At 41.8% G+C, this 63,859-nt stretch overlaps 1 protein-coding gene and 1 long non-coding RNA gene across 6 annotated transcripts; one reads left to right on the top strand and one right to left on the bottom strand.

Moving 5' to 3' along the window:
* Positions 1-8,917: 8,917 nt before the first annotated feature.
* On the bottom strand, positions 8,918-46,583 carry sh3bp2 (SH3-domain binding protein 2). 5 transcript variants are annotated; one of them, XM_080862466.1, is made up of 14 exons: positions 46,516-46,583; positions 46,278-46,399; positions 13,813-13,952; positions 13,597-13,699; positions 12,605-12,722; positions 12,329-12,396; positions 11,798-11,883; positions 11,625-11,702; positions 10,848-11,520; positions 10,553-10,661; positions 9,925-9,980; positions 9,574-9,649; positions 9,161-9,220; positions 8,918-9,052 (listed from the first exon to the last, which is right to left on the bottom strand). In XM_080862466.1, exons 3-14 carry the CDS (start codon positions 13,946-13,948, stop codon positions 8,924-8,926), a joined length of 1,692 nt encoding a protein of 563 aa, XP_080718592.1. In that variant the 5' UTR covers positions 13,949-13,952; positions 46,278-46,399; positions 46,516-46,583; the 3' UTR covers positions 8,918-8,923. The 5 variants fall into 5 exon arrangements, with proteins under 5 accessions (XP_080718592.1, XP_080718588.1, XP_080718590.1 ...); XM_080862462.1 differs by lacking the exons at positions 46,278-46,399; positions 46,516-46,583 and adding an exon at positions 27,078-27,442; XM_080862464.1 differs by lacking the exons at positions 46,278-46,399; positions 46,516-46,583 and adding an exon at positions 27,078-27,442 and having other exon boundaries at positions 10,553-10,658.
* LOC308392329 lies at positions 30,611-33,622 on the top strand. The gene is made up of 3 exons (XR_013970795.1): positions 30,611-30,772; positions 30,870-31,054; positions 31,135-33,622. It is a non-coding gene; the product is annotated as an uncharacterized lncRNA (long non-coding RNA).
* Positions 46,584-63,859: the final 17,276 nt, after the last annotated feature.

Raw genomic sequence — 63,859 nt, 5'->3', positions numbered from 1 at the left:
AATGGCCTCCTCAGTCACCATATTTCAATCCAATAGCGCACTTTTGGGATGTGGCAGAACCAGAGATCCACATCATGAATGTGACAAATCTGCAGTAACTGCGTGATGCTGTCATATCGAAATAAACCAAAATATCTGAGGAATGCTTCTAGCATCTTGTTGAATCTATGCCATGAATAATTAAGGGAGTCCTGAAAGCAAAATGAGGTCCAAATCAAATCCATGATGAGGATATGTCTGTGTCAAGCATCAGATAGCTTAGTAAGCTAAAATCACTTCCTGGTGGCCAAAAGAAATCAGTACACTCCAGCCATTTATCCTGTGTAAAAAAACCCGCAGGTGAAAAAAATATGTCAGCATCAGTAAGATAACAAATGCTTTCTTTAGCCCATATTTATAGGATATAATCAGTAGTGTCAGATGGAAAGATTGGCTGCATATTCTGAAATAAAACTGAGTTGTACTATGTACTATATTTTTTTTAAAAAAATGTGTTATCCTAAGAATCCCATTTCACAAGAAAGTCTGGCCCAACTAACTAAACAATCTTCTAAATATCTCTAACCATGCATATAAACCAGTGTACATGGACAGATGCACAAGGAACTGTTAGACATTAACCATAGACGTATTTATTTTATTCTAATAGTGACTGTAATCATAACTGCCTGAAAGTGAACAGATAACTTACTGATGTCGTCGTGATTTTGGCATTAGTCACACTTTCATGTTGAAAATGAGCCATGCAGTGAACAAAGTACACACACAAGCAACAGGATGTGACCTCATCTCCATGTTTGAAGAATCCAAACATGTAAGATGGGTAATATTTACACTTGTGTACATATATAGAAGTGCGTACCGATTTCATATCTGACATGTTATTGTTGGTTTTCACATTTTTATCCTTTTTTTTCACAGAAAGGTTTGAGATTAATAGGTTAGTACGATAATTTGAGTTTAAAATAAAAGTCTCAGTGCTAAAGTCTAAAGTATATTTGACATTTGATATTTAAAGATAGATTTGGACTTTATTAACTTACTAAAAGATCAATTTTCTAGGGCAAAAATGTTAAAGGAGTTTTCTTAACTCTTCTGAAACAGGAATATATTAGCACTCAAAACATGCAGTAACATGAACATGTAACTTTCATTTTACTGCATGTTTGGACATAAAATCTTTTCATGGCAGGAAAAAAGGGGGATGTTCATCTGACAATGAGGATGTGAACTTGGTGAGAGCGAGAGTGAGGAGGAGTGGATCTCAAAATGATGTTTGAGGAGCACTTACAGTAGGAGGTCAGGAGTCAATTAAGGGTCACTGTTGTGTGCCTGAATGTCTCACTGGATGATTATGACTGACTAGAAGACCCCAAACTCTGTTTCACATTCATCAGCATCTGTTCCCCACAGAACAGTTATCAAACACACAAAAACATATCCAATCAATTACACAAGCAGACTAGCTCATGCATACATGCATACCCTTGGAATTTGATGATGTAAATATTAAAAGGCACTTCTAGGCTCCCTAAAAGTAGGATGAATTATTTTTTTCTTCAAAAAAATGAAAGTCATGCCGTAGAGAGTTGGATGACTCTTTTTATTTTCAGTGTGCTGTAAGTGTGATACAGATTCTCTACCGGAGAAATATGTTTTATACATGTAACCTGCTGACAACAACATCTGAGGTGTCTGCAGGAACATGGAAGGCCCCAGTCCACGAAATCTTTAACGCACACCTCCAAAACCCAAATCCAAAAACTCAAGCTTCAGTTGAAAAAATACATTTACCCAGTGAAATAATGCAGCCTGTCATGGTCCCTGTGCCCTGCTGGTCAATCCTCTATTGGGCAATATGTTTGTGGTTTGTTTGCTCTCTCTCTCTCTCTCTCTCTCTCGCCACGGCGATGCTCACTGCGGGCTCCCGCTGCTGGCCCACACACCTGCTCATCACCACACCGGCCGCTGATCCCAGCTGATTACTGCACTACTTAGATGGCGAGTCTGCACTAGTCTTCGCTGGATCGTTGAACTATCAGCGTCAGTCAAACTTGTGTATCTGCCAACCTGTATCTTGAAAGCCCTTTGTTATTATCCCGCTAACCCGACCTTTTGTGTTTAGATCGTTTTTGGAACCGGATTCTGAGAGGAGTGACTGAGGAGGAGCTTTTGTACAGAAAGTGTGGAGCACCTTTTCCCCTAACCCTGTTTCCCACGGACCCTGGCGACCCGGACCCATTTCCCCTGCACATTGTACATAGCCACTTGGTGATTGTGTTCACTGTGAATAAACGCACTGTTCTTCGCTTAAAGGGAAACCCTGGCCTGCGCCTGAGTCTCTTTCGGAACCCCTAACACAGCCTGCATTAAACATAGGTAAGTCCTAAAAATATTTTTAATGCACAAAATATTAGCAGGTAACGAGCTGACATTAGGAGCCTTTTAAACTCATTAACTGTAAGCCAGAAATCTGATCGATAGGTGATCAAATACTTATTACCTTCATGAAAATGCAAATTCATATATAAGTTTTTTGAAATGCTTTTTTGGGGACTTTTTTGTTATTGTTCTGCCTCTCACTGTTCAAATAAACCTACCACTGAAATTATAGACTGATCATTTCCTTGTTAGTGGGCAAAATTACAAAGTCTGCAGGGGTTCAAATCATTTTTCCATGACTGTTTCTGGTGTGTTAGCAGGGTAGTGATGAAGGCTGTCAAATTTGATCATAAGACAAATTATGGCTAAACTGCTCACATGTGGGGCATCAGTCCCTGTTACTTAGTTTGTCATTTATTTTATTTGAGCATTAAAAAGCAGGAAAGAAATTAGGAATTTTATATAGACTCCTTGAGCAACATGGCAGCTACAAAGAGATATCTGACTTCAACTCATATCCTTTCAGAGCCTGGTTCTGCTAGAGGTTTCTTCCTGTTTAAATTGTGTTTTTCCTTCCCACTGTCACCAAGTGCTTACGCAAAATTTTCCCTCTTTTGTTTTAGGGTTTTTGCCCTACAATATAAAGGGGCAACTGTTTTTGTGATTTAATACAATATACTCATGTTTTCCCACGGCAAAATTAACTGCCAAACCTGAATCTATACAGTAAATGACTGGATTTTTTCATTTAAGTCATTTTATTGATAAACATCTAAAAACGTTAGTACATCAGTTTCAGTCTTAGAATTTTTCTGGATTATGTCGCTTTTTTGCCTTTTTTGGATATGTCTGCTTTCCTGGAGTGCGAGTTAAAGCAGGAGCACAAAGAGAAATGTGAAGTGACAGAACAGCTTTGGTTACACAGAAGAAATTTAAAAAAAAAAGTTAGGCAGCTTCACACACTTTTTCAAACCCGAGCCCAGGAGGCTTTTATTTTTTACATTTTAATCTCATCATGTAAAAAAATATGACCCTGTTCTGTTTGTTCAAATCCAGCAGAGAAATTGCATTTCTTAACCAGAGCGATACACACAGCCTACAGATATCAGTGCTTCCTCAGACCAAATAGCTTTATCCTCATCTCCCCAGGAAGCTGTGAGAGCTCACCACTGGCTGAAAGCAGATATTTAATCATGGTCAGATCTGGGCCAGGTTTCTGAAGATGTTTGTTACCAAAGGGGGAACGTCTTTATCTCTGTGAGAAAGCAAAAAGCTGCAGACTCTCTTTAGGATTTAGATTTTCTCTACCAAGCCTTCCGAGAAAGAGGTAGAGAAGAGAAAGGGAGTTTGTGCTGTGATCTAATGGCACACCGTAATGACTGATCTCATCACTATAAGCTAAATATATAAACCAAAGATCTGGAAACTGAAAATCTCGACAAAGGATAGGAAATCAGAGGGGTGTGCAGGCTCAGAAAGTGAATACAAGCCTCAGATTAACACAATATAACTGGTTAATGTGTATCGTGTAACATTTGTAACTCGTGCCATATAATAAAAATATACCAAACGTATGAGCTTAACGCAAAGAAGCCAAAGGAACGCTGTGTCACTGTGTTTGGCAGTGTACACAGCGCTGCATGGAAGAATGTCAAAAGAAGATCTTCTCTACCTGGGTTGTATCCAGAAGTCATTTAAATAAAAGGAATAAACATTATCTATCTTATCAACTCGTTTAGTGTTGATGTTTGCCTTTTGGGTTTTTTGTTGCTGTTGTTGAAAGATTACTTTTTTCATGTGCCTGAATTTGGTTTTACTTTGAGATTTTGTTTCCGTCCTCTGTGATTATCTAGCCTGCCCTCATCACCTGTGAGCTAAATTGCTCTGATTTTTCTTTAATCTTTAATGAAGTGCTCTTTTATTGTTCTGAGAATTTATGTGAATTTGTGTATTCACTTTTCTTTGCTTGTAGCATTTGCTGAATGGCTGTAAAGAAAGGCTGTCATCGTGGGTCACCTGCAGATTAATATGTCAGGGTTTTTTTTTGTTGTTGCCTGTGCTAAACCCAAGGTGGAAATCTGCAAGTCATCATATAGTCACAAGCTGCACAAGGTTTTGTGGTATACGATGAAAAGTACCTCACATAAAGGGAAATGCAGCTACACTGAAGATGACAAACTTGTGATAGGTGTGTGAAGAGACAGAAGGTGATTCTCTAAGGAGAGTTTTTCCAGTGTTTTTGTCAGTTAATTGGGGATCTCACAAGAAATTTGTAATTAAAAAAGAGATGTACCAGCTGATAGATGCTTCCCCACTAAACCCAAATGATTACCACATGTAACGGAAACAGAAAAAACAGTTTGTTAACAGTTTATAAAGGTTATCGTGATTAATAAAATGAGAATATATGAGAAAAAAGAGACTGCATTCAAATAAAATCTGAATGCATATTCATATATGTATATACAGTATGTAAAGACTGATTCACATCTCAGGAAAACAAACCAAAGCACACAGCCAGGACAAGTCACTCCTTGCCCTTGAAAAATCCAGCGAAAGCCCAGCCTTACACCTCATTTTATATCTGTGGTGAGGCCTGAAGACAGCAGTTCAAAGAGGCTTCCCATTCAATCTAATAGAGCTTGAAAGGATCTGTGAAAAGGGATGAAAAAAACTGCCTGAATCCACATGTGTGAGACCTTCACGTGGTCAGGATGACCAAAAGCTATATGTGCTGCCCAAAGAATGTGCGTACTTTTGTGAATGAGAGATCTAAGTTTTGGCTTTTTATTAAACTTTCAAACAGTTCTGTTTGAAAGTTTAGTATTTTTTATCTACAGTGTAGATAAGAAATACTTGTTTTATCCATGTAAGGCAGGGGTGTCAAACATAAGGCCTGGATGCAGGAACCATGGCTCAATCCACCCTGTCTGATTGCTTTGGAGAATGTAAAAACTGTCCAGAAAAACTATTTATTTATTTATTTTGGTCAATTTTACAATATTGTCAAATGTAAGCCCAAATAGCTGTGCTGGCAGGTTTCTTTAGATCCTTTCCCAAAGTCAAGAGTGCTTGAAAACTTTATTTAAAAGCCATAAAAATCACAGTTTGTTGGTTATCCAGTTGCTACCCAGTCATATGCAAAGTGTTAAGGCCAATGTGTGACCCACCTGTCACTGAGACAAAAACCTCAATACAGAGCAGTAAATTTAGGCCAGACAAATGACAAATATCAAAAACTAACCAACCCCAGTTACCATTTTAATTCACTTTTTTCTCTATATATAAATAAATGAATTGCTGTTATTATTGAGGCCCACCTGCAGTACTTTTGTAGTCCACTAGGGGCCCCCAGGCCACACTTTGGGAACCACTGCTTTAGATTAACGAAACATTTCAGTATAACATAGAGACATGAGACATATTGTCGAAACTGCACTTCACTTTCTTAAGACATCTCAGGGATTTGTATGTAGTTAAACATCTTTACAGTGAAACAAACGGGGACGATTTGGCAGTATCTTTTTAAAGGTTATTAGGCAACGGTTCATACTGACTAACAATCAAATTGGGCTGTACCTAGTGACTTTCACACCGTTGATATAAAGTCTTAACAAAGGGGTCTGAATGCTTCCTGAAGCAACTATATGATCTAAACAGATAAATTCAAGCCAATTACATGGCAACAAGCCAATGGAAGACAACCTGCTGAAGTTCACACCGAGCATCAGGATGGGGAAGAGAGGAGATTTAAGTCACTTTAAATGTGACATGGCTGAGTGGTTTGAGAAAATGAGAAACTGCTGATGTACTGGGAGTGTTCCAGTATATAAGGTTGACCTCCCCAGTCACCAGATCTCAGATCAGTAGAGCACCTTTGGCATGTGATAGAATGGGAGAATCAGACAGTTCAGTTAATAAAGCAAGTGAGTGTATTTGAGAACAGCTGGATAAACTACTAGTGATGTATTCAGGATCTCACCACTGTTGCTGTGTGTTATGAACGAGACACTCCAAGTTTTCTTTTATAATAATCTCTAATAATATATTTAAGTAAAAAAACAGAATATTTACAGTTTAGATACACTTTTTTTTTTACAAATTATAATAACATTTACATATAAATATAAAGGAACATTTTATAGTGCTGTACAAACAGAACACACAAATACACAAAAAAGTCAATTACATCAGTTTGTTTTTGTAAATAAATGAGTTTTTTTTTATCGACAGTGTCGTATGTCGTTTTTCATTTCTGAAAGAAGAAACAAGAAAACATTTCTACTTTTTCTAATGTTAATTCAGTTCTCACGGATAAGCATACATCGCAGCCACTAGTTTTGGACGTTGCACCCAGAGGAAAAAGTTTGCCTGCAAATGGCACAAAGATGAAGCTGATAGTTTGCTATGATCATCAGCACCGGCTCCCCTCAGGGCTGTGTTCTTTCTCCTCTGCTCTTCTCCCTGTACACCAACTGCTGCACCTCCACCCACCAGTCTGTCAAGCTAATCAAGTTTGCAGATGACACCACCGTTATTGGGCTCATCTCGGACGGGGATGAGTCTGCCTACAGGAGGGAGGTTGAACGTCTGGTGTCCTGGTGCAGCCACAACAACCTGGTGCTGAATGCCCAGAAGACAGTGGAGATTATTGTGGACTTCAGGAAGCACACAGCCCCACTCCCCCCCATCATCCTGACTGACACCCCCATCACCTCTGTGGACTCATTCCGCTTCCTGGGTACCACCATCACCCAGGACCTGAAGTGGGAGCCCACCATCACCTCCGTCATTAAGAAAGCCCAGCAGAGGATGTACTTCCTGAGGCAGCTGAAGAAATTCAACCTGCCAACACGGACGATGATGCAGTTCTACACTGCAATCATCGAGTCCATCCTCGCCTCCTCCATCACCGTGTGGTACGCTGGAGCCACTATCAGGGACAAACAGAGACTGCAGCGTGTTGTGCGCTCTGCTGAGAAGGTGATTGGCTGCAGACTCCCATCTCTGCAGGACCTGTACACCTCCAGGACATTGCGGCGTGCAGCTCGGATCTCAGCTGACCCTTCTCACCCTGGACACAGTCTGTTTGACCTGCTCCCCTCAGGCAGGAGGCTCCGGTCCATTCGCACCAGAACCTCTCGCCATAAGAACAGTTTCTTCCCCTCTGCTGTTGGACACATGAACAATAACCATATGACTGTCCCCGCCACTAACACATGACCCTACGCTGTGTTCACTGCATCATTCCATGTTTGGCACTGATCACCACCTGCACTCATGTATATATCTTTCCACGTAGCACTCTATTCTTATTCTCATGTATATATCTCATGTATATCTCATGCACATATCTTTCTATGTAGCACTTTTAATTCTTATTCCTACTTTTATTTTTTCATGTCTATTTAAGTGCTATTTATGACACTATGTTTGCACTCAAGCACCGCAGCAATTTCCTAATGTTGTAAACCTGCTCAACATTTGGCAATAAACCCCATTCTGATTCTGATTCTGATTCTGATGATTTTGACATTTGAGCATCAGTTAGCTGCATCTGGTTGGGACGACACATTTGGGACAAAGTGGACAGATGGGAGTCTTTTTGAAGATAAAGGACAGCAAGCCTGTCCCAGTATCCACGTTTACACCTCAGTACCTCCAGGTAGTCAGAAATCTATTCAAACCAATCAAGTTATCAGCATTAAAGGAACTGAATGTTTACTTTTGGACCAACTTTAAGAACGACTGAATATCATTTAAATCTGAAGAATTGTTTCCATCATCATCGTTTTTAGTCTCACAAATTAAATTATGTTAATCCTTATGAGATCGATACTAATATGTATATCTGATGATGTGTTCTGGTTGGTATGAGGAGCACAGATGGTCACTGAGAATCATAAGAATGTATTTGTAAAATTAAACTTAATTAATTATATGTAATAATTATCTGAATTACTTTTTTAATACTATTCAACTTCTGTGCTGGCATCATTAAAGTTCTTCTTGCTCTCATCCATTTAAGCTCAATATTAAAGCTATACTTTATATCATTTTCAAAACTTGTAAACCATCCATCCATTTCCCTTTATCTATGCGCTGGAGTGCTGGAGCCTATCCCAGCTGTCACAGGGCATGAGGGAGAGGACAATCTAGGCAGTTTGTTAGACCATTGCTAGGCCAACGCAGAAACATCAATGTTTTTTAATGCTAGCATTTGGTGTCACAGCGCCCCTTTGTGGCCAAAACACATCACAACCATTGCTCACTTTACATGAAACATCAGGAATTTGCAGCAGATTTCTGATTTCCTTTTACAGATGCTTGATCCCTTAGAGAGTTTGGTAGATTTTTTTTTAGAAAGTTTTCCATGATGGAAATATCTCACTGAGTGTAGATTTGTCAAGGTGAGAGTCTAGTTTGTATAGTTTTCTCCATGTTTAAGGTGCAGTCCAGTGCACAGTCTTCTGCACTGATTTCAGCTGCTTTGGTGTCCTCTGGTTTCAGTTACAGTTCAGTAAGCCGCCTGTGAAAGTGCTCACGTCTTTGTGTAGGGCTTCTGGAGACACAGTGAGCCGTGGTGAGGAAGAGGTCGGTAGTGGTAGTGTTCGATCAGTGTAGACAGATTGGGGAAGGTCAAATCAGCTTCCAGAAATATACAGTCACCCTGCCAAAACACCCAACAGGAAGCTTTATTAGTCTGACCTGTAACTTACTTACAAAACATAATAGGCACTTATACCATACAGCTAAAATACAACAGCAGGTTTCTTACCTCTTCAAACAGTCTGTAGTTTCTGGCTTTGCCTATACTGATGTCCCACACCACCAGCACCTGGATAACACACCAAAAATGATTTTATTTAGGCCTAAATATCAGAAGCTCTTCTATTATTATTAAAATAATACTGTCTACCCACAAACTGTAAAAAATAAAAATGTAGTATTCAGAAAATGGACACATTTATTGATTAGATCATATTGACTGTTACTGTTTACAATTATTATTAAACCTTTTACAGCAGCGAGATAGATTTTTCAGCCCAGAATGACAAAAGATATTTCATATATGGCAATCATAATCATTAGCTTTCAGAGCTTCAGAGTTACTTAATGTTAAGTATCTATCAGTAACACAAATTTCCATTATGCTGTACTGGAAACTATTTTTTTAAAATTTATTTTTACCTTTGTTGTTTTGGTTCCTGATTTTCTGATGGCGTACAGTCCATCTTGTGGAGGAGTTGGACTCTCTTTGAATAACCTACAAACAGAAAAATGATCACCGGTTATGAGTTATCAGAGGAAAACATAAAGCAACTGCCCCATGTTAAAAGTCACTTTAAATTTAGCACTTAAATAAGTAGTAGTAGTTCAGTTAAAACTGAAGTGAGGCTCATAGAAAGAAAAACACACGCAGAAAGAAATGCACTGTTTTGCCACTACAGGGCAGAAAAAACAAAAAGCAGCACTGCTTAGTTTACTGAAGAACCGTTTCAGCTTCCAGCTAAATGTAAAAACTAAAGGTGAGATACGTACTTTTCTACGAAGCTGGTTTCATTCGAATCAATGAACACAGAGTCTGGCAGCTGGACCTGCAGATACAGAAACAACTGATTAAACTCAATTCATTACTGATACTAGGCTCTCACGAGGCTGAGATCTCTGCTCAGATATACAGCAGTGAAACATAAAGAACAAAATTGTGTGTTATAATAACTACACAGGTCACATAAAGATACTACAATTTAGATCATAAGCATGTCGGCCTGGCACTGCCTGTAACAAAGCATGGCTCAAATTTCAATATCTTGTTTCAGTGTTTAATAAAAATTGAATTGCTTCAACTTCATGATTTGAAAAATTGGCATAAAATAGTGTTGTTTTAGCAGAAAATGAGATTATTATGATTGGATTATGACTTCCTCCCACCTGAGCACCTCAGAATCAGCTGATGCTGTGATTTTTGTTTCTTTTTCGTTTGCTTTAGTGAATTTTGAAGGCAGTTCATAAAGACTAATATGCAGCCCAGATAAAATGACTTTTAAAACAAAAGGGATTTCCCTGGGCTCAGTCATGATGATACAAGCGGTTATCTAAAGCAGCATGTATTTCCACAGTAATTTAGCATTTTTATCAGCTGACACATCATTTCAGTCTCTCTTACATTCTCATAGTCTTCGTCAGAGTCGTACGCGGTCGAGTCTCGTTTCCTCCTGAAATCTGCAGTTTCGTCGTTGATGGAACGGAAGCTCTGGCCCTCTGGAGATGTTCTTCTGGTGAAAAAACATGCCTTAGTGATGCAGGGAAACTTTTATGTTGTCTTTACATACCTATTTTATACAGGAACCAACAAAACAGTGTCAGTAAGACAGCTTTAGAATGATTGTGGATGTTTTCCTTTCAATTAATTTTTTGATCATAAAAATCAACCTGAATTTCACTGTTTAAGTCAGACTTACTGAAACGGTGTTCCTGGCGACTTGGGCCTGGGTGGAGCCGTTGATGGCTTGACTCCTACTAAAGGTAAAGGAGGTTTGGGTATAGATGGCTTATTGAGTAGTCCAGGTTTAGGTAGCGGGGAGTGTGAAGGGTGACTGGAGGACATTAGATTGAGAGATACATTTGTGTTTGGGCATGGTGGAACCGGCATGTTCGGCTTATTACGGCGGTAGCTGTTTTCTAGTGACTGGCTCCCGCCAGAGTGAGGGGGACAGGGGCCATTTAGGATTAGCCTGTCTAGTTTTTCACAGATGGGCAAAGTAGCTGGTGACTGGACTGAAACAGACGGCGTAGGCCTCCAGTCTCTTTTGTCATTTGCTGTTACACCCACGGAGGTTGACCTGCCTGGTTTCTTTGCATTGGGAGGAATAGGTGGAGGTGTGGAAGGAAAAGGATTCTGTAAGTGAGGGGCAAAAGGTAAAGGTGGGGGTGGGCCTTTGGTAGACTCCTTCTTTATGCACGGAGAGGGTGGACAAGGTGAAGGTTTCCTGTGGAGCGGAGAGGTAGGGGCTTTCAGTTGTAATGGGATGGGAGGGTGGAGGCTTTTTTGGCCTGGACTGGAGTCTTGATGGTGGGGGAATGTCACTGGCACAGGTGGAGGAGGGTAAGAGGGCGGTGGACCTGTGGGTCGACCTGACGAGGTAATGAATAGAGAGAGTCAGTATTGCTTCCTGTTTCAGGTAAAGATCTTTGTGTTAAGGAGCCATAAGTACAGGGAAAGAATATGAGGTGGTCACCTGAAGATGTTGGCGAACATTCACTGTCTGGCTTCAGATAGTCCTCCTCATCGTCATCATCATCGTCATCACTGTAATCTTCACATAGAAAGAAGAGGTGCAACAATTTATTAATGCACAAATGCCATATAAGCTTTTATCTTATCCATGGATATTCATTATTGCTGTCTTACTAATTTCGGTGGTATCAACAAGATGTTTCACATCCATCGGCCTCTCGATTGTGCCATAGAAACTGTCTGCATCTGAATCTGAGTCACTGTCACAAACAAAGATGGAGACATAATTAACAAATAATATGCCAAAAAATGGATTTTATTGACTGCAGGCTCACTGAGATTTCAATGAAAGTACGCGAGCAAGAAAAATCTAAATTAGGTAGAAAAGGTCCCACTGAAAAACGTAGATGACTAATGAAGCATAAATGGTATAAAATTATTTTTAGACACGTTTTTCCATTATTTTTTTTCTTTCAGCTTTTATAGAGGTGGTCACACTTGCTGATGATTGGCTAACTGTGCATTTAATTGACCACACCTGGCTGCTATTACCTCTTAATTCCTATGGAAGCAGTAAGGCTGTACTTGGGTTTTCACAGCACTAAGTACTTTATTTGTCCCATGTCTGTAGTTTTCTTACAACAATGCATGTATAATCTATATTTTTATAGAGTGGTGAAATATGACCGAGTTCGCTGAGGTTACCTTGGTAGGTGGGACTCTTTCCTGTCGTTATAGTGGTCTATTTCTTTCCGAAGGTATCGCATCCATTTCTGTAAGACATCAAGCAAAATACAACACGTGACAATGTGAAACTGCAGCATTTAAATTAAAACAAACCCCAAACAATTTTAGCATAAAGACTGAAATAATACCATAGTTGAGACAAAGGCAAAGACTAAAAATTCTTCTCAGGCTCTAAAGTTATGCTAAGTTCTCAATAAATCGCTTGGCAGGGAGGTCAAATTTTTGTACTCTTACCCTCCTCTCATCCTCACTGGCTGCTGAGAAGAACCACGTCCTGTGTTTCTTACTGAAGTGGACGATCTTGAAAGGAAAAACATTGCTCGATGTTGTCTCCTCTGCTGCTCTCATCACTCTGAAGAAGAGGACAAATGTAAGATATATTAGTGCTCCACATTATTTGATGTCATGGGAAATGTGCAATAACAGCAACAAAGAACACCTGGGTGCTGCTAATGAGCCCCCTGTAATTGATATAATACAACCTTATTTGGATGTAATATACATAAGTATGAAAGAGATCAAGGAGTTTGTTGTAAATAATTTTAGTCCGAATTATTGCTGAATCACTGGCATTGATTGAGGCTGGGATCAGACAACCTTCTTCCCTCCTTAAAGCCCCATTCACACATACTGTATAGACTAGGAAATGCAACATGATGGCAATCACTCTCTGTGGGGAAGCCCTGAAGAAACATCCTGAGCTTCTTCACCATCCCTTCATCAATCAAATGTCACAAAGCAGCAAACATGAGGGAATCTAAATACGGCGATGTTTTGATGGGGATGTTTGCCACACTTTTTGTGAGGCAGCTGTTATCTGCTAAGTGTTGCTTCCTGGGGACTTTTTCAGGTGCCCTGACAGCTGCCTACTGTAAACACTCCCTCCCTCTCCCTCTCTCTTGATGGCAGCCTGGCCAGCTATCTACATATATTTGTTCTTTTCAGTTTTAAGAACACTCCTTTATATACCCTTGAGCTCAGGTCTAACATTCCTGGAGCTTCAGGTGTACTCGGTACTGAAGGCCCATTTTTAAAGCAAGTACTTAACCTTTTCCTGCATTAAACCTTATTATCTACAATTACCATTTACATAGATGTCATGCTGTAATAAAGCTTAAATTAAACCGGTGGGATGTGAGCGTCGCTGGAGCTGAGACCCAGAATAATAAAGCCCCGAATAAGCACACAAGTATGTTTATTTATGTAGGAAAATGTCTTCTACTGACCTGTTGTAGCCATTGAGAGAAAACGCCCCCTGTGGTGCAGCAGAGGTACTGCTCTTAAAGTAGTACACGCAGCCCTTGTGGATGATGATGTACCTCAGTGGCCCTGTAAGGCAAGCAATATGTATTAAGAATGTTTTCATGGTGGTGTAAAAGGTGCTGTATCAGTGATGAGAATGTAAGTGGATATTGCTCTTTCATGTCTGCCTTTCAACTCACATTTCATTAGGCTGAATTGGCTGCCTCCCTTCTTGTGGAGGTATCCTGCAGTGGCTACCCCTCCTGGCATGGTGAGGAGGTTCTGAGCCCCAATGGCTCGCATTGGCACCGGCCAGCACATCTCTGGAGATGACATGGTTCTACGGCAGAGCAAAGGACAGAATATTTTTCTGTCAGTCAGGTGAAACTGTAATCTCTCTAGTCGCACAAGATCGCAGAAATGAATAAGGAAATGAACGCCAGCATAAATAAGCTAACAAACAAAAACCAAGTAGCTTCAAGGAGGCAGCACAGAGGCAGGACCACATCCTCTCTGCTAGCAAACCTGCTTCCTATCCCCTTTAGCTTGAGGACGTTCTGAGCTACATCAGCTCTCACACAGAAAACTAGAAGGGACTCAGCAGTTCGTAACAAAACAAAAACATGACTTATTTGTTCTCCCATATACCCTGAAACATATTTGGAGCAGAGATGGCGATAAGACCACCTCAGACTTAAGACCGGCCACTCAAAACATCCAACGGCGAAGCCTGTTTTTGGGCTGTGAACGCTCATAGAAGTGGAATTATAAAGTGATGAACAGATTAGTACTCATAAAACACCTCTCTACTCAGCTGTGCACTCAAAGCAGCTTCTACTACAAGTCTCATTCACACAGTCACACATTCATACTGAGCTTTTATCCAAGCCTAAGTGCTTTCCAACATTTATGCAGGCAGCAGGGGAAACTCGGGGTTCAGTATCTTGCCCAAAGATTAGCCGTCCTGGAAACACCTAAACCAAATAACTAGTCCTGAGCAGAACCATTTCTCAACAGCTATTAAATATTAATTATTTCATGATTTATATCATCAATAAAAAAAACAGCATTTATTTTGTAGAATTAAAAATCGGTTAGTTAATGACTGCCCGATAAGCAGTCATGACAGGGAGTGAGTAAAACAAAATGACTATTTCACTCCATTTCTGTTAATCTAAAATAAATTACATTTATTACTCAGTCAAATTCCATAGTAACATGAGTAATGCTCGGCTACTAGTCTGGTGTGAATAGGAATCTCTAATCATTAGTTGTGAATCAAAAGTCACAAACTAAAGACAAACAAATTGTGACACTGTCAGAAATGAAGGATTAACTAAGATAACATATCATGTGCTATGAAACTCTATACTGCTAATGGGACACATGCCAGTGGACTAGCAGATGGAGAGTTATAGCCATGCTGTGTCCACTGTGCTGCTCAGGAAATGCTGCCTGGCTTGGGTAGCTCACCACAGCTGGACAAAGATCACTAAAAGAATGAAACATCTTTTCGTCAATTTCAAAAACTTTTCTTCTGCAAATTCCTGCTCTTACACCTGATGCAGGTGTTGCCTACCTCCTGTTGAGCTTCTTGGTGAAGATCTGAATGGCAGCGTTCTTCCTCAGTATGCTGACTGTGGAGGCTAACATAGTAGAAGCTAAAGCTGGCAGGATATCCATAATAGAATCAAGAAACCTTTTGTTTCTTTCCTCTGTGGCATTTACTGTCCCATCAAATCCAAACTGAGGGCGATTTAGCCATCCAATTTTTAAGTCTGTCTTATTTTCTGCTTTTTGCTGCAGCTCTCTCTGACGGCCTCTGCTGATATCTATCTGTCTCACTCATAAAGACACTCAGACTAAGGTGGTGGACCTACGTAACAGGAACCTTGAATTTTTGCATGGGCAAAGGCACATATTTAGTTCACACAGGAAATGCATAACATCCTGTGTCCTTTTTTGAGTCTTCAAGGTGTAATGTGAAAAAAAAATAAAAATGTGGGTGTGATAGAAAGAGACAGGGGGGTGGGGGTAGTGAAAATAAACATTACTTCATGATCTAAAGTGTTTATGTATAACTTGCAGTTTATCACCAGCATCTGCTAGCCTGAGTTGGAAAGAAGTCAAGGAATGAAGTATAGGAGGATTTAGTTGGTGCCAAAATCCACCCCCTTTCCCTGAGATAAAAAGACCTTGAGAATTAAATGGGCATGCATTCATTTACTGATGTTGAAGCGCAGATCCTGGCAGGGCTGCTTTAAAAAAACAAGACACCTTGAAAATGACTCATGCCAAAGTCAGTTTTTGTGTTATGCTTTAGACTTCAGAGTATTTCAAATAAACTAGGTGAGGCGATGATGAATGAATGAGGATAAACACCCCACACTTTAGAGTAAAATTTAATTACATGCAGGAGATAAAAAAAAAAAAAGAGCGACTTAAAGCTCTGCTTATTTCTGAAGGTCTGTTTTTAGAAAAAAATAAACTGTTGCAGGAACGTGGGCTAACTGGGATATCTTTGAACATCAGGACTTGGAAATGTTCACAGACGGTGTCCTCTGCTATATAAAACACTGCATAGACACTGTTACAGCAGTCAAACGGATCCGGGCTTATCCCAACCAAAAGCCCTGGATGACCCGGGAGGTCAGGCAGCTGCTGAAGGAGAGGAACATTGCGTTCAGGTCTGGCAACAGGGATTACTACACCACAGCCCGATCCAACCTGAAGAGAGGCATCAGAGAGGCAAAGGGGGACTATAGGAGGAGGATCGAGGACCATTTGAAGAGTAATACCAGCCGGCAGGTGTGGCAAGGCATCCAGCACCTAACCAACTATAAGATCAATCTCGGAGCTGCGGATGGTGACCTGGAGCTGGCAGAGGAGCTGAATATCTTCTTTGCCCGCTTTGAGACCAGGGTACCGGAGGTATTGGAGCCACAGCAGCAACACGCCACCCATAGCAGCACCACCCTCACCCTGGAAGAGCACGAGGTGAGGCGCATGCTGCAGGCTGTTAACCCGAGGAAGGCGGCGGGTCCTGATGGTGTGCCAGGTCGAATATTGAGGGATTGTGCAGGACAGCTGGCTGGGATCTTCACCAGGATTTTCAACAAATCCCTCGCACAGGCGACTGTCCCACTCTGCCTGAAGTCCTCCACCATAGTCCCCTTGCCTAAGAAGCCCCACATCACCGGCCTGAATGACTACAGACCGGTGGCACTCACCCCAGTGGTAATGAAATGCTTTGAGAAGCTGGTCCGCAGACACATCACAGCAGCCCTGCCCCGCAGCCTGGATCCACACCAGTTTGCCTACAGAGCAAACCGATCCACGGAAGACGCTGTAGCCACAGCACTCCATGCTGCATTAACTCCCCTGGAAGAGCATGGTAGCTATGTGCGGATGCTCTTCGTGGATTACTGCTCAGCTTTTAACACCATCCTTCCACACAAACTGGTGGCCAAGCTACAAGACCTGGGGCTTCCATACAGCACCTGCATGTGGATCAATAGCTTCCTCTCGGGCCGTAGACAGAGAGTCAGAGTTGGCCATCACACATCCTCAGCCCTGAGCCTCAGCACTGGCTCACCCCAGGGCTGTGTGCTCAGTCCACTGCTCTACTCTCTCTACACACACGACTGCACTCCTCGCCACCACAGCAACATCTTTGTGAAATTTGCAGATGACACCACAGTGGTGGGGCTCATTTCCAAGGGAGACGAGTCTACGTACAGAGACGAGGTGGAGCAGCTGACGTCATGGTGTAAGGCCAATAACCTCCTCCTCAACACTTCAAAAACCAAAGAACTCATAATAGACTTCAGAAGGAAAAAGGCAGAGATCCAACCACTATTCATAAATGGGGACTGTGTAGAAAGGGTGGCAAGCTTCCGCTTCCTGGGAGTCAATATAGAGGAGAACCTTTCCTGGAGTGTGAACACCTCCGAGCTGCTGAAAAAGGCCCAACAGAGACTGTACTTCCTGAGAATTCTCAGGAGGAATAACATCACACAGAAACTGCTGGTGTCCTTCTACAGAGCCACCATTGAGAGTGTTCTAACTTACTGCATATGCATCTGGTACACTAGCTGCACAGGGGCTCAGAGGAAAGCACTCCAAGGGATCATTAACACCGCCCAAAAGATCACTGGCTGCCCTCTCCCCACACTGGAAGTTCTACACAACGCCCACTGTTTTAAAAAGGCCCAAAACATCATAAAAGACACCTCACATCCTGGCTACTCCCTGTTCGAACTGTTGCCCTCAGGCAGACGGTACAGGGCAATCAGAGCAAGGACTAATAGACTCAAACACAGCTGTTATCCAACTGCAATAACACATCTGAATACTACAAAAAAATGTCCATCACGCCACTCTTGTGTTAATCTATGCACGGTCTGAAGCATGTGTGTGGGAATGTATGTGAATGTTTTACTGTTATATCTTATTAGTATTTTAAGTATTCTATCTATTTTATTTATTGAATTTTATTGTTTTATTTATATTTTGATATTGCTAGGGATGATGCAATGATCGGGGACCATTCTTAATTTCGTTGTTCTCATGACAATGACAATAAAGTTTCTGATTCTGATTCTGGGCCCCTTTGACTCAACCAATGACAATGTGGTTTCCAAGACATTGTTTGAAGCATACTGTTGATTCAAGCATACTGTTTGATAGTTGGCTAACCTGCTGTTAGCCAACTAGCAAGTGTTGGGTAACACTAACACAACAGCATGGTTTATCATAGGATATTGTATGCACTTACACTTGTTAGTTTGACTGCACTCAAAATAGCGAGCACAAAAACAGAAGTAGGTCGTGTCAGAATCAACTAACCACAGCTAGCATGTTTACATATGTCACACATGCTAGCGATTAGCATGCCAGCTCATGTAGTGAACTATTTGCTCTAATCTGTAGCACCATTTAGGGTGTGCATAAGAGCTCCTCCTCTGTTAGATGTTTTAGTGACCAGGTAACTGAATCATTTAAAATCAGCCTCAGTCTCTTATATACCAAAGAGATTTAGAGGAAATGTATTTATTCTGCTCTGAATATTCTGAATGGTGAGAATATGATCGAACATAATTAAACAATATTGCTTGATAATGAAGATGAGGAATAGAAATATTGCAACAGTTTAGACTGAAGAAGCTGTGGTTAGGGCAAAGTCTGCCAGGACTTGCAGCAGCTCCCCCGCTCTGGCAGATCCGCTCCACATCACCACACCCTGGTCATAATTCAACCAAAGTAGCCTACTTTGAGAACTAGAACAAAATGTATTTGCACGGACAGATGGAAGGAGTTAAACCTGTTAGCTGATAACACATGCAGGCCTCAAACACATCACAGGGTGAAACTTCAGCCTGTTTATGACCTCAGTCTGCCCTCCTTCATATCTGTGTGTGTGTGGGGGACTTCAAAAGGACATACCAAAGCTATCTCGTGGTTCGTTTTTCGCCTGGGCCCATGTCATGTTTACTGATAACTATCTGATACAGACCTCAGCACAGACACAAACGAACAGGCACGCCAGACATTCTGCACTTCATCTCATCTCAGCCCGAGTGAGGTCAGCTGCCGCTTATCATCCGATACGGATTTCATGAAGTCCTCATCTTCACGACAGAAACAGCACGATGGCAATGTGACTGCGTACTCAACACCTTTATGTTTTCTGGGAAATGTGTTAATTCTTTTTCCACTGGAGAAAGATCAGAGTCAAAAGTAGTAGTGGGAATTTGTGGGAATTAGCGAACCCTCCAAACCCCCACTGGTTTCTTCTGCAGTTCTCTCCTTGAACTCATGTTTTGTTGTGTCTTTTGTTCAACTCTCATAATCTGCATGGCCGTCAAACTGTATTTAAAAAAGAAACCAAAACATACATGCATCCAAACATCCATAAGCCTCGTATGATACCTAAACTTAAGTTACCTAAGTTATTCAATCATCACTGTAGCATAGTTTGCACACAGTTAGCCAAACAATCCCACAGGTAGCACTGAATATTTGGCCCAAATGTGGCCCACATCAGCACATCTTGACTTGGTTGCTTCAACTTAGCCTAATAATTCAACTTTGCTCTCAAAAATCATATTTAATATCATCCAAATGAAGACATTCTTTAAATATAGCAGAGCAGAGACGGCATGGAAAGGAAATCCTGTCCAAATAAATAAAAAAGAATTTCCCCTAGTAGTGTCGCATTAGATCACTTCCTAACAAGTAAAACAATGAAACACAAAGTTTCCCCATCAGCACGCTGACAGGCTTTCTGGATGCTGATATCACATTTGCTTCTCCCATCATGTGGTTCTTGCATGACTTATTTAATGACCAAAATTCGGTGACCAGAAAAAACCCCATAAAAAAAAACAAAACTTCTGCCAAATACAATCGGGCTTGCCGTGGGTTCATCCTGAAAGAACAAAAAAAAGGCAGTGTGATTTAGCTTCAAACCCGCTCACCTCAGCTACTGCTTTTTTAAAGTTCCTGAAGAGATGCTAATCAGAGAACTGCTGTTTCTCAGGAAGAGACTCACAGCCCACATACCAGACACATTCAAACACATTTCCTCTCTGGACACAAACACAATGTCTGCCCCGAGCGGTAGTTTAAAATTATCTTCCACATTTAAACTGTGTGCCAGTGCCTATTTGCTCTTCACCTGAGATGGAAGTTAAAGTTTAGTTCAATGCCTGCAAATTAATCAAGAGTAGAAATCAGCAGACATCGTGACAAAAGTAAATAGAATCCAGCTATCATTCACGTAGCATCTAAATTTGTCTTCCCGAGAAGATGACTGTGAAAAAACTACTGCAGGAAAAAGACAAAGACAACGAAATGCCGGGCCAACGATTCAAGTCGTACACAACGTGTCCTCATCTCAGATACGCTCTCCAGCAAGCTGAAGAAACTCAGAAGAGGGCATGAAGACACTATAGGCTGCATGGTGTAATGTGTGGACTCATGTTAGCAGGCTGACTGTTCATTTTCAAATTGAAATTGAAACTAGTTCAGTTTTCGAATGGAAATCCCCCGATGATTCAAGTCCTAGGAACTGTTTGTGTGAGCTCATAGAACAGTGCTGTTGCAAAGGAATACAAGCAAACTCTTTCTAATTAACAGAATACAGCACAGTATGTTCCACTGGATGACATTAGATTTCAAATTAAATGGGTTAAAGTTGTAACTTATAGTGATACAATATAAATTAAAACAAATGCAGAGACTTTAACATGATCTTTTTATTGAAGAAGCTTTCTGTGCTCAACCTAACTTATCCTCATATTATGGGACCTTTAAGGCACAGCTCAGGGGAAGAAAACCTTTACTGCCAAAAGTACTCCATGATTGAAAAGCCTCGTTCATCCACCAGCATGGATGTGAAAAGCCTTAAATTAAACCTGAGAAGGAATACTTCCCCTCTCTAATGTTTTCATTGGGTTTCTGTATGTTTTTGTACACCGGACCCTAGCCATTACAGAAACACCTCTAAGTTCCACGAATGTAATGCGCAATGTTAATCTTGTGGGACTTTAATCAGTAGTTTAACTTGATTGAAAATCATAATCACATTTCTGATGTGTTGCAAGGCTTGTTATATAAAGATATCGAAAAAAGCCATTCCTAGATACACTGCACATGCAGATAGTAGCAACATATCAGTATCATATGAGTAATTATATCCTGTTTATTATCTGTTTGACTGTAATGGTGACCATATTTCAAAATGCCGCATGATATAGTAATACATTAGAAATTTAATTCTCTACAGAAGCCGTAAACCTATCAGGAGTTGACAGTCATAGATCAGATGAGAAAAATTGTCGTTCTCTCATAGACTTCTATACAACCACAATTGTTTACACAACCAGAGGAGTCACCCCCTGCTGGTCTTTGGAAAGAATGCAGCTAAATCCCCCGATTTATAGCAATATAGGAGTTGGATTTGTGAGCTGCACACACAACTGCTATAAAAACCAAAAATCAACTAGAGGAGAGGCTTGTGTGGTTTTTCCTGTTGCGTTCTTTTGTTGTGAGCTATCATTTTATTCACAGACCACAGATCAAACTAAGATGTGCACAGACGCATACACAAGTCCATCACTGTCTACGTGTCACAGATCTCGGCAGCTGTCAGGTGTCTACAACAAAAAAAGCACGCCGCTAACCAATGTCCACGCAAAGTGCGTGCTTCGTGCTTAGACCAGATAACGAAGACCCTCACTGCTCACAACCTCAGGCTGACTCAAAGGTCACAGGTAACCGCTGACACAGCTGCAGCCAATGCAGATTGTCCCATCCAGGAAACGGTGTCATTGTGCTGTGTTTGATGTCTGCAGTGAATTGCACCTCCCCTATGACCGACCACAATGGTTCCTCCATTAGTTCAGCTTCACTTTTTGCAGGTGTGAACACATGAATAGAAACTTTGGGTTTACCTCAAGTCATCAGTGTTCTTTTACTCACTTCTGTGAAGCTGTCCAGGTGATAATGATTAACACAGCTAAAGTGTTAACGGCACAGATCTTATAAATTTGCTTGCTGCTTTTTCCCACGGATACCTTCTTAGAGTTGAGAATACTTTTTATAAACACCATCATGTGTTACTTCCAGGAAATAGCCCTAACCAGCCTTAATCTGGATATATCTGTAACTTCAATAAAAGATGGGTTTCTTCTTTTTGACATGTGTGATCTTTCATCAGGTTTATGGCCCAGATGCTGAGCAACCACCGATTCTAGGTGCCTTTTTCTTTTTTCTTTTTTTTTTAAAGCTTTTATTTTAAGAAAAAAACTACAATCATTAAGTTAGCCAATGTATGTACAGTTGAAAGAAGTTAAAAATGGATTAAAGAACCAGTCATTAAGATCTTTAGCTGTTCAGCTGATATGTCTACTAGTGTTAACAGGGGAAAGAGCTGCTGTAGATTGGGTACAGTCAAAATTATTGCAAAAGTGTGCAATGATATTTTGAAATGGTTGATTTAAAGAGATGGGCTGGGTCTTCAACCAGCCCCACACAAAGTGACTTTGTTGTCTCAACATGGTAATAAAACAGCAATAAGACTGAGTCAGCTATCAGTTTAGAAGTGAATGGGGTCAAGTTAGCAACTACATACAGTCTGCTTGTGACAACATAACAATTAATACTCATGAATTGGAGAAAAGCGCATATTTGTTGCATATCTCCATACACAGAAATTCAAATTAACTAACTACATTCAGAGTCCAGGATTTTAAACAGATATTCAGAAATTCCTCCAAAAATAGTGACCTTGTTGCTGCAGAATGGCAATTTAACTGCAAGACCAGAACCAGAATACAACCAGCTGGCAGCCAATAGAGTCTAGTCCTACTCTACTGCAAAGAGACGCTTGGCAGATGAGTGTTTTCAGTGCAGTCAGTGAAAAAACGATCATTTGGAGACAGGTTGCCGGTTGATGATCTGTGCAATCACCTTGTGATCAAAAGTGGTTGGCACAACTGCTTTCAATCGAACACCAACAGCAAGAGCATTCGATGGAGTTGCTGCACAACCACTGTCAAGAAGTTGCTAAAAAAAAAACTCTACAGTGCTCTATAGTGTGAGACCTGTACCTGCAGGTTAAACATTAAAACTAGTTGGATTTATATGTTTGAGAATTAGAACAGCTTTAGCTTTCAAAAAGCAATACTTTGTGTATAATTTTGGCACTGTAGCTTGTGGAAATGTCTGGCCTTTCCAGTATCATCTCCTCGGTTTTTAATGTAAAATGAATTCAGAGAACAAGTGACCACCGGTGTGTAGGACTGTTTGGTTTTTTATTAACACGGAAAATTGGAAAAGCAGAAGAGAAACAGAAACAAGTCTTTTGCTCTCCACACACACACCTGCAGCGATGGGCTCATAGAAAGCTGAAATAGTAAAAAGCAGGTCCTCTTTCTCTACCTGCATCACTCCTTCCTGTGTCCAAATATGGCAGTGCCACTCAACAGGAACTACACCATCGTCACACTTCTGTAACGGCTGCAGGAAGGATTCCTCTCTGACTGATGCACACAAACACACAGTCTAAGTCTTCAGTTGGAAAGATTCAAAGTGTAAAAATCCTACAGTAGCCGTTTGTAACAAATTACAAACTGTAATTTAGCAAGAAAGAGAAAAAGCGGTGAAGAGAAAGGTACACCGGATGAAAGGAAGGAAGAGAGATAGGATTGAGATTCTGCCGTCTGACTGCATGCCCACCCTCCCCCCACAACGCAGGGGTCGAAAAATGAGAACTCATTTCCCGTAAATGTCTCCTCGTTCTCTCTCTTTCTAACGCAAACCTTGCTGAGGAAATACCGAGGTCGCAGCTGATGACCGTCATGGAAGCTTATCTCCACTGACAAATAAAGTGGATTTTTCTCTGAGGAATCAAATCACCAAAGCTAACAGACTTGGTTTAATTTACCGTATAAAATTCTTTTTTAAAAGCAAACATGGGCCATTGGCAAAGTATCGATCGCCTGTTTTTAGAGGTGAAAGCAATAGATTACAGCTAGCCCAGTTTTTGTAACGAATTCAGGCTATTTTTTGGATGCAAATACTCAGGAAATACAAGTACTTACATTACACTTTGCATGCTTCGTTCTTCCTCTGTCCCCTCAGTGTGCAACAACAACATTCCTGCTTTGACTTTGGTTTTTGAAGAAAGTTGGCATGAAAGTTTCATTTTAAAGCCTCACACCTACGTGCTTTCAGCCTCACCTCTGTGTGTCTGCACCCTCCTGTTTCTCTTCATCTCTTATGCATTCTCTTACAGTTTACAGTCTCACAAACACACTAGGTGTGATTTATAACTGATGACTTGTGTTTGTTATGACTGAGAACTTTTACAGTAGCTCAGCCCTGTTACTGGTTGCTCCTGCATAATGTTATGTAAATCAGTCCTCTCTCGACAAAGTATTCCCAACTGTCTATGTTGTATTTTTGTTATATACTAAATTTTATGATAACGATACCACCATTTCTAGCTCTGTTTTCATACTCTTGGACTCTATTAAAGTAGCTTTGATTCACAGTTCATAATAATTCTTAATCATCTTATACTGGAATTTTGGTGAAGTTTTAACCTTTGCGAACAAAAGGTTTAATATCGATCTCTCCTTTTGAATGAGTGCCTCTCATACATGCAATAATCCTTTCTGTCATCGTTGTATTTTTACTCAGTTGTATATAGTATTTGTATTTGTATTCTATTTTTATCTTATTGTATATTTATTTTATTTTATTCTACTGTATATAGTATTTTATTTTATTCTATTCTGTACAGTTGTGTACTGTATTTATTCTTATTGTATTCTAATTTTTGCCTCATAACTTTTGCACTGTCCACTTCCTGCTGTGACAAAACAAATTTCCCACGTGTGGGACTAATAAAGGTTATCTTATCTTATCTTATCTTAATACATTAATAATATATATTGCATCTTGGATTTCTAATTATGTTAGGATATTTATTGGTTATTTAAGTTAAGTTATTTAAGAGGAAGTTTTGTCTTAATGTCATTATGCTTGCATAATGTCGACAAAGAGTCGCAAATCTTGAATTCCTAATCCCGATAGAGCACTGAAGCAAGTTATACTTATTATAGCACAGATTATTTTTTTGTTTTTTTGCACCACCACCTGTGTTTGGAAACCAAATCAAGCTCTGCTGGTAACTTTAAATTAAAACACGTTCCCTTCAAAATCATTTCTGTTGGTCTCACAGATGCTTTCTGTCTGTCCTGAATGAGAACAGGTGTTTTGGAAACGTTGTGTACTTGTGTACATTGTAGTTAACTTCAGCTGTGGGGTACTGAACTGCTTTTTGTTTCTTATAGTTTTACGATAATGTTGGTTTGTCAAATGTTCCTATGTCCCCCGTTACGAATAAAGTTTCCTTTGGCATTGGAGCCACAGCTATGGCGGCCGCAGAGCGAGAACAGTTTCATTTCCTGCGAAGCTCGTGTTAGAAGGCTGGAGATATGGTGGGCGCAGATGTCCGTGTCCTGAGGTTGTAGTTTTAGTCAGGATGGTTACTTTCACAAAAAAAACTACTCAGCTAGCCTCAGGAGAAACCTCCCTTTTGAGAAAAATGCACCCAGGTTGCATGTTAAAAATGCTAAGTTGAGAGTGACACACCTGTCTCACTATTGCCATTACCAGGTGCATCAAAAAACATGTGTTTTTGAGGTTTTGTGAATTTTAAAACACCAAAAACAGATGACTGCATTTTTTGCTTGTTTTGCAATGTTCAACCTCTAGACATCTCAGATGCAAAAATAACTGCTCAGGTCTCCAAGAAGTGAAATTATGAAAATGAAGAACTTGCTCTCCCCAATCTCCTTACAAAACTTACTAACAGAGAAGCAGGTAAAATGCTTTCATACATTAATATATCACTCTTCAAATAATGCCACTCACTGTGGACCTTTCATCTTGAATTAGCATCTATCTGTCAAAAATGTGACTCAGTTTTTTGGAACTTGGAAGTGTTTTTTTTTTCTTGCTGTTTACATCCTGGACACGTATCCACAGCTTCAGTGGGTAAAGTCTGTCATTCACCTTGTGAAATATACCTACTAAAGCTCAGCGCGTTCTAAAATAAGACATGACCTAATGTGCCGTGTACTGTCATGGTATTTTGTAACTTGGTTACATCATATCTAGTCTCACTGCTCCTGAGTGCAAACATACGCTCTCTCACATCTTTTCTTTTTGCTTTACTGGAAAAAATATTACATCAGTGCTAATTTTTTTATTCCTGATTGTTTTATTTATTAATTAAAACATCTTGTTTGTCCAGTATTTACTTGATACTCTTGCCATGCTGGTTTTTTTTTTGACTGCACGGGGACAAGGAGTGCTAAAAGTGCAATATGTACTACTTTCACTCCCTCATAAATATCGCTCGAAATAAGCCAAGTTAATGTCCGTTTTATTGAAAAGTTGTAAAATTCATCTGTTTCAAATGCAGTGTGAAAAATGTAGATGTTCGCTTTTGACTTTCCGACTTCTAAACAAGATTTTAACTTTTCTCAGTACTTTAGTCTGAAATGTTGCACTTCACTTAGGAAATCTTAAATTTGCTGTTTACACATTTCAGACAGCAGAGAACGCAAGTTCAAATTCCATTAGTTAGATTATTGTGACAACCAGATCAAACAGCAGCCAGTAAAGATGGTACAAACCTCACTCTTACTTGCGTGGTTTTGCACACCTGAGACCACCGATGATACTCAAGATCATTCAAAAGAACCACTAAATACCAGATATCTGCCACTTGATAAACACAAAAACCAACTAATGAGATAGTCACTACCTCAAACGAGTCTCAGAGCTGATCACCAAACTCAGGCTGGTGAGGACGTGTTCAGTGAAAAAATAAAGATACCAGAAAAGCTGTGTCAGACCCAGCAGTGAGGATAATGTCTGAACTTACATGATGTCCCTTTGTTCCCGAATACACATCCTGGTGCTTGGTTTGGAGCTCCGTGCAAACGACTTCTTCTTCTTTACCGAAGGAGCAGACATGTCGGCGGACATGACAGCGGCAGTACAGGATAATATACCACCATAATTTTCAACCCACGTGGAGAGACGGATATACGGTTGAATGGACTCAAAGTAGAAAGAATCGAGTCAGATTCAAAATCATAAGAGTTGTTATGGGTGGAAGCATGAAAACAGAATGCAGATGAATGGAACTGGAGAAAGGTGTTAACGAAGAAAGAAAAAACAAAAAATAATGAAAGAAATGGATAGATGAGCAGAGAGAACAATCAGCTGTGTCAATTAGGAAGTCTGTTGATGATCTGAACCCCTGATACTCCACCAAGCGTTTCCTGAGGGGGGCTCCTCCTTTAGCTCTGGCACTTCATTGGCTGACTGCTTTCAGCATGTTCCTTCCTGCTTCCTCAAAGACAGCATGCGATAGGCTGCCGCTTGTAGCCCACACTTCTGCAAACACATAGCTCACACACTTGGACACCCAGCTCCTGTGAAAGAAGCCTGGGGACTTTCCGTCGCACAGGACTGGAACAATTCAGAGGTCAAGCACATGGACGCAGACACACAAATGCATCTGAAAACACACACTGAAACAGAGCCGTTCCTCTGTGAGGTTACAGGTGATACTTTCTAGTGTGTAGTAATTCTAAGAGACCCTAACTTCCTTTTGACTCTTAAAACCGACCTGTGGGCACTTTATAAAAGACTAAGAAGGCCTAAATAAAACAGATAAGCTTAGGCAGAAAGCTTGAAGAACGAGTGTTCTATGAGTGTTGCAGTGCATAAATTTGTCACTGATAATGTCTTTCAACTCAGTTTTAATGATGTAGAATAGCTGTGGCAAACATAAGGCCCAGGGGACTAATATTGGGCCGACAGAGACTGGAATCCAGTCTAATAGACGTTTTTTTAAAAAGTGAAGGAGGGCATAAATTTTGATCTTTAAAAATACGGGTCAACAACAACAAAAAGGTTATTCTCTGTGAATTGACTGTGTGCACGTTAGCATACGCTACTTCCAATGCGGAAACTCCTGTGGGGAGCTTTGTTTCCGGTGTCCTATTCGGGCCCTGTTTACGGTCCAAAACAAGTTAAGCAAATGAATGAATCAAGCGGCGATTTGCATTTCTATAGATGTCTTGGGCATTTACCCAATATGTCTGTAAATGATGTTCATCGACTTGTCGATATTTTTCCCCCGCGCCTCAGAGAAAAAGAGAAAAGAGATTCAAATGTTATATTTCTCAGCTGTCCCTCGTTTATCGCAGGTGTTATGTTCTAGAAATAACCAGCGATAGGTGAAATCAAGTAGCCAATTTTATTTTTTGACGAAGCAAAACATTTCGTGGACATACAGTACTACACTTCAGAGTCACACTGCTAGCGATCGATGCAGCGATTCTGTACAGTACAGGAGAGACGTCACGGAGGAGATCGTCTGCAGCGATCAGGATGCAGGACACAATGTGACGTAAAAAAAAAATAAGCATGCAAACTTGCACTAAAAAATCCGTGAAACAGCGAGGTGAAAGGTGAACCACGTTATAGCGAAGGACCGCTGTAATTTTTAAGGTAAGTCACAACATACCCTTCGTAAATACTAATGTATAGAAACCCTTACCAGCAATCATTCATTTTTTGTGTGGCTTTTTTCACGGTTTGTTAACATGCTGTGTAGGTGTGTACTTGACTAGCTGATCTCGACATAATGGGGGAAACATCTGGTTTGACTATTCTTCACCTGTAGTTTGAATGCTGAACATTTGCCTGTTTAAATCATAAGACCAGTCACTATACAGAGATGTGCTTCTGAATGTGGACGATGTGTCTTGTGCTGCAGTGATGCAGTTCTGCTTGTGTTGAGTGATGTAAACAACTGATCGATCTAAACTCTTTAGACGTCAAAATTGATCATTAGATTTTTTATGACACAACAGTGGCGAGTGTTCCCACTTTCTGCTCTTTGTAACTTAACGCGATCTTTCCGTTTTCGAGTTTTGGACATGATTTTGGAGTATATGTTCGCAGTAGCGATTGACCGCAAAGTAAAGCTACCGGAAATGTACAACCCCACATCCGGTCTCAAACCAGGAAGTTAGCATTTTCTCGTGCACAGGGTCTCTTAGACTGGGCAACAAGCTACCAGAACTATTTCTTTATTTTACACAGGTATTTCTCCAAGAGTCGTGCTGACAGATCGTTTTTTCTATTTACTGTTGAGTATATATCCATAGTGTTGCAATTGCACTGCAAAATGAGTCTGACATCCCTGATCTAGACCCCAAAATATTATACAGAGACAATAAACCAGTCAATCAGACATGGCTTAGAGTACATCAGCAAAAACTTGGTGATGGTGGGGACGAGATTGCCACTAGAAGCCAATGCGCTACAACCGACTGGGAAGTGAGGGAAAAGATGAGCGGAAAGAGAAGCACAGAGAAACTGACAGTGAAACACAAAATACTGGTGAGAGTGAGAAAAGAGATCTTTGGAGGAAAAAGGCTCAGTGCATCATGGGAAGTCCCCCGAGCAGCCGGAGCTTGTAGCACTGAAGCTACAGGGTGGTTCAGGGTCAGTTGATCCAGCCCTAACTTTTAGTTTGAAGCCTTAAACTAGAGCAGGCATCTCTATCCTAAACCCAGACTTTCTCAGTCTCACTTTGCTTCCTCAATACGTTCTCGTGCTTATTGTGTTCACAAATTTTAAAGACTAACATAAAAACAATAGTCTATATTTTAGTTTAGTTTGAATTTTCTTTATTTTTTTACAAGGCTGGGTTGAGCCTTGTATTTTAGTTCACTAAAATAACTTTTATATCGTAGGCTACAGAAGTCTGGAAAGTTCACCTCTTTTTAAATCCACAAACCTCACCAGACGACAGCTCTCTGACTTCTTTTCCCCCCCAACATACTACCGTGAACACACAGGAAGCACCATGATGTCTAAAACCACCATACTCCTCCTGTACACTACTTGGAAGTGAGTTCATATTGCAAAAAGAACTGAACTATTTAAGTCATTCCTCTAAAAAATGACTAGCCCTGTATCAGTTTCTCTTTAAACATTTTTCCTTTACGTCTCGTATCAGTTGTACATTTCCTAGTTTTGTATTAGCATTTGTGTTTCCACTATCAGCTTTCCCTCCTCTTCTGTCCCCTTTTCTGTCATTACTTCAAGCTGCCACAAGTCACTTACAAGTATATTAGGCTGGGCTCAATCAAGGGTTCAGTGAGTTGTTCTGTAATATATCTGAATACAAAAATGTGAGAAAATAAAAACCCACTAGAGTGTGTCATATCACTTGGGTGAGGTTTGTTGGGTGTTGATTCAGGACCAAACATGAGCCTGTGTACTCTGAAGCATGTTAGTGTATTTGTTACCCACTGCAATTCACACTGGCACAGGAGATTTGCATTATTGATGTGTAGCCGACAAATCTGCAGTAACTGTGTCTGTGTCATGGTCCGGGTGTGTGCCAGTGTGTCTCCCTCCGAGCCGGCGTCTCCACCCCTGGGAGGGGCCTCAGTGTTTTTGCTGATCGTTGACATCTGTGGGTAATTAGCCGGGGGACTCATAAGGCCAGCGTTCTCAATCTCTCTTCGCCAGATTCTCTGCTAAACATCAGTCAGTGCAGGCCACCACCATAATTTCCTTACGTGTTTTTTTGTGAATCACTTTTGCTTCACTGTATGTTTGTTTTTTGTGCGCCTCCCTTTTTCAGCTACACCTAACTGTTAAACCTCTGGCGAAGAGCTTCTACTTGGATGCTGGACCTTCTGGCAGTCCCTCAGGCTACCACCAAAACTACCTACCTGCCTCTCTGCCTCCACGCCAGGAGTTTTTGGATTTACACACCCGGATTACTCCCCCTCTATGTTATCTCCGACCTCCGTTGGCAAGTACACAGTACGAAGGAGGATTTTGAGCCAAATAACATATTCATATGCCTCCTTATCTATGTTTTGAACATTTGCATTCTGTTACAGTGACCCCGACCTTTCCCTGGACCTTTTGTGACTTGCTTTCCAGTCCAATCCCCGGACCCGGACCAGATCATTATTTAGTTAACGTCTACGCTCACCTTTTGTTTATGAATATTTTGTGTGCACATTAAACATTATTCTTAAAATATATTTACGAGCTGTTCGGCGTCTTGCGTTTGAGTCCTGTCACTCGTCTGAAACGGTCCCGGCCGTAACAGTAGAATCTGGCCAGCAGTTATGGACTCAGCAGACGCGGAACGGTCAGCCATTCAGAGGCAGGGGGCGATATTAGGAAGTCATGAACAATCTATTCAGTTCCTGTTAGCCCAGCAGCAGACTCTTAGAGATGGTCAAAGTAAAATACTGGAGACCCTCCAGGCTCTACAAACTGATATTTCTACTGCTGCTGGTTCCGCCTCGGGCCCCGCGGGCCAAGACTCCGGTACACCAGCTCCTCTGCCTCAACCTGTTGCCGTTGCATCTCCACCTACATCAGCTTTCCGTGATGCTACGTCCCCGGAGCCCGAACCATTCTCAGGGGATCCAGGGAGTTGTAGCGGGTTTTTGCTTCAGGTTGACCTTGTTTTCGGTCGTTCTCCGCGCACATTTGTTGCGGATTCTAATAAGATATCTTATTTGGTGGGTAAACTGCGTAATCGTGCACTTAAATGGGCGGAGGCGTATCTATCGAAGAATCCTTTGTTAACCTGTTCTTATGAGGTGTTTTTGGGGGAATTCCAGAAAACGTTTGCGCACCCCATTTCTGAGGGTAGTTCTGCGCAGAGGCTGCTGGATCTTCGCCAGGGCCGTCAGAGGGTTGCTGATTTTTTGATTGATTTTCGTACTGCTGCCGCCGAAACCGGTTGGCCTGACGACGCTCTGCGTGGGGTGTTTTTCCGGGCATTGAACGAGGGTATGAAAGACCAGCTTGCCTCCCGTGATGAGCCAAAATCTTTTGAGGAACTGGCGTCCCTCTCCCTTCGCATTGACAACAGGTTGCGTGACAGGGAGAGGGACAGGAACTACAAATCCCAGCGCCGTTTACCGCGCTCGTTTCCGGGTACGTCACCGTCGCCGCCTCCGACTGTGGACTCGCATGAGTTTGTCGCCTCGGCTTACGTCACTGATCCCGAGCCGGAGCCTATGCAGATTGGCCGGTCACGGTTGACACCGGAGGAGAGGGAGCGGCGGCGTCGGGCTCATGCCTGTTTTTACTGTGGCTCGCTGGAACACTTGATTGCTGCATGCCCGAAGGAGGGAAAAGGTGTCGCCCGCCGGTAGAATCGGGGATACGGGTGGGCGGTTCGAATTCTGGTCAGAAACCCCGTTTACAACTCCCTGTCACCTTGGAGATGCTACAGAGTACTCATTCGTGCACAGCCTTATTAGATTCTGGTTCTGAACAGAATTTAATCAGTCTCGATCTCGCTGAACGATTAGGCGTTCCGCTCGTGCGCCTTGAGCCGCCCATTCCAGTTAGAGCGATTAATAACCAGGTTTTCACTAGAATTTCTTTTCGCACTGGTCCAGTGTCACTGTGCACTTCGGGGAATCATAGGGAAAAACTCACCTTTTTTGTCCTCGATTCACCTGATACTCCGCTCACTTTGGGTTATCCCTGGCTGTGCTTGCACAATCCGCACTTGGATTGGGAGGGGCAAAGGGTTGTCAGCTGGAGCCCTTTTTGCCACTCCAATTGTCTGACTTCCGCCCGTTTTCCCGGCCCGGGGGAGGCTACGGGGACTGACGAATATGTCCCCGATCTCTCAGGGGTGCCGCCTGAGTATCATGATTTGCGGGAGGTATTCAGTAAGATCAAAGCGCAGTCCCTACCGCCCCATCGCCCTTATGACTGTGCGATTGATTTGCTCCCCGGAGCGTCCCTGCCCAAGAGCCGGTTATATAGTATCTCTAGGCCTGAACGTGCTGCGATGGAGGAGTATATTAGGGATTCATTAGCGGCTGGGTTAATCCGTCCGTCTTCGTCCCCCGTGGCGGCGGGGTTTTTTTTTGTAGACAAGAAGGATGGGTCTCTTCGGCCGTGTATTGATTTCAGGGGCTTGAATGACGTCACTGTTAAAAATAAGTATCCCTTGCCACTCATTAGCTCCGCTGTTGAATCGCTACAGGGTGCCACGGTGTTCACTAAGTTAGATCTTCGCAATGCTTATCATTTGGTGCGAGTCCGTCAGGGAGACGAGTGGAAGACCGCGTTTAACACCCCCCTGGGTCATTTCGAGTATCTCGTTATGCCTTTCGGTTTAACGAACGCTCCAGCGGTGTTTCAGGCCCTAATAAATGACGTCCTGCGGGATTTCCTCGACCGTTTTGTGTTCGTCTATTTAGATGACATTCTTATTTTTTCTAAGTCTTTGGCTGAGCATCATTCACATGTCCGTGCTGTCCTTCAACGCCTCTTGGAAAACAGACTGTATGCCAAGGCTGAGAAATGTGAGTTTCATTTGACATCGGTCTCTTTCCTGGGATACATCTTGGCAGGAGGGCAGGTGAAGACGGATCCAGCTAAGGTGAAGGCGGTCACTGACTGGCCTGTGCCTTCTACTCGCAAGCAACTCCAGGGGTTTTTGGGATTTGCGAATTTCTATCGTCGGTTTATAAGGAACTACAGTCTAGTGGCGGCTCCGCTTACACGCCTTACCTCTACGAAGCTTCCGTTCGGCTGGTCCGCCGAAGCTGACAGCGCATTCACGGAGCTGAAACATCTGTTTTCTACTGCGCCCATCCTCGCTCAACCCGATCCGTCTAAGGCTTTTATTGTGGAGGTGGATGCTTCTGATGTGGGGGTGGGGGCTGTGCTTTCACAACGTGCCGGCCCCTCCTCTAAGCTGCGGCCGTGCGCCTTTTTCTCTCGGCGGCTTTCACCAGCGGAACGGAACTATGATGTGGGGGACCGGGAGCTGCTTGCCGTTAAGTTGGCGTTGGAGGAGTGGCGTCATCATCTGGAAGGCGCGGCGCTACCGTTCCTGGTGTGGACGGATCATAAGAACTTGACGTACCTGCGCGGTGCGAAGAGGTTGAATGCACGTCAAGCTCGTTGGTCGCTGTTTTTCGCACGTTTTAACTTTTCCATTTCTTATCGCCCGGGTTCCAGAAACACCAAACCGGATGCCCTCTCTCGGCAGTTTGACTCTGACACGGGTCCGGCGGAGTTTTCCACCATTCTTCCGGCCGGCTGTACGGTGGGAGCTATTACCTGGGAGGTGGAGGACGCCATCGACCGGGGCCTCCGGACGGAACCGGATCCGGGCACGGGACCGCCTAACCGGCGTTTTGTTCCCGCGGCTGCTCGCTCCAAGGTACTGGAATGGGTGCACGCTTCGAGGTTTGCGTGTCACCCGGGCAGGGGCAGGACGACTTCTATGGTTAAGAGACATTTTTGGTGGGCCACTCTGGATAAAGATGTTCGGGAGTATGTGGCTGCGTGCCCTGTGTGTGCCAGGTGTAAGTCGCGTACTCACCGTCCTGCTGGGCTGTTGCAGCCGTTGTCTACGCCTCATCGCCCTTGGTCCCACATCGCCCTGGATTTTGTTACGGGACTCCCGGTTTCGGCTGGGAAGACCACTATTCTCTCGGTCGTGGATCGGTTTTCTAAGGCTGCTCATTTCGTCGCTTTGGAGAAGTTGCCCACTGCGGCTGAGACGTCTACGTTGTTGTTGGACCATGTTTTTCGGCTTCATGGCATTCCTGTGGAAATAGTTTCGGACAGGGGTCCGCAGTTCTCGTCCCAGGTTTGGGGTTCTTTTTGCGCTGCTTTGGGGGCCAGGCCTTGTCTGAGCTCTGGTTACCATCCTCAGACGAACGGCCAGACGGAACGTTTAAATCAGGAGCTGGAGGCCGCGCTCCGCTGTGTGACCTGTCATAACCCTGCGACTTGGGCCTCGTATCTGCCGTGGGTGGAATATGCCCACAACTCCTTGGTTTCGTCTGCTACTGGGTTGTCACCTTTTGAGGCCTCTTTGGGTTATCAGCCGCCCCTGTTTCCGGTGGAGGAGGCTGATCTTGCTGTCCCCTCGGTCCAGCATCATCTACAGCGCTGCCGTCGGGTCTGGTCTCGTACGCGGGAGGCGCTGTTGCGAGCTGTGGCTCGCCAACGTAGCTGTGCCGACCGTCGCCGGTCTCCTGCGCCTGTTTACTCACCTGGACAGAAGGTGTGGCTCGCTGCGAAAGACATCCCTCTCAGGGCATCCTCCCGCAAGTTGTCTCCTCGTTACATCGGCCCCTATTCTGTGGACAGGGTCCTCAGCCCTTCGGCTGTCAAGCTCCGTTTGCCTGCTGCCTTGAGGGTTCACCCGGTCTTTCACGTTTCTCAGGTGAAGCCGGTGGTGTCTAGTCATCTGTGCCCGCCTCCGGTGCCCCCGCCTCCCGCCCGGCTCATTGACGGGCATCCTGCGTTTTCTGTCCGGCGCATTCTGGATGTGCGGCGGCGGGGTAGGGGGCTGCAGTTTTTGGTGGACTGGGAGGGTTATGGGCCGGAGGAGCGTTCTTGGGTTCCTCGTTCTTTGATGCTTGACTCTGTGATGGTTTCTGATTTTCTTAGGTCACGTCGTGGGGCGGGTGCTGGTCGGCCGCCGGGTGGCGTCCCTTGAGGGGGGGGTACTGTCATGGTCCGGGTGTGTGCCAGTGTGTCTCCCTCCGAGCCGGCGTCTCCACCCCTGGGAGGGGCCTCAGTGTTTTTGCTGATCGTTGACATCTGTGGGTAATTAGCCGGGGGACTCATAAGGCCAGCGTTCTCAATCTCTCTTCGCCAGATTCTCTGCTAAACATCAGTCAGTGCAGGCCACCACCATAATTTCCTTACGTGTTTTTTTGTGAATCACTTTTGCTTCACTGTATGTTTGTTTTTTGTGCGCCTCCCTTTTTCAGCTACACCTAACTGTTAAACCTCTGGCGAAGAGCTTCTACTTGGATGCTGGACCTTCTGGCAGTCCCTCAGGCTACCACCAAAACTACCTACCTGCCTCTCTGCCTCCACGCCAGGAGTTTTTGGATTTACACACCCGGATTACTCCCCCTCTATGTTATCTCCGACCTCCGTTGGCAAGTACACAGTACGAAGGAGGATTTTGAGCCAAACAACATATTCATATGCCTCCTTATCTATGTTTTGAACATTTGCATTCTGTTACAGTGACCCCGACCTTTCCCTGGACCTTTTGTGACTTGCTTTCCAGTCCAATCCCCGGACCCGGACCAGATCATTATTTAGTTAACGTCTACGCTCACCTTTTGTTTATGAATATTTTGTGTGCACATTAAACATTATTCTTAAAATATATTTACGAGCTGTTCGGCGTCTTGCGTTTGAGTCCTGTCACTCGTCTGAAACGGTCCCGGCCGTAACAGTCTGACGCTATCATGTCAGTATGGATCAAACTTTCTGAGGAACGCTTCCAGCAAAGGGAACTCCAACCCTGTACTACTTTGGTATACCTAATAAAGTGTCCTGCAAGTGAATGTATCAGGTTGCACTTTGTGATTAGGTTAGGATGCTCCTTACATGTATCATGGCCATATCTGCCCATCATAGCAGCTGCATCAGTTGCAAATCGAACACGTAGCAAGCAGCTTGTTAGCACGATGTCAAAGTGAGAAGCCCCAGAGCAAGACTGTAAATCAACGAGTTAAAGAAGAGGTCACACTATGTTGGGGAATTTTTGTCTTTTTTTATGAGGATGCTATAAAATATGATCTTAATCTATTCCTCTACCAGACACTGAAATAGGTTTGCTATCAAAGCTGTCATACACCCTAAAAAGAGGAAGCTAAAAATAATGCCACTCCTTGTGTAATGTCTGTACTATTGTCAAGTTCCCACCCCAAAAAGGGGCGGCTAAGGTTATGCGGTCATCATATCAGTTAGTCTGAAGTCTCAGATGATCAACTGTTTATGCACACAGATGATGAGGCCATCTGCTGACAGAAAAAAAACAAAAAAAACCACTCCTTTTCACACAAGTTGGATCACAGCTAGTAAAACAATTTGCATGTTTTTATATTTTATATATATATATATATATATATATATATATATATATATGCTTCAGAACTTCCTTTTTCACTGTAAGTCTAATCCAGAGACAGTTGTTAGTACATGCGGGGGTATAAATGAGCAAGAAATTGTTTATGTATACCCAGATCATCTAAAGTGTGAACATATTTGGTACAAAACAGCTTTCATGTTGCTGCTGAAGTTTAACCAAGGGGACTGTACTGTACAGTCGTGTGCTGGTTGGCAGCTTTGAGGTGTGATGTCTGCACCACTTCTTTGAACGTAACGTTAGAAAAGGCCTTCTGTGAAATGGACACTTAAGGTGCTACTTAATGCTGAAAGTGCCATTTCAGGTGTAAAAACATGTATTTCCTTGTATTTGTGTAATCTGCATAGCTCTCCTCCTCAATGAACAGAGTGGACAAATTGCAGTGACAGTGCTGTTGCTTTATAGTGAAAAACAAAATATTAAACTTGAAACAAAAGGACGAATTACACTGAATATGAAAGTATGTACACCAAACCTCTTAATCTTTGAATTCAGGTGTTTTCAGTCTCATTGCCACAGCAATCCAGCATCTAGCCATTCAGTCGGCCTATACAAACATTAGTGACAGGCCATGTAAAATTACAGAGCAGGGCCTCTTAAATGTGTAAATGTCACCAACGCTCTGCTGACCCAGTAACTGCTTTGAGCTTTAAGCCTCCCTGAGATTAAAATCAGCACAAAAACTGTGCACTGGGACCTTTATGGTCTGGGTTTCAATGGCTGAGCACTCTTGTATCACGTGATATTAACATTTCCATGTCAATATCACAAATAACATCTGAAATTTTTTGTTATTGTTCCTTTTTTTTTCTTCTGGCAATGTATCTCAAGCAGTGAAAATCGAATATCTGCTGATGTTGGTTTCCAACCTTGTTACCATGTTTGTCTAGACAAAAAAATACACAGTGTATATCAATAAAGATTTTCAACTCAAAGAGGATCAGCAAGATCTGATGTATGATGTAAGTGTTCCTTATTCTGTTCCTTCCTAATATGTTTGTACCTCTGGTTAAGTGCAGCTGCTATTTTCAGATCTCTTCCTAAAAGTTCTTTTCATACCACTTATGCTGACCGTGCTGTGATTTTGCCACAGACCACAATTCATGTTTTATACTGACACCAACGTTTTATACATTAAGGGTGCAGATTTCAGGAGTTTTCAGTTAAAGAGGCCACAGTTAGAAGGCTGCATGCCAGGGGATTTGTTTTTTACCCTAAAAGGGGGAACACTGTGAAACACGGACTACTGATGTAGTGCCCCAAAGCATCTGAGGAAGAACATTCAGAAGAAATACTCTGATGTGGTGCATACCAGCATGCTCAAAATGCCTCATCACCAGTTCTTCCACTTTATTTAAATAAAAGTCAAGTCAAAATATCGAGCGCTGACCTGCCAGTTGTTTCCCTTTTCCAGGAAGTTAGCTAAGCATTAAATTTAGGCATTAAATTTGCTATAAGCAATTTATGACCAGTGCCTTTAAAAGCCCTATGCACACCTTTATAGGAAGATACTGGTTTAACTAGAATACGAGCAATAAATAAAAATGAAGATTGAAAAAGTGACAGGATTTTTTTGCTGCATTAGTTTCAGACCTTCACTGATGTACCAAGCATGCAGGTTAACCACACAACCTGCAGCAGCATGTAACAGCTGACCAAACTCACTGTACGGTATGAGCCAAACAGAATGACTTGCAAGGCTGTAGCAGTACTGTTGCTCACTGTGAAAGGCATGTGGTGACATTTTATATTCGTGCAAGTGGGGACTGCTGGTCCCTGTTGCACTGAGTCTGAAACCACGAGGGCTTTGCTTGACAGCAAAAAACACAACTGAAATGGGTCAAAGCAAAACTCACAAAGGAAAACAACCAATGAAACTTGAGGATGGCTGCTGCTTTTACTGTATCTGAGTCAGACAATGACTAGTGACCTATACTTGATACCAGTGTAAAGTACTGATGATGTCACCAGTGGTTCAGAAAGGTGATTAGAACCAGTTCTTGTCATGCTGGCGCTGCACGACACTTCTCAGCCAAAACTACAAAAAAGGAATCCTCTGCTAACCTGGTTAGCCAGTTACCTATTCCTAACCTTATTCTGCCTTATCTAGTATATATGGAAAGGATATGTAAGCCCATTTACTGTGCTGTGTAAATTTAACTGTAAAGGGAAAGCTAAAAGAAAAAATATCTGTTATATTCTTAAATAATATGTTAACTGTCAAGCGACCAAGTGGTTTCGCAACTGGACAAGTGTGGCCACGCTATCATTTTTTTTCAATGTCTCTATTGGTGTTTACCATACATATACAGTGGGGCAAAAAAGTATTTGGTCAGCCACCGATTGTGCAAGTTCCCCCACTTAAAATGATGACAGAGGTCAGTAATTTGCACCAGAGGTACACTTCAACTGTGAGAGACAGAATGTGAAAAAAAAATCCATGAATCCACATGGTAGGATTTGTAAAGAATTTATTCGTAAATCAGGGTGGAAAATAAGTATTTGGTCACCTCAAACAAGGAAAATCTCTGGCTCTCACAGACCTGTAACGTCTTCTGTAAGAAGCTTTTCTGTCCCCCACTCGTTACCTGTATGAATGGCACCTGTTTGAACTCATCATCTGTATAAAAGACACCTGTCCACAGCCTCAAACAGTCAGACTCCAAACTCCGTCATGGCCAAGACCAAAGAGCTTTCGAAGGACACCAGGAAAAGTATTGTAGACCTGCACCAGACTGGGAAGAGTGAATCTACAATAGGCAAGCAGCTTGGTGTGAAAGAATCAACTGTGGGAGCAATCATCAGAAAATGGAAGACATACAAGACCACTGATAATCTCCCTCCATCTGGGGCTCCACGCAAGATCTCATCCCGTGGGGTCAAAATGATCATGAGAACGGTGAGCAAAGATCCCAGAACCACACGGGGGGACCTGGTGAATGAGCTGCAGAGAGCTGGGACCAAAGTAACAAAGGTCACCATCAGTAACACACTACAACGGCAGGGAATCAAATCCCGCAGTGCCAGACGTGTTCCGCTGCTGAAGCCAGTGCATGTCCAGGCCCGTCTGAAGTTTGCCAGAGAGCACATGGATGATACAGCAGAGGATTGGGAGAATGTCATGTGGTCAGATGAAACCAAAGTAGAACTTTTTGGTATAAACTCAACTCGTCGTGTTTGGAGGAAGAAGAATACTGAGTTGCATCCCAAGAACACCATACCTACTGTGAAGCATGGGGGTGGAAACATCATGCTATGGGGCTGTTTTTCTGCCAAGGGAACAGGACGACTGATCCGTGTTAAGGACAGAATGAATGGGGCCATGTATCGTGAGATTTTGAGCCAAAACCTCCTTCCATCAGTGAGAACTTTGAAGATGAAACGAGGCTGGGTCTTCCAACATGACAATGATCCAAAACACACCGCCCGGGCAACAAAGGAGTGGCTCCGTAAGAGGCATTTGAAAGTCCTGGAGTGGCCTAGCCAGTCTCCAGACCTCAACCCCATAGAAAATCTGTGGCGGGAGTTGAAAGTCCGTGTTGCTCGGCGACAGCCCCAAAACATCACTGCTCTCGAGAAGATCTGCATGGAGGAATGGGCCAAAATACCAGCTACTGTGTGTGCAAACCTGGTAAAGACCTATAGTAAACGTTTGACCTCTGTTATTGCCAACAAAGGTTATGTTACAAAGTATTGAGTTGTATTTTTGTTATTGACCAAATACTTATTTTCCACCCTGATTTACCAATAAATTCTTTACAAATCCTACCATGTGGATTCATGGATTTTTTTTTTCACATTCTGTCTCTCACAGTTGAAGTGTACCTCTGGTGCAAATTACTGACCTCTGTCATCATTTTAGGTGGGGGAACTTGCACAATCGGTGGCTGACTAAATACTTTTTTGCCCCACTGTATGTTTCCTCATCTATGACAGATATTCCAACATGATCTATGGTTTACAAATATGGTTTTCAAGATTTCTGGAACTTGAGCTATTTCCATCATCACTTTGGGGCCTTAAGTGTGACTCAGGGATCCTAGAGCTGTAAGTCATGGGTCACTGTGCTAAATTCCAATACACCGAATAATAATTGGAAAATTACAATAAAATCAAAGTCTATAATGTTTAAAATATACATATATTTACATTCAACAATTATATTAGCCACGCTAATGCGCCAACCCCTGTGAAAAAAAGAATAAATACATTTTTTTTAAGAGAAATAGACTGAACTATGTCATGTTAAAAAACTCAGTGGAAAATGGATGTAGTGTTGCATTGTAGATAATGATGGACATATAATGAAAAACATCTTCTGACTGTAAACGTACTGCACTGTCTCTTGAGTTTGACTATAGAGACAACAGCGGTGGTTAAACTACGTGTACCATAGTGCATTACCCTTTATCACAGATATCACACATTTACAAAGCTCTGCTGCTAAAGCTCAAACTCCCTCTCATTCATATCTTGTAACTACAGTTTATGACCCAGTAGATCCAGTTAAACACAGAAGGAGGAGCTAAAGGTGACAGACTGACTGACTTGGTCTGCAAAACCTATGATGAAATATGTATGTTCAGTGCCAGAATACCACTGCTGCAGAAACAGCCCTGAAGAGCAAAAAAGATGGACAAAAATCTGATCCTTTTTGAAGGTTATGCAGCAGATTAACTGTAGCAATAAACAAATTAATCGATAGAAACATTCTTGTTAGAAAGAATCTTAAGAAAATATTCTATTATTTTAAGTCACATATGGCTAGACTGTGGTTTTACATGACTCCACATAAAGCAGCACTTTAAACACTGTCATTCAAAGCGTAAAGACATTTTATAACATTTTCTAACCCAGACTATTCTATAAAAACTCAGAAAAGACTTAAAAACTGAACCACGCTTTGCTTTAACCCCACTGTGGCACTACCACCCGCACAGTTAGCATGGCTTCAAACAGACATGGGAGTAAACAGTAAACTGACTTAATATTAACAGGAGAGTAAATGATGGATCAAACATGCAGCTTTAGTTACATCTCAGTAGGACTGGGAAATATGAGTCATTGCAGAAACGCTTATGAGGATGTTTTCTGTTCTGTAAGGGAAATGGCTACAGAATATTAATAATATGATTCTGGGCTAAAGCACTTCTGTCTTACTGTAATTTGTGTAAGCAGATGCTACACATTAGCACGTAGTGTTTTTATTTTTGGTACAGGCTGCATAAAGGCTGCACAAAGTTAAATCAAGAGTCTGTGTCAAATTACTTCACACGGCTACGTGCATGTTCCTGTATTTTAAGTTAGAACAAGTAAAACTTCACCAACATTTGTATTTATTATCAGTTTGAACAGGTTTTGGTGGAAAGCACGGAAACAGTCTGTTCGGACCGAAGAAGATGGATTGCTTTTACATGCAGTGCATGCATGTAATAAGAATATTTTCTTCTTCCTGCTCCTTTTCACATATGGTTGTAGTGCTTTATTGATAGAAAGTGTAGTTGGTTTGTTTGATCTGTTGTACCAAGTGTGAAATAAATAAATAAATGAAATGAAATGCATGGCAGCATGTTAAAATACTCTACTGGAGGCTAAAGTTAGCTGCTAGGTTAGTGATTTTTGAGGCTAAATGCCGAGACGTAATCATGAGCAATATGACAATACAATATAGTATGTTAGCACCAAAAAAGGAAGTGTTTCAGGGCTGTTATTGAACTGTATGTCATTCAAGATTTAGCACTGTTCAGAGCCACACGAGTTCAATTATTACAGAAAGTGTATCAATGTGCCTCTGTGGAACTATGGAACTAATCGAGCCTCTATGTTGCTTGTGTTAATAAGAAATTATGTCTTTGGCAAGGCTACAGAAAGGAATGTCTTTATCATAGCACCTATAAATGAAAAATATAAAGCAGTTGTTGAGCTAACTAGCTATCTTTCATACAGTTGGTATGAATACATTAAAAAGTCTTTATACTACAAGTATTTCTGGACTTTTGATCTCTAAATACTATAAGAATCATGGCTCTTGGGGGCTATTAGAACAGCGTAGTCAACAGTCTGAGGCACAAATCTTAAAATATCTTGTTCCTCTAATTGTTAACTATGACTGCTCCAAGTTAAACAACACAATACACAAAATATAATTCATAATTATTTTTTTTAATGTAACTTCTGCCTTGAAAATTTCAGATCTTCAACTGTTGTCAAAGAACCAGATACTTTGTAACTGATCTAAGCTCCAAAAGTGGCCTTGTTTATGGGATAAATAGAGACATCCCACCTTCACAATTATGACCTACAGACATATGAAACCAACCTTGAAACAAAAACTTCAGTCATTAGTCAGTGAATTGTTAATTTGGGCAACAGAAAATTGTACAATTTAAAAGACATACCACGGTAGAAATTCTCTGCAAGATGTGAAGCCTCACACTTTGCTGCATGCTTGTATGTGTATAGAAACTCACCACCTTCACAATTTTGACCTATAGACTAAATTTAAGTATAGTGAGAATACATGCATGCATTTACCTTGAATTTCTGGTGTTGCGTTGATGTTTATTTATGTAGCTCTATTCAGAGATACATAGAGCCAAAAAGACCAAGCAGCAGTTAGGGTTAGGGTTAAAACACTGACTCATTGAAAAGTTATCTTGAAGAGGAAAGGGAACAACAGTAGAGTTTGACATTTAGAGGAAGAAATACAAAAAAAAACAAAAAAACTCCCCCATCAAAGATAGGCTAAGCAACAAACGTGATCTTGACCTTGAATGGAAGTTGGGTGAAGCCTTATTAGGTTATCACCGAGTGTAAATCCCATTTTCCATTAGTACCTATTCGGATCGGCTCATCATCTCTGTGGTTTTCTGTTAGGTCATAGTATCTGGTACCAAGTACTTTTTTAGTGCCTACTCTGCCAGGGATCCAAGCGATCCAAGGCATCAACAGACTGCATGCCATGATTGGCTGGTCAGTGGCATCACTTGATGAGTCATCAGTGCATCTCCTTCCCGAAAATCAAAATCACCATTTTTGAAACGCAGCAATGAGGGAAATGGCAACAAAAAACAAGTCAGTGATCCCTGAGTCTGGCAATAAGCCACAGACCAAGAAGAAGGTATAATCGTTACCTCGCCGTCCACCTTTGTTGTGCCATTCATGCTGCATACTAATTACGTCATGAGACGCTAGGCCGCATTGCTGTAACGACCTCATGCGCATTAGGTGGCCCTCAACTGTAACAGAAAACAAGTCGAGGGGAGTTGTACCGCCTCCTGTCGCGTTGAACAAAGCTGAGTAGGTACCAATGGAAAAGGACTTAAGTTTAATTAATTTCTGACCAATGTTTTAGGAGGAAACACTGGTTACATTTTGCAACCTTGTGGATGGACAGACAACAGACGCATTGCCAGGGACTGAGCTCATAATGTCTATGGCTGGATGAGCTAAAAATGAATCACAAACAGTAGATACAGTGGAATTTCGGCTTTTTTGAACACTCAGTTTCACTTCACTATAAGAATTTCTTTGAATATTTTAACTTCTTTGTGTCAGAGGCTTTGCTAAAAGACAAACCTTAGCCCAAATATGAACATGTGTAGCCCATAAAAAACAGCTGTTCCATATATTTTTGATACTGGCACCTAGTGACAGCAGACAACAACAAAGCTCTTAACAGCATCGACAGACAGTATAAAAGATTAATGTAGCTTTGAAATGAAGCCATTGTGGAAGTGCCATTCTTTTTAATCACCAGCTTTTGCAGCCACACGCGTGGTTGCAAAAAGACTTTGTCCCTATAGAAGTCAATGCAAAATCGACCCTTAGGTTTGACCTCTGGAAGCACTTTCCGTTTTTAGCCTCAGTTGTAGTAGTTAACACATTTGCCTAACACACCAAAGATCCACAGTTTAAGGCACAAGAAGTGCCACACAAGAGGCAAACACAGTTTCAAGGGGTCAAAAGGCAGTGTACTCCTAGCGCTACTTCCAAGGCTGGATAAAAAGGAGGGTTGCACCAAAGAAAATACAGTGAGCCCTTAGAAAATACAGGAGGGGAGATGAAAGTATCTACCTACATAACAAGTAAAATATACTGTTTATTTTATAAATGATAACTTTTACAAAAGAAGGAATATTCAGAGTATGCTGTCTAATGACTAATGATTGACAAGCTGTTAGCCAATGAGCATGCAATTTCAACTTCTGATCCGCCCCTCACTGGTCATATCACCGGCAAAACACCAAGATAGCCACAATGGAAGCTGTCAAAAACTGGACCTCAGACCTCAATGGGTTATGTCACAGTAGCTACGTCCATCTGTCTGTGGTACTTCCTTTGGACTACCAACACACTATGACATCAGGACCTTAACGTGGGGTGGGACTTTGGTGCCTAGCCCTAACCAAAGCACAGGTGAAACAGAAAGGAAACAGCGGCTGAATACAAACCTAAAAATAGTACCTAGTAAGGCCTAAATTCCTGTGACCTTGTCAAAGTCAGACTTAGTTATTCCACTGCTATAGGTTATCAGTGATGAATTCCTGCTTATGAAGTGGTGTCAGGTGTTTGGAAGGATTGACTAATATGATTTTTTCTGCCGCTGGTCAAATATGGTGGTCAAAAATATCTCCTCTCTCTGTGTAAGTGTATAGTACCAGGATTGTCTGGGTTATATGGAGGCTATCGGCACTGAGACCAACCTTGAAACAAAAATTTCAGTCATTAGTCATTAAATTGTTAATCTGAGCAACAGAAAATTGTCCAACAATTTAAAAGACATGCCAAGGTAGAAATTCTCTGTAAGCCTCATGTGAAGCCTCACAGTTCACTGCATGCTTTATGTGTATAGATCTTTTCTCTCTGGTTCGGTGATTGAATCCTTCAAAACCAAATTACAAACACATATAAGAACTCACAAACTAGTGAAAGCTATCTGAGCACTTGCATGTGGGATGCTATCTCATTCTGATTCAAGAGATCTGATAGCCTCGCAGCCTTCCCTTAGCATATACCTTGAATAGCCAAAACATCCCATACTGCACACATTTTGGATAAACTGTTGAAATATTTCATGAAACTTACCCATGGATTGCCGCGTCAGCTGTGTAGCTCCTTCGTCTGTCTCTGTGTCATCAGTGTGGTTTGAGCCTTGCAGAGCTCCACTTCAGCCCAGTTCACTTCCTGGCCTGCCTTTTTTAAAGCTGCTGTACAAAGTGTCATAACACCCTCCCTTAAACCACAAGATGCAGCACTCATTCAACACAGACAAGCAGACATACAAGGCCAGCATTAAAAAAACAACCAGAGCGGGTATACTTACCAGCAGAAACTACTGAACCCTGCTCCTTTCCACGATTATGGTGTGATCATGATTAACTCTTCTTTGGACTTAAAGGTTTGAGTTGTTTGAATCTTTACAAACAGCTAACTACGTCCTTACACTAGTGTAGACATACTCGTGTATCAACTTTCATTGGTTGTATGACTGCTGCATGAACTACACAACTAACTTCCCCTTTACAGCGCAGATGGACCACTCCTTCCTCTGGTCACTAATTATGTCACAAACAAACACCAACCTGCAGCCTGCTGCTGTGCATATAGCTTTCAGTGTGCTAACTAAAAAATTCCATTTGGAGTTTTCAGGAGCCTAAAATCCACAGAGTGTTTATCATATATCATATCTTAGGATCATGTTAGGATCATGTTGAAGCTGTGTAATTATTCTTACCCTGCTATTATAAATCTGCTACACAGCCTCTGGACAACATGTAAAATAGATGATTCATAGGCCAATGTGACATCATTCAGTAGTGTGTGGCCTTTTGAAGTCAATTGATCATTACGCCGTGCTATTTTGTTTTTTTTTAGCAGCAAAGGTGACTATATTTGGACAACAGATTGGAGAGGAAACTCTAGCTAGCTTAGTTAGCACTTAGCATGTATAGGATCTATAGACTGTATATGTCCAGCACACTAATAAAGAAAACTACTAATCAGTGCTAAGCAACATCTATCCATCCATCCATCCATTCACTTCAGCTTATGCTTTTCAGGGTCGTGGGGGCTAAGCAACATATAAACAAATAAAAATATCCCACTTTCGGTCACCACACATGAATCACAGACCTTTTGGACAGGTTGTTAGTATAAGATATCATGACCAGCTAAAGGGGCACTGACGAGAAAGAAGACATATTTTCCTTCTGACGTACACCTGCTACTTTCGTCCACTGCTGTCCTTACTCTGCTCTGAACAGCTGATTTCGAGAAGAGGTCACAGACACACTGCAGGAGGACACTCCCATTATTTTGTAAGCCTTTTCAGTCTTTAGATTCATTTGCTCAAACTGCTAAATGAGAACAACTATGACCAGCTGTGCTACTGATGTTCTCTGCAAACATGACTCTCACTACAGTATTATTATAGGCAAAGCAAGGCAGGCTTATTCATATAGCACATTACAAGTAAAATCTAAAATCAAAAAGATAAGAGTAAAAGAAGAAAACCTGCCAGAAATAATACCAGAAACAACAACAATAAACCAGTGCTTAAATACAATCATGAAAAAAGCTGTTTTGGCTTCTTTTATAAATAGGTAGTGTTGGAGATGATCTGGCCTCAGTGGGTTGTTGGTTCCATCTATGGGTAGCACAGCGGCTAAATGCCTTTTCACCCTGTTTAGTTTCAGGTCTGTGCACCGCTACAGTGGATGACCAGATCTTGCAGACTTTAGAGACATACTGGGCTTGTATCTACTCAACATCACAGATATTTCACCATTTCATACAAATAATTTATAGTCAGACGTTTATTGATTAATAAACAATCAAAAATACTTTAAATCCAATCTATATTTCACTATATTTATATTTCAATCGTATGCAGGGAGCTGAGAATTGGAGTGATTTGCTCTCTCTTCCTGGTTCCTGTTAAAATTCTAATCACTGTAGACTGCACCACTATTTCCTCCTCTGGCACACAAACTGAAATCAGCTGGTTGTAGCACAAGTATAAATATAAAAGACAAGCAGAATATTAATTCCAAGGAATTCAATTACTGGGATTAGGTTCTTGTAGAGATTCAAATCCCTGAACCAAAGTCTTCGTATAGAACATATTATCCTTATGAAGTGAAACTTGAAAATTGAAAATTGAAGTTTGTGTGTGTGTTTTTTAAAGGATTGATTTTGTTCAGCTATATGTGAAACTATGCACTCATAAAGTAATACGTGTGTGCGATATATCTAAGCTGGAACACTGGAAACAATTATTGAATGAGCAGTTCTATATATGAGTGTGCTTGTTTGGTACTGTGACGCATTGATTTTGTCAACAGTGATTAATGGGCCTGTCATTTGTTCCGTGTTTAGAGACATTAAAGTTGTCTTTATGTCACTTTACTAAGGCTAAGCCTGTTTGAAGCAGATGGTGTGACTTTATCACTTACAGCACAGTGACAAAGTAATTCATTTTAAAGCTTTCCTTTTTGATAAAGCATATTAAGCCTGAGTCAGCTACCCTTAGTTATGATGCACTGAGTGTCCACTCCCTCTGCTTGCAAACCACCGTGCCTTTAGTTATTAGTTATTAGTAAATCTTCTGCAGCCCAGCCAAACCTTTAATCAGCTGTAATCATCACATGAGCCTAAAATGAAATATTTCTGTTTTTGTGTTTTCATAGATTCATTTTGATCTTGTTCAGGTCGGTTCTCGTTAACAGCTTTATGTCTGTCTGCTGAGAGCCACAGTTTCATGCAAGTTACTTCCTTGGAAATTATGATGAAGGACAGGTTCACGATTAAAAAGGGTGAGAAAATAACATCATCTTAAAACTTCAAATTAAATTGCATTATTTTATTTTATTTTTTACATTTTTCCTTATATATGATTACATGGCCCAACCCTGAGCCTAAACCCACACTTCTGAAATACCCAGAATCCCCTGCCCACACACTCTTTCTAGTTCTGTGGCTGGTGGTGACCTCCAGTCATGGGTGTGGTTGTTGTGTTGGGAGTTCAGGCACCTTTGATGGTGATATGATCTGTGTGGTAATGTTTTATCAGTGTAATGCTTTACTCTGTTCATAAATATTACACGAACCAGCAACAGCTGGCTGACCCCATGCAGCTGTGCTATGACTCTTCTCTTTCCTTCCTCTCTGTGACACAGTTTTGGTGAATGTTTAAATGTTAGAGCTCCATGGCAACCAGCGGTGTATTTTAATGTAACTAAAACTTTGATCTGCTTACTCCAGGCAAACATATTTTTCATACATAAGTTTATTATTTTATTCTATTTATTTGTTTAAATTCAAACTGCAGTAACAATGATTGTATCATAAGTGTTGGCATGGACATTTCCCATTTCTCCTGTGATCTCTTTAACTATCTGTATAAAATGTAACTTAATATAAAGACAGGTAGCCTAGTTAATGTACCAGAAATTTCTATAATTACATAAACTGCCCTTACACATCGAAAGACCTGTCAGTGAGTCAAATCATTGCTTTGTGGGGCTTCAGAGCTCACAATGGAAAATTTTAAATGTAGCTTTGTTTCATAGCAATTTAACAGCCCAGTCTATTCAGATTATTAAAAATGAATACTCTCTAACCATGTTTCCCAAAAGTCCCCACAAACAATTTTAAAATAATATGATGATTCTGCTGGACTTCTGGATATGATGACTGTTGCTTTAAATGTGCATTTGACAGGAAGGGCATATTTGGCTCGTCTTCTTTAGTGCACAGGGGGTAATCAGACTGAAAACAGAACAAGAGCTCCACCGCAGTTCATCTTCCTGTAGCATTTGCAGAGCCTGGTGCTGATTTGAAAATAATGGGGGGTGTTTTGGCAAAAGAAAATGAATATCTGCTCTAATACCAAGCTGAAGAAACCAAGCACACAACATGTACTATTTAAATAAACAGGTTGAAACTAAATATGTCCTTTTTTAAAGGTGACCCGAGGAAAAACTATTTAGGCTAATCCCCTTCTGGCATTTTGCACATGGTTGTGCACACAAATGAAACGACAGTGAAGCTAAAAGGGAGATTTATGTTTGGATCTGTAAATCAGACAAGTGATCTGGTGGGTTAAAAACTTTCTCTTGCTGCATGGTTTAACAGAAAAGTATCCACGCCCATACAGTAGTGCAACCGCAGGTGCAGTTTCAAAAATGTTTGAGCAATTAAAAGATCCCAAACTAAGGGCATAGTGTATCCCAAATATCTATTCTTAAACATCTCAAAATCTCAGTAGTTTGACGACGTTTGTTCTTATGCCGATAACAGATTGGTTTCTGTTTTTTGCCTTTGTGGGACAATATCAAGCCTTGACTCTTTAGCTCCTCTACTTCAAAAACAGGGTCTCAGAGCAGATGCACTGCATGAATTTGCAACCACTTGAATGATCCTACCACTCTGCAATGATATCTGCCAGTATGAACCTTACAGGGTGAGTACCCACAAAACTCTCACTTTTATTTTGTTTCCCCTGTCACTGGGGGAAAGCTCAGACTGATGTGGTGGTGCCTTGATGGGAAAGTCAGATAGCGTGCCTACTTTTGCCTCTCTGGGAAATTCCAAATATGCAGACGTTATCTATTGTGGTGCTATGTTGTTAGTTAGAGTCCCCCGTGTTAAACACAAAGGTAACTGTTAAACAACTGTGAAAACATCTGTTCTTTGATATGAATTAATCGAACTGAATCAAAATTACTAACAGATAACACTTTTTATATTATGGTTGTTAGAATGAGAACAACAGAGCCAATTACACATTAGTCTTGAAGTTCAACAGTTTATTAAATCGTTAAAAGACTTTTATTCAAATTAAAACAACAATTGTGCGTTCTAAATAATAATCAATTTTTTTATTACTTTCAGCATCTATTGGGTTTCATTGGTGGCCGTTGAACCTTGTCCAGCCTCCTTTCCACGATCTGCAAGTGGTGGGAAAAATGTTTTGGGGATTTTGACTTATAACATTCAAGTGTAATATTGTTAAGTGCTTGTGTAGTAAACTAGCACATACAATTTTTTTACCCTGCCAAGTTGATACTTAATTGAACTGAAAAAGCAGTAAAAAATGGTGATGGGGGATTGGTGGTGGTAGATGTTTAAATGTTAAAAGTGAGCCATTGTAGTCCGTCGGTAGGTGGTTGCTAGGCATGTATAATTCCAGTTTTGCAAATATAAAGGTGAGGTGTTATGAGATGTAACTGTCATGAAATTGAAATGATACAGTGCTTTTAAAGGGTGTTTGTTTAGATTCAAAACACTAAAAATGTGTCACACCAATAAGCTGAACTCAGATCTGCTCAATATTAAAATAATTAGCATTTATAAGCTAATTACCTTTCACAGCAGTCCCAATTTTTTTAATGTGGCCGCTTGGTTAAATGCTTAACGCTTTCTACACTATCGGGGCTACCTGAGTGTCAAGTTTGGTCGCTTAGTTTTTGATGATGTAGAAGTCACAGATCATCCAAAGGTGTAACCTTTGGCAGCCAAAGAAAGAAATAAAGAAAAAACAAAACACACAGGTTTTGTATATTATACTAAATAAACTGAAATTGCGGGCAATCATCAGTGATGTGCGTGATGTCCAAAGCCCTGAAGTATCACTTCAAAAAACTTTAAGTCTAAACTTATCAGTGACTTCAAGGCATTCTTTATGCGAGCAGCAAAGAGGAAGGGGCTCAAATGTTGCATTCGAGTTTCAAAGTTGGAGAATCAGAATCAGAAGAGAGACTGTAGAGCATAGGTGCCCAACCGATGGGCAGAGGACTGGACTTCCTTCATTCCGTACTGAGCTGCATACGAAGAATACATGTCGTTGAAAAAGTATTTTATTTTTCAAAAAATGCCACTTCTGCCCACACCTCACTTCTGCAGTTTTTCCCCATGCATCAGTAAGTCTGTAAGTGAACCCATGCAAAAATGACCCCAAAACAAATGTCACCGGAGAACTCCTTTAAAAAGAGAGAAAAAGCCAAAGATGAGACACCAGAAGGGTCTCAAAGAGCCAACAAAAAGAAAATTGCATTTAAAAGAACCAAACTTCAGTCAGGGGAACAACTGAGATAATCCATCCACAATACGAGGTTAGTCATTAATATACTGCAACTACACGGGAATGGAACAGCTGCGAGAGAATTCAACATTAATGAATCAATGTTACGGAAGTGGAGGAAGCAAGAAGAATGAGTTGAGTAAAGTTTGATCTGATTTTGTTTCGCTTAATGCGCCTTATAATCCGGTGTGCCTTATGTTGCGAAAAATATGGTAACAGTCTCCATTGATCTGAACTGAAAATCAAAATGGAAATGTGACAGAAGTTGCTTAATTCTGAATCTGCAGTTTTGGGACAGTTCCCTCTGGAGCTTTCCCCCCACACATGAATCTGAAGCCTGATCTGAAACAAGTGAGTCAAGTGACAATAACGTACAGTCCAATTTGAAATACAGCCCACTCTGTACAATACAAAAATATGTTGGAAAGTCAGTGTGAGCAGAGCTTTAATCCATGAGTTTTTTCATTCCTCACATTATCTCTTGGTATACAGTGGGGCAAAAAAGTATTTAGTCAGCCACCGATTGTGCAAGTTCCCCCACTTAAAATGATGACAGAGGTCAGTAATTTGGACCAGAGGTACACTTCAACTGTGAGAGACAGAATGTGAAAAAAAAAATCCATGAATTCACATGGTAGGATTTGTAAAGAATTTATTCGTAAATTAGGGTGGAAAATAAGTATTTGGTCACCTCAAACAAGGAAAATCTCTGGCTCTCACAGACCTGTAACGTCTTCTGTAAGAAGCTTTTCTGTCCCCCACTCGTTACCTGTATGAATGGCACCTGTTTGAACTCATCATCTGTATAAAAGACACCTGTCCACAGCCTCAAACAGTCAGACTCCAAACTCCGCCATGGCCAAGACCAAGGAGCTTTCGAAGGACACCAGGAAAAGTATTGTAGACCTGCACCAGACTGGGAAGAGTGAATCTACAATAGGCAAGCAGCTTGGTGTGAAAAAATCAACTGTGGGAGCAATCATCAGAAAATGGAAGACATACAAGACCACTGATAATCTCCCTTGATCTGGGGCTCCACGCAAGATCTCATCCCGTGGGGTCAAAATGATCATGAGAACGGTGAGCAAAGATCCCAGAACCACACGGGGGGACCTGGTGAATGACCTGCAGAGAGCTGGGACCAAAGTAACAAAGGTCACCATCAGTAACACACTACAACGGCAGGGAATCAAATCCCGCAGTGCCAGACGTGTTCCGCTGCTGAAGCCAGTGCATGTCCAGGCCCGTCTGAAGTTTGCCAGAGAGCACATGGATGATACAGCAGAGGATTGGGAGAATGTCATGTGGTCAGATGAAACCAAAGTAGAACTTTTTGGTATAAACTCAACTCGTCGTGTTTGGAGGAAGAAGAATACTGAGTTGCATCCCAAGAACACCATACCTACTGTGAAGCATGGGGGTGGAAACATCATGCTATGGGGCTGTTTTTCTGCCAAGGGAACAGGACGACTGATCCGTGTTAAGGACAGAATGAATGGGGCCATGTATCGTGAGATTTTGAGCCAAAACCTCCTTCCATCAGTGAGAACTTTGAAGATGAAACGAGGCTGGGTCTTCCAACATGACAATGATCCAAAACACACCGCCCGGGCAACAAAGGAGTGGCTCCGTAAGAAGCATTTGAAAGTCCTGGAGTGGCCTAGCCAGTCTCCAGACCTCAACCCCATAGAAAATCTGTGGCGGGAGTTGAAAGTCCGTGTTGCTCGGCGACAGCCCCAAAACATCACTGCTCTCGAGAAGATCTGCATGGAGGAATGGGCCAAAATACCAGCTACTGTGTGTGCAAACCTGGTAAAGACCTATAGTAAACGTTTGACCTCTGTTATTGCCAACAAAGGTTATGTTACAAAGTATTGAGTTGTATTTTTGTTATTGACCAAATACTTATTTTCCACCCTAATTTACGAATAAATTCTTTACAAATCCTAGCATGTGGATTCATGGATTTTTTTTTCACATTCTGTCTCTCACAGTTGAAGTGTACCTCTGGTGCAAATTACTGACCTCTGTCATCATTTTAGGTGGGGGAACTTGCACAATCGGTGGCTGACTAAATACTTTTTTGCCCCACTGTAGATGTGTAGTTTCCTTCATTTTGCATTACGTAATAGAATAATAGTTTTTACAGAAGACCGGAAAATGAATGATGATAAAGCCCCATTGAACTGCTTCAGCTGCAGGGTCCTGGTATTGCCAAGGCTTACACAATGAACACTTGTGAGAACTCTTGAGCCATGTCTAAACTCACAGTTCCTTCAATTGTTCGACCATGTGTTTAATGGCTGCTCATAAAATTTTCAATCAGTCGACCACCATTGTAAATAAGGGCAGTTTGCACCACCACTTCCTGTTGGGGGAGTTGTGGAGGCACTGCAGCTAGCATGGTGATGAAAAACAAAATGCAAATATATTGACACTTGTAAATACTCCTTAAAAACTCTGTGTGGGAGTTACCATGCAATGAGTGATTTGCATGTTGCAGTTTTTTTTCTGAAGAAAGGACCAGAAGGGGAGACAGATTTAAGACAAACGTAGGTGTATGTGCAAACATGTGGCAGGTATGCAGAGAGGTGGGCGGTGTGTGGAGACAGTGCAGGTGGGAGGAAGGATGTGTACAGAAACTGTTTCTCATTGTTTAACAAATGATGGGAACACAGCTATTCTACAGACCGTCTTCTTTTGTTTTGTCTGCAGAAGGATGTGAAACATTTATTTTTATTGCTTTGTACGAAGTTTTATTCATGTTTGGAGGTTCTCAACCTCAAAATTCAGTAAATAACCATTCAAAATGTCAACAGTGTACAGTAGTACAGTAGTGAAGAAGCACACTCTTTACAGCAAAGAATGTGCTCACATCTTAGAATCTAGAACATTAGCATCTACATAGAGGGCATAGAAGTTAGTCACAGCATGGCCGATTATTATTTGTTAACCTAAATTCACTTTTCCCTGTCATCCAAAGTTACAGTATACAGGGTGTGTACAGTACAGGGTGTTTTTGTTTTGTCTTTCAATCATTTAGCCAGCTCATCTTTATATTTAACTGATCTAGTTAGCTCACTGCTACTATGGCTCAGCCTCATAACCTCTTTTTTTCATGAAATCCCATTAAAGTATGTTCCTTGTACAAGTGTATACAAGTTTGACGTTAACGTGGTTATGGCGTTAATGTCATTTAATGAGATGATATATATATATAGGGTGGCCCCCAAGGGTGGTGGAGAATGACCGAGCTAAGATCCTGTGGGACTTCCAGATACAGACGGACAAAATGGTGGTGGCTAACCAACCGGACATAGTGGTGGTAGACAAACAGAAGAAGACGGCCGTAGTGATCGATGTAGCGGTTCCGAATGACAGCAATATCAGGAAGAAGAAACACGAGAAGCTGGAGAAATACCAAGGGCTCAGAGAAGAGCTCGAGAGGATGTGGAGGGTGAAGGTAACAGTGGTCCCCGTGGTAATCGGAGCACTAGGTGCGGTGACTCCCAAGCTAGGCGAGTGGCTCCAGCAGATCCCGGGAATAACATCGGAGATCTCTGTCCAGAAGAGCGCAGTCCTGGGAACAGCTAAGATACTGCGCAGGACCCTCAAGCTCCCAGGCCTCTGGTAGAGGACCCGAGCTTGAAGGATAAACCGCCCGCAGGGGCGTGCTGGGTGTTTTTTCTTTTATATATACATATACATACATAATTTAATCTTTTAGTAAGTTATGCTGAATTTTCTACTATGTCTTTAAACTTGATAAGGCCAAGGCTTATTTTCTTCTTTCTCATCAGCGACCATGGTGGACTACAACAGGTAGTTTCCCTTTGCCAGTATAAAAGAGATTTGTTTGACAGCCTTCACTGGAATGACCAGTATTTACACCAGGGGTGTCAAACTCAATTGCACAGGGGGCCAAAACTCAAGGCACACTTTAGGCCGTGGGCCAAACAAGATAAAGATTTATTGAACACACTAAAACAATGTTTTTTAAACATAAATATGAATGAAAACAGACAGGAATATTATTCCAGATTAAATAAAGTTAAAAAAAATAAACTTTAACTTTAAATATTTTGCTCTTCATAAAAATATATCCTGTCAAAATTATGCAAGTTAGAAATATGAACATGCTGCCAAACCCCCCAGAAAAAATAAATGAAAGCAAACACAAGGTTGGAGCCGCATGTAGACGGAGCTGAGCATTGCTTCAGGAGTGGAACTAATAAACTCTTCGGGCCATTCAGTTTCGTACTTTCCTTTGAGTGTATCATTACACATCTGAATCTGCACAGGTGCAGTTCAGCAAAGTACGCTGATTTGGTTCAACATTACTTGGCAACAGGGAAAGTGAGGCAGGTTGCACTGGTGCATTTGTGACAGCTTCACTTGAAATGCCTTCACCGCATCATACATGTCATGTCCATGAACTGACAGATTTCCTTGCTGAGCTCAAAAACTCTATTGAGAACTTTTCCCCAACTCAGCCAACGGATCTCTGCATGATGAGGACTGTCGGCAAATTCTGAATCTATTTCCCACATAAAAGACTGAAATTGACGGTGATTTAAACTTATAGCTCAGATTAAATTTACGGTTTGCGTTACGGTGATTATTACATGCTCCATTTTTAGGACTTTACCACACAGCCTTTCCTGGTGTATGATGCAGTGATATGCTATTAACTCACAGGTACAGTTCTTCTCCCGCATCTTTACTCGCATCCTGCTGACTAGTCCGCTTTTTTCACCGCACAACACCGGCGCTCCATCTGTTGTCAGTCCAACAAGTTTGTCCCAGGGCAGTTTCATGTCGGTTACACTTTGACATACGTTTTAAAAAATGTCTTTTCCTGTCGTTGTCCTGTGCATCGATTTAATGTTCAGTATTTCCACTTCATGGATGAAGATGGCCAGCTGTGCAATGTCCATCATGTCTATACGTTCATCCGCAGCAAGAGCGTATGCAATAAAGTGTTTGCTTCTTTCACACAACTGTGTTCTTAAATCAGTGGCCATCTCACAAACCCAATCAGCAATCGCATTTCTGCTCAGGCTCACATTTTCCAAAATCTGCGTTTTGTCTAGACACAAGACGTCACACAGCTTCATCATGCAGCTCTTCAGAGTGGTACCGGGCTGATTTGGCTCCTCTGCTACAATAAAACTTTCACAACAGCTTCACTTTGTGATTTTGCTCTGGTGAAAAACATCTGCTGAAATGTCACATTCTTCTTTAGCTCTTCTACTTTCTGTAGTTTCTGCTCTGCATTTAGTTTTTTCAGCTTATCCTGATGTTTTGTCTCGTAGTGTCGTCTTAAATTAAATTCCTTAATTACAGCCACATACGCTCCACTAATAAGACACACGGGTTTACCAGCATTGTCTGTAAACATATATTCAGTCACCCATTGGCGCTGAAAGGCTCTGCTTTCAGAATCAACTTTTCTCTCCACCATTGTGAGCAGCTAGCTTAACAGAAGTTTGACTTGATTGACGCGGGAATGTTCCCAGTTAGCCCAGCGTTCAGCAAGGAGGCTGCAGCGCCTCATTATGGGATCTGTAGTTTGTATATTATTAGCGCCTCATATCGCTGGGCCATGCATAACAATAATAATAGATCTATATAAACTGATCTCGGGGCCGGATATAAATGTACGCCCGGGGGCCTTGACTTTACACCAATGGTCTAAGGAAATCAGTGAAGATCTAAGAATACGAATTTTAAGCTCAAGCCTGAATTAAACTAGAAACTGCTGGAACACTAGAGTCACTGTCCACAGTGAAGTGACTTTTAAATCTCCATGGGCTGAAAGAAAGAAGACCCTTCTCCAAAAATCAACCCCTTCAAGCTCGACTGAAATTTGCTGCTGCCCACATGGGTAAGCCAAATACTTTCTGTAGAACTTTTATGGTCAGAGGAGACCGAAGAACATTGTAGCAACTGCCAAGCATGGTGAAGGAGGAGGACTGTCTCAAAGTCCTTCAACTTTGCCTCACATCAGCAGCTAGATGGTTGAAACTTGGACACAGTTGGGTGTTCCAACAGGATAATGATCCCAAACACACATCAAAACTGGTTTTGGGTAAAACAGGCTAACATTAAGCTTCTGGGTAGGCTTTTCCAATCCCCCCACCTGAATCCTATTAAACATTTTTGGACTATGCTTAAAAACAATGCCCATGGCAGGAAACTATTTACGAACTTCACCAATTCTGCCCAGAGGAACGGTCAAATATCCTCCCAGAATTATTCATAGAAGCATGTTGATGACTACCAAAAAAATACAACTTGTATGTACATTTAACCAAATATTAGTGGCGATGTATCCATCTATTTAAAAGTGTTGGTATACCTTTTTACCGTGCATGTTTTAAAGAAAATCCGAAATAAATACAAACTAGAAAAATAACAATTCAAAGAAATGATTGAAACCCCCAATTTCATGCCATTATTGAAGTGTGCACATTTGTTGTTGCACTAAAAGTGAAAATTAGTGAAAATTAGTGAAAATTAACTAAAATTAACTAATCACATGCAACAGTTGCAACTTAGAGAATTTGACATTAACAATGGAAAAAATAACACCATCAATTTTCAAACAGCTTTAAGTAATGACGTATATTTTAGTTTCATATTTGGTTTTCAAATATTTTAAGTTATATTTAGTGCTGACTTGGATGTCTTAAGGTTGTTTTAGTGGGTGGGGGGAGACTGGTTCACATATATACGTATTTGTGGTTGTATATCTCTTTCCATATTTACAAAAGGTTGTATGACACCCAAAATAGCCACAGACTGAAAGCTTCCTGTGTTTGCAGAACTTATGCAAAAGTGAGTGCTGTCGCACTTTATGACCACCGAGATCTTTATCTTTCTGTGCATCTGTCCTCTGTTTTTAGAAAATGTGCAGTGCATTCAAATGCATCTCGCAGAAATATTTAACATTAGATATAAAACAATACTACAGTTAGGTATAAAATGTTTACAGTGATCCTAAATTTGAGGGTAAGGATCTTTTTAACATTTGGTAATTCAGAGCCTGAAACTAGTTCAGATAGGATCAGCAGCCACAGCTGGTAACAGCAGGTGGTTTTTATTTCACTCCGTCTTTCTAAATATTCTTAAATTGCTGCATCACAGTGCAATGCTAACTTCTGGATTTGCCTAATAAAAACATGCTGTCTAGATGTGTGACTAGACAATTAAACATTACTTCTCTTGTGGCAACACTCGGTTACATTATTTGTATTTTATTAATGTAAAACACAGGTGAATTGTTCTTTCTGAGATGTTATGATGCCACCCACCACTCACCTCTCCCCCTGGAACCGGAAGGTGTTTAAAATCAGACAGATGTGGTTCTGCAGCACTTTGATATAGAAAATGACGGGTTGCATGTAGGCTGTATCAAAGTATACTGACATTTAATCACTTAACCAGAGCGATGTTTACCCCACGCTCGGCACAAGTATGTAGCCTTAAGCAAAGAGTAAAGAGCGACACATTTCAGCAACACTGTAAATATGTGGGGATCGTTGAAGAATGACATTAAGAGTTTCAAATAACACGTGTACATGCGGTATTTGTACAGACAACATTTAACGTTGGCTGTCACACTGGGCTGAATCCTGACCCTTTTCCCCCTGAGTGTTTTTTTAATTTGAGAGTAGCCAATTTGCCTTTTTTTCTCCTATTTAACTGATTAGTGTATTAGTTATCAAGGGCATCCTTAATTAAGATCACATGAAGCATGTCATGGATAATGATGTACCTGGGGCATATAGAAGTGTAATATTGCACTAAAATCATCAAAGAACTCCAAAGCACTATTTTAAAATACAATTTATAATGCCTTTATTCTCACGGCACAGTTGTGTTTAACCTAGACAGTTCTAATCAGGGAGTTAAGAGGTTACATGAACACTGGATCTCTTCATGGTGAAGTTAACACCATTGCTGCTTACATAGGAATTAAGAAGGCAATAATCAGCAAGTCTGATCACGTCTATAAAAAATAGAAGTTTTGGTCATTCATAGGTCTGGAGCATTAATTAATGTGTGTTAACACAATGCCAGAATCTACACAGGAGTGGAAATTCCAGCAAATTCACCCCAAGGTTCGACCATGCAATCCTCAGTGAAACTAAAAAAAAACAATCAAAGGGTACATGTCTGATTCTACAGAACTCATTTAGCATGTAAAATGTTAAAGTTCATGACAGTACAGTTTGAAAAAGCCTGAACTAAGCATGTCTTGATTGAAAGGGGTGGCAGGAAAAGGCCTCTCTCTAAAAAGAACATTGCAGCACAATATAAGTTTTCAAAGTTGCATCTGAACAAACTTCAAAGACCTGTAGAAATGTGTTCTTTGGAAAGACAACGTGGAGATGTTTGTGTCATAACCAGTGCAGGGGCTAATTTGCTTAGAACACTAAAACAAGACTTTGACACATGCACAGTGCTCAGTTTAACAAGGTTTACTGTTGCAAATAGACTAGAATGTACAAAAATAATATCACAGTGCGAAGGTTAACAGGTGGAAATGGGTCAACGGTCAGTGTAAGGATTTGGCAGTCTTTTCCCATCCAAGGTGGCTGAGAGCGTTAGACAGCTAAGCACTGCAGATCTCCTCAGGAAAGCTGCTCGTTTTAGTATTGCCCTTTAGAGAGTGGTAAGTGGGACTCTTGCGTTTGTCATAATGTGGCATAGTAGGGTGGACCTTGACGACTGTTCCCCTCTTTATTTACAGGATAGTGCCATACTGCTGCTGTCTTGTGCTGTTTTGTTGTGTCTTATTGTGGCCTGTTGTCATCTTTCAAACGTTTATGGACTGGCCTTTACTGACTCCTGGTTTTATGGTCTTTTACTCGGAATTGTTTTATATATTTTAATCTTGCTTTTATAAAGAACTGTAACTTACGGTGTATTTGTTTTATGTATATCTCTTTTACTAATTTGTTTAACGTTTTATGCTTTGTTGTTTTGTTGCTTTAGTGGAGGTGCGGCCGCTTGTTGTGGGGCTAGGCACGTGAGGTGGAATCCCCTCCCCGATGCATGAGAGTGTACACGCTGGGCATAGGAAGATTGCACCCTTGGGCTCTCCTCTCTGTAGGTTGCCTCCTCAAGTGGCCGGTCTCCACCGTTTTGTTTAGTTATTTTAGCGAGCTGTTATTGTTCTAGTGTAGCACCATGGCAGCGAGACTTTGCCTCCTCCTGTGTGTTATGTTTTACGGAGACGTGGCTCTGTGAGGACATCCCGGACAGCGCGCTCAAGCTGGAGGGCTTTCATCTGCTGCGCGCTGACCGGCAGGCCTCTCTCTCTGGTAAGACCAAAGGTGGAGGTGTCTGCTTCTACATTAATAGTGGCTGGTGCACAGATGTAACAGTGATTGCTCAGCACTGCTCTTCCTCTCTGGAATACCTTTTCATTCACTGCAAACCGTTTTATTCTCCGCGGGAGTTTGCTTCATTCATCCTGGCCGCTGTTTACATCCCGCCAGATGCGGATGCGCAGGCAGCTCAGTGCGCACTCGCGGAGCAGATACTGCACATGGAGCGGACATTCCCGGACTCTCTCATCATTGCTCTTGGGGACTTTAACAAAGCCAATCTGAGCCATGAGCTTCCCAAATACAAGCAGTATATTAAATGCCCGACCAGAGAGGAGAGGACATTAGACCACTGTTACAGCACGATCAGCGGGGCCTATCGTGCGGTGCCCCCCGCTTCACTCGGACTTTCTGACCACGTCATGATCCACCTAATCCCCACGTACAGACAGAGGCTGAAGCTCTCCAAACCTGTCGTGAGGACCAAAAAACTGTGGAGCAACAAGGCTGTGGAGGAGCTTCGCACGTGTTTGGAGTCTACAGACTGGGACACAATGAAGGCTGCTTCTAACAGCTTGGACGAGTTTACGGACACTGTCACCTCCTATATCCACTTCTGTGAGGACAGCATTGTGCCATCACGCACCAGGGTGAGTTATAACAATGACAAACCCTGGTTTACTCCTAAACTCAAAAAGCTGTGGCTGGAAAAGAGAAAGGCGTTCAGAAGCGGAGACAGGGACTGCTACAGAGAGGCCAAGTACAGGTTCACTAAAGAAGTGGACATTGCTAAACATCAGCACTCTGAGAAGATGCAGCAGCAGATCTCAGAGAATAACTCGGCCTCTGTGTGGAAAGGTTTTAGGAATATCACCAACTACAAGCCTAAAACCCCCCACTCCACTGACGACTTGCTCTTGGCCAACACCCTTAACGACTTTTACTGCCGTTTTGACGAGCCATCAGGCAGCCTTCACACCTCCAACGGCCCCAACAATAGAGACACTTTGGACACTCATTCCCCCACCTCTCCCCCCTCCATAGAGCCATCACCACCTTCAAACTGTTCACCTACAACACCCCCCTCCTCACCCCACACAAAAGAGGATTTCACACCACCTCCTCCCACCACAACTCTTCATATTCATGAAGCAGATGTGAGGAAGCAGTTTAAGAATCTGAATGCTCGAAAAGCTCCCGGCCCAGACGGTGTGTCTCCTGCCACCCTCAGACACTGTGCAAACGAGCTGGCCCCAGTGTTTTCTGGCATTTTCAACTCCTCACTGCAGGCATGCCATGTGCCTGCCTGCTTCAAGTCCTCCACCATAATCCCTGTCCCCAAGAAACCTAGGATCACTGGACTAAATGACTACAGACCCGTGGCTCTGACATCTGTGGTCATGAAGTCTTTTGAGCGCCTGGTTCTCTTCTATCTCAAGACCCTCACGGCCCCCCTCCTGGACCCCCTGCAGTTTGCATACAGAGCCAACAGGTCTGTAGACGACGCCATCAACACGGCCCTACACTTCATCCTGCAGCATCTGGACTCCCCAGGAACCTACGCCAGGATCCTGTTTGTGGACTTCAGCTCTGCCTTCAACACCATCCTTCCAGACCATCTCCGAGACAAGCTTTCCCAGATGAATGTGCCTGATCCCATCTGCCGGTGGATCACTGACTTCCTGACGGACAGGAAGCAGCATGTGAGGCTGGGAAAGAATGTCTCGGACTCCCGGACCATCAGCACCGGCTCCCCTCAGGGCTGTGTTCTTTCTCCCCTGCTCTTCTCCCTGTACACCAACTGCTGCACCTCCACCCACCAGTCTGTCAAGCTAATCAAGTTTGCAGATGACACCACCGTTATTGGACTCATCTGGGATGAGATGAGTCTGCCTACAGGAGGGAGGTTGAACGTCTGGTGTCCTGGTGCAGCCACAACAACCTGGTGCTGAATGCCCAGAAGACAGTGGAGATTATTGTGGACTTCAGGAAGCACACAGCTCCACTCCCCCCCATCATCCTGACTGACACCCCCATCACCTCTGTGGACTCGTTCCGCTTCCTGGGTACCACCATCACCCAGGACCTGAAGTGGGAGCCCACCATCACCTCCGTCATTAAGAAAGCCCAGCAGAGGATGTACTTCCTGAGGCAGCTGAAGAAATTCAACCTGCCAACACGGACGATGATGCAATTCTACACTGCAATCATCGAGTCCATCCTCACCTCCTCCATCACCGTGTGGT

The sequence above is a fragment of the Rhamphochromis sp. 'chilingali' genome, assembly GCF_963969265.1.
Source record: "Rhamphochromis sp. 'chilingali' genome assembly, chromosome: 2".
Lineage (NCBI taxonomy): Eukaryota > Metazoa > Chordata > Actinopteri > Cichliformes > Cichlidae > Rhamphochromis > Rhamphochromis sp. 'chilingali'.
This window is presented reverse-complemented; position numbering and strand designations above follow the sequence as displayed.

Coding starts and splice junctions, on each gene's coding strand:
- sh3bp2 (XM_080862462.1), bottom strand. CDS start 27,181: ATGTCCGCCGACATGTCTGCTCCTTCGGTAAAGAAGAAGAAGTCGTTT. Junction 9,650..9,924: donor GAAACCAGCTTCGTAGAAAA/GTACGTATCTCA, acceptor TTCTGTTTGTAG/GTTATTCAAAGAGAGTCCAA. Junction 9,221..9,573: donor CAGGAACCAAAACAACAAAG/GTAAAAATAAAT, acceptor TGTGTTATCCAG/GTGCTGGTGGTGTGGGACAT.